Source organism: Homalodisca vitripennis, chromosome 1 (genome assembly GCF_021130785.1).
Source record: "Homalodisca vitripennis isolate AUS2020 chromosome 1, UT_GWSS_2.1, whole genome shotgun sequence".
In the NCBI taxonomy this organism is placed as follows: domain Eukaryota; kingdom Metazoa; phylum Arthropoda; class Insecta; order Hemiptera; family Cicadellidae; genus Homalodisca; species Homalodisca vitripennis.
In genome coordinates this window covers 124355974-124428062 of record NC_060207.1, presented here as the reverse complement: position 1 = coordinate 124428062, position 72089 = coordinate 124355974, and the positions used below count along the sequence as shown (strand labels likewise).

At 33.4% G+C, this 72089-nt stretch overlaps 1 protein-coding gene and 2 pseudogenes across 1 annotated transcript; all 3 read left to right on the top strand.

Moving 5' to 3' along the window:
- Positions 1-8358: 8358 nt before the first annotated feature.
- Positions 8359-19917, top strand: LOC124370974 (pre-mRNA-splicing factor SPF27-like). Its single transcript, XM_046829280.1, has 5 exons — positions 8359-8565; positions 12043-12135; positions 15188-15360; positions 16504-16614; positions 19672-19917. Exons 1-5 carry the CDS (start codon positions 8491-8493, stop codon positions 19841-19843), a joined length of 624 nt encoding a protein of 207 aa, XP_046685236.1. The 5' UTR covers positions 8359-8490; the 3' UTR covers positions 19844-19917.
- Positions 19918-41845: 21928 nt separating this feature from the next.
- LOC124352974 lies at positions 41846-70569 on the top strand (annotated as a pseudogene).
- Positions 70570-70575: 6 nt separating this feature from the next.
- LOC124352965 lies at positions 70576-70985 on the top strand (annotated as a pseudogene).
- The last annotated feature ends 1104 nt before the right edge of the window (positions 70986-72089 follow it).

The following is a 72089-nucleotide window of genomic DNA, read 5'->3' as shown; positions in this document are numbered from 1 at the left end:
GAGTATGTTTCCTCTAAAAGGACATCATCCACTAAATACAGCTGGCCGTTCTGAAAGCTCGTACAATTCATTCGATTTGGATTGGTTTTGTTTCCAAGTTGTATTTCGGGCAATGTATTGAATGCAGGAATTGAGTTCTATGAACGCTTGTGAACTTCCAGTTCTTGCAATGTTTTGCTTTTTAAAACAGAGACGTCGTGTCGTCAGCATTACTGAAACCAAGTTTTCCATGCTGGATCACAGAATTCCTAAATGGAAAATACATAAATCAGGAATAAAAGAGGCCCAAGAATAGATCCCTGAGGGACATACCATGAGGCACTTTTATTTTGTTTGATGAGACGTTCGAAATCTCACACTGTCTGATCTCGCTCCTTTAGGTAGGAGCTAGCCCATAACCGTGGAAGAAAACAAAAACCCCGAACGCCACATCTCTCCAACTGGTGCAACAGTGGTCTCATGATGCACACAGTCAAATGCTTTGGACAGGTCAAGAAATATGCTAAGCACATGTTCTCGCCTCTCCCAATTCCATCGACAACATTGTCCAAAAGGTTATTCACGGCATCGATTGTGGATCTATTTTTTCTGAATCCAAATTGCTCTTTGATTCAGAACTAGCTTGTTTTTCCAGAAAAGCTTTCAAGTCTTTCAGAGAAACCTTTTCAAAAATTTTGTGCTAAACACGGGCAGAATTTGAAATAGGACGATAGTTGCTTGCAATGCAAGGATCGTCCTTTTTGAAAAAATTGGAATTGACTTTGGCTGTCTTCAGAAGCGAATGGAAAAAGTTTCCAGTTCAAATGAAAAATTTATCAATTTTGTGGTGTGGTTCCAATATGAGCCTGAAGCAGCGTTGAAGTAACCACACTGACATCCCGTTTGTCTGTCACATGTTTTTTTTCGAATTTTTCAATCCTGTATGACGCGGATGCTACCTCCCTCCCATGGATGCAACCGGCTCCAGAACATTGCCCTTCCACAAGATTGTGTTCCCTGCAAATGACGAGTTTCATTGAAGCCACAGAAGTAAAGTATTTATTGAATTTCATTTGCCACTTGTAATTGATCTTCAACAATTTTGGCCTTCAAACTTTGATTGCAATTACCTTGGAACCTTTGTTTTTGTCTTTACACTCATATCTCGAGAAGATACTATTAATGATTTTCCAGGCTCTCTTTGAAAAGGTTTTAACATTCATCTACCAAGGCTCTATTAATGTCATAGGCTTTAGCTGCACGCACGACCTTCTTATAGATCCTCCGCTATGTTCTAAAAATATTTTAAAGTCTTTATTTTCAATGTTTGAATGAAAATCTTGTGAAAGAATATTAGTTTCTCTCGAGAAGTAAGAATTCCTTTTGTAAACCCATGATAACTTTGAGTTTTTTTTGACTGATTTTTTTTCTTTTTTTTAATGGACAATGTAACATCTAAATAGTAATTAAAGCAATCACTAAAACGCCCGATACATATCATTGTGATATTGTCAAAGTTATTTAAAAAGTTCCAAGTCTCATTTTTTCAGAAATGTATTTAGTTTGGCAAATGTTTTGAGAATTAAAGACTCGTGAAATTTTGAATTTTGAACTTTGAAGATCTATGTTTACACCCACCATGAACCACGGACTTCCTGTGCAAAGTGATCAGAGAGTAGCCAGTATTCAATACAGAGGACTGTTGTGTCAGGAATTTTTGGTGATTACGTTGTCGATGGCAGTACGTCGCGGTCACTCGTGTCGGTGATTTTCACGGACCCATTTAAACCAAAAGAGATTAGCAGATCGGAAAACCGCTGGGTTAGAGGGTCGGTGTGGTCCATTACATTGATCATTCAAGTCTCCGAATTATTAAGAAAACTTCGTTGAATTTTGAAGAAAGACGATTTAAAAGGTGTTCAAAGTTTACAAAAAAAAAATTGTTTTGACAGCCATGTTGGAGATCTATACAGTCCAATGACAGTTATTCTCCCCAAAGAATGTGACATGACTTTGATACCTACGGCCTCAAAATCCAAATCCAAATAATTCCAAGTCCAACACTGTTGCCAATCTGTTAAAAGATTCGGTTGTTTGATGATTTTTTTACAAAAATTGCCACTCCACCCCCTTTAAAAATCGTTTCGACAAAAACAATTAGCCAATTCAAAATTTTTGAATTTTGAAAGATATTGAATTTGCCTCGGGTTTGAATCCATGCTCACCGAGATCAACCAACACACTCATCGCGTTTAAGCTCCTCACACATGAGCGCCAACTCATAAACTTTGTTGGTCGCGATCTGGGCGTTCTGGTGGAATTATCTTGAGCTTTTGAATAAAAATTTTGAATTTTGTGATTTTGTTTTTAAATAATTTTCATTTGAATTTTGAAATATTTGTTGAGAGGCTGGATCCGAAGCCATCTCTAGGTTGGTGCCGCTTGGAGATTTCCGTACTCACCAAGTTTTTTTTATACAAGGAAAGCGTCCTTTTTCACTTTCACCCGGAGACACCTCTCACGGTGTCCGCGTATGATAGGTGCTTGCAGATTTGGTGACGGACTGAAAGGTACCAGCCGCTCTCGCGAGAACTTCAGCATACAGAGGACCCGAAGAAGGCGCGATGGCTAAGGGCAGCACCCCCGAGAGACGACCTCTGGCACCGAAAGAAGCAAGGGCCCTCACAATCATCTCAGGCCAGCAGCCGCTTACCCCCGCATTGGAGAAGATGTTGATCGTGCCTCGTGAAGTAACCTCGGCCAACTCCATCGAGTTTTAACAGCCGGACGGTTGTGCCGGGCAGCCAGTTCATCCTCACGAAAGGGCATTCACGAGTACGGTCTCATCTTTGTACGTTGTCCGGTGCGGCTGGGTGCGGCAGGGTAAGGAGTAACTCGGTGCCGGCCGGCCTGGCTATCGATGTAATCTTCCAGGGTAGCGATAAATGTTACACTGCTCGCTCGCCAACAGCCAAGTCATGGTGCCGGCGATCAGCACCTCTTACCGTGGTCCACGTGTCCGGTTGAGTTGGTGGTTGATGTTTGGTCCGGTATGGATGATGTCGAGTAGTAGCTTGGCTCCAGGCATTAACACCACTACCACTGACTGATGTCCCAGGTCCGGTCAGCTTCATTACCATCCCTGTCTACATGGACTAGTGTGGCTGTCTCCCCTGATGGTAATGGATTTGAGCTGGAAGAAGGATGTTTGGAAGGACTGATTCATTTGGTGTTTTTTGATTGGTTTTTAATTTTTGACCTTTAATTTTTGGTGGTGTTTTTCCTTTGTTGGGGGGTTTTTTTTTTTGGTGTGTGTTTTTTTCCTTTGACCTGTTACTGTTTTTACGTTTATGTGTGTGTTTCTGTTTTGAAGTCAATCGATATTTTTTTCTTCGCGTAATGTGGTTCCGAGATAGCTTGATAGTTTTGATAATACATTGTAACATATTCATCTTTGAGCGCAAAAACATGAAGATTATATGAATACATTATATGAAATTAAAAGTAATTGTAAAAATAATCTAACATTATTATATATTTTTAACTAAATAATATAGAAACTTTTACTTTTTTAACTTGTATTTTTTCATAAAACTAAGAAAAATAAAAAAGTTAGTAATCTTAGTAAAGTTTTTTAAAATTGTTTGTTTAGACTTTTTATCAAAATTATACGGACGTTATAATATGTTGTTAATATTTTTTTTTTATTTATTACACTATTCAAGCGTTTTTGTTTTCCAATAAAGCGTTTGAAATCATTAAACTGGAAAGATCTATTTAACCTCTTAAGAAGATGTATTAGTCCACATCTGAAATAAACATCCAGTTGGGCGCAATAACATATTATAAATTGGCAACAATGTTTGTAATTACTGGACAATTTTTTCATTTAGCTGTAGCAGCTGACTTGGTGAGTCTCCACATTGTGCTTTAAGTGTGTGATTCTTTCATTTTGATCAAGTGATAGATATATATTTTTACGTTGGTATCAGACTGAGAGAATTTTTCCTGATGCTTTATACTTTATTTTTTCAGCCATTTGAATGTTTTACTTAAAAAGTAATCATAAAAAGAACTACATTGAATTTATAAACCGTGTGCACATTTTGAATCAAAGCCTTAGTGTTGTCACAGTTTAATGTATCCATTTGGGCCTTTAGGTTGATCGATTTGGGATTTAGGTAAATTTAGACATGCTAGTTGGCAGGTTTATACTGTAAGATGTAGTTTTACTATTTGTATTAGTGGTATGTTATAATAATTAATTTTATTAGTAAAATGTATATGCCAAAGTGGACTATTTAAAAAGTTATTAATTTTCTGAAAGTCTGTTGTAACGGTGGTGATGTATTTTCGTGGGCTTTTATAGCATTAGTAAAGTTTTCATGTGGCAGTACTCTGAGAAACAATAAAAAAATACTTTTCCGGAAACAGAGGAGGGCCGTAGCAGGTTGCAGGTCTCAATGTCACCGACTGGGGACTATCTCCAAGAACTCCAAAATCACATTAAATAATATATTGGCAATCAACAAGATCAGCTTATTCAAGTGCATTAGTAAGGATAACATCTATCATGTTCTCCTTCAATATAGAACTAATCATCTCTTGTGACTCACTTCATCATCTCTTATGATACGAGCTTCTCGTATTTTTATAGCTGGTTTAGTCTTTGTCATGTTTGTGGAGAGTACGTACATTACATTCACATTCTGATATAAAAACGTTGCGATTTAAAGAATAGTTCATTTAATTGGCATACTCGACTTGCAGATAATTTATTATTGTTGTCAGAGAGGATTTTAGGAATAAATTCTGAGAAAATAGTCATAGCTCCATTCACTAACAAGAGAAACGTATGTAGCTTCAAACGCCGAAGGATTGGCGGTGCAATATCTTGGAATTTTCCAATACCTATGAAATATTGTGTGAATATCCATCTAGGCATTGGCAGGGAAAATCTAAGGGTCTATGCATGCTCAGGAGAAAATAAGTCTTATAACCCTTCGGTGGATCACATTGGCAATATATGGCAGCTATTAGACCTCAGATCGCATATAGCTTCCTGATCTGTTGATCAAAAATGTAAATGTGGTAGCATCAAATAAACTCGCTAGTTTATTTACGACTATTAGTAATACGGAGGCCTTTTGTAGCACCCCCTCTATATCAATGGAGGTATTACTTGAATTTTGCATGTTAGTGCCTTTTAAACTAGCACGCATGCTGGTTTACAGCTACTGGAAAGTCAGCCTAGTTCGAGTAGGGTCCTTCCTTTCAAATTCCAAAAACCCCTTGCTAAGGACGATGTAAGATATATTTATTTTTTTTAAACATACAACTTACAGTACCACATTTTTTTAAATTTGATTATATAGTATTGAAACTTGTTTTTATTTATGGATTTAATTTAGTAACTATACTGCAAAAATTATAAGAAATAGCCAAAATTATACCTTTAATAGCTTTTGTGCTTGTATTGTGGTATGATAACTTTTACCTTTGACTGTGTCAAAGGCTTTACCTAAATAGAACCACGCGTTTATTCTGAGTGCTACAAAATTTATTGTGTCTTCACCCTATAACATGAGGACATGGTTGTCCACAAGAAAATATTGCATGCACAATATAAGAAAACCCTCACGGACTTCGACTACTGTGCATTTAGCAGTGTGCGTGATCAATGTTAGATCCTTTTTAGAGCTTATAAGGCTAACTACGTCCACTTTGTTGACTCAGGCTATCTCATCTAATGTAAAAGTCTTTTGGAGCTTTGTCAACGATTTAAGATGAAAAATCTTCTGTTCCGAGTGAGATGAACTTCGGTGACTCAGTGTCTTCCCATCCAGGAACGATGTGTAATATGTTCAGCACGTTCTTCTCTTCGGTGTATGCGCCTGCTGACAACAGTTCACCACCAACAAAGGCATATGAGACTCCTTTTTACCTTTTCCGAGGTCTTAGTTACTACTGAAGCAATCAATAAAAGGATGAAAGCTCTCGACGCTTCTAAGGGATGCGGCCCAGATAACATTACTCCTGGAGTCCTGAGGCATTGCCGCGCTGAATTAGCCCCCATCCTTCTCTCTTTTGTTTAAACCTGAGCCTGGCCAATAGAGTTTTTTCTGAAATCCTGAAGGAGGGTTACGTCGTACCCATTTTCAAATCTGGTGACAGACAGAACATAACTAATTACCGGCCGATTGTGATCCTCTCAGTGTTGGTCAAGGTATTCGAGGGTTTGGTACTGGACATCCTTCAGCCGCACTTTAAGAACATTATTATTGAAGAACAGCATGGCTTCATGGCGGGGAGATCCACCGTGATTAATCTTCTCGTATTCCAAAGTTATGTTCTTGAGGCTTTCAGTCGTAGGCGCCAAGTTGATGCTGTTTACATTTATTTTAGCAAGGCCACAGGATCAGCCACAATCACTTACTTAATAAACTTGAGGGCTCTGGTGTCTTGGGTACTATGCAGGCAAGGTTCCGTAGCTATCTTACCGACCGCAATCTGGTGGTTCGCTTTGCAAATCAGACTTCTGACGCCTTTGTCCCATCTTCTGGTGTGCCTCAGGGCTCCCCACCTTGGCTCGCTTTTATTTTCCATATTTATTAATGACATCAAGGAGGTCACCAAAGTTCCTTTCTTACTGTTTGCTGACGACATAAAACTTTTTCTTGAAGTGTCCTCCAGCGCAGACTGCGAACATCTTCAGCAAGCTCTTAACTGTATATCGAAATGGTGTCGTCAGCGCAACGGGATGTCCATTAATGCCAGCAAGACCAAGCTCATGACATTCAAGAGAACCACCTCCTCAATTGATTTCAACTACTCCCTTGATGACAAGCTTCTTGATCATTGTACATCCATCAAAGATCTTGGAATAGTTCTCGACTCCTCTTTTGGCTACGGTCTCCATGTTGACCAATTTATGCTGCCGAGCGTCTGGTATGATGGGGGCTGATTATGAGGACTGCTAGGCATGGCCTCGGCTCTAATGCTCTTGTACTCCTCTACAAGTCCCTTGTCCTCCAGCTGCTCGAGTACGCTTCAGTTGTTTGGTCTCCTTACCAAGTGGGCCTCATTGACAGACTGCAGTCCCGTGCAAAATAAATTCCTTAGGTATTTGCACTGGAGAGAGCCTGATAGGCCTCTGAACTTGCTTCGGCTACATCCACTGGTCGTTAGAAGGGAGGTTGCAGATGTTGTCTTTCTTTATAAGATTCTCAACTTTGTGGTAGTCTGCCCCCCCTCTTTTGAGAGCGAATTGCTTTTCGTCTCCCTTCTGGCACAAGATCGCGCCGCCTCTTCGAGCTGAGCCACTTAAACCGCAACTATCTCCAGTTCAGCTCTGTCCCAAGAATACTTCGGCTTGGCAACGAGGTGGTGCAATGAAGTAGACTTTTTCTGCAATCGACTGGGAGCTTTGAGACGTGCTGTGTTGACAGTGAGGCTGGAGACATTTGAGTCAGAGTGAGCTTGCCGAGTCCTGCACAGTATTACAGTATTACAATAGTTACTCCATTGTTATCTGTGATGATTTAGTCTATTACTGTTATCATTATTGTTATTGTTGTATTATTATTTTTTATTACTTGTTATATCACTACTTGTTATTGTTATTGCACTATTGTTATTGGTACCACTTTCGTTATGTTTCACATTGTTTTAGTTTTGTCTTGTTACATCTGTTTATTTCACTATGTGATTTTTCAAACTATACTTTTTTATGAGAATTTATTACTGTTTATTACTAGTCATCTTAAGTATTGTAATTTTGCAAAATGGTTATACCGTGGGAATGTAAATAAATAACTCTAGTCCAAGCCCCTATAACGAATCGATTAACTGTTTGTTTTTACTCAATTTGAGGTTAGTAGTTTTACTTAATTTTCCTGTAATTCGTCTTTGGTTTTGTGACAAAAATAACATAACCACAGCATTTTAATATCATAATTTATTATATCACAAAATTGTTCACGTGAAAAAATAAGTGACGGTGAGGATGACTATTTACTACTTATATTACAACCTATTTCAACCTCTGATTTGAGCTCCCCTTATACCTCGTATAATGTTACACATGTACACATACATTTCTTATTCTAAAATTGTGTTTCTATTCCTTAATGAAGTTTCGGGCCCTGTCCTATTTTCTGTCATAAGTTCAATGCTTTATTGTTATTGTCTTAAATAAGATCAAGTGTTTACTGCATGACGTTTTAAATTTTAATTTAGTGTTGCAGGTTTGTACGTTTTAGGGTAGTTTGCTCTATAATAATTTACTTCGTGGTACTTTTTATTTTATTTGTAGGTAAGTTTTTCAGATATTACTGGTAACACTGGTTACTGACGTTCTAGGTCTACTACTTTACTTTCTAGATTCTGTTTCTACTGTACTGTTTCTAGAATTCTGCTCCTGCTTTCTAGGTGACGTTTTGGTGGTGGTGTCGTTTGATTGTTTTGGACGCTGTTTTTGAAAAATCTTATAGTTTTAGGTAGTAATTTATTATGGCAGGAGAAGTTGTGGTTGATGCACTTCCTTACATCGATCAAGGTTATGATGAACCTGGAGTCCGTGAAGCTGTAAGTAATACGCCATGTCCTAGTTGTACCCGTAAATTAATGTTTTGGAGGTTAGGTTTGTGCAGTAATAAATTAAAGTATTTTTTGGATTAATCGTGTTTTCTTTAAATTATTTGGAGAAATTAGTATAGTTTATTATTCAATTGAGGAAATAGTATGAAATTTCTATATTCTAAAAATGTTTCTTTTTTTACAATTTATCCTAGGCTAAGTGCGTATAGCCTAGGCCTAGGAAGTTGCCAGGAAAAGATAGTTGTGTGTCATTCACTGCACATTATTTGTTTTTTTCTTGTAAAGTGAAGTGAATATATATACTATACAACTCAAAACAATTAAGTTGCAAAATGTCCTAAAATATTTTTATCTCATATAAGTGTAGCCTATTTGTTTACTTGAGCGACTTCGCAACTTTGTTGATCTTTTAAAAAAAACACCACATGCTAAAACAGTAAGTTTTAAAGACAACTAGTACAGTTTAACAGTTGACAGTAATGCCTCCGGCCATCAGTGCAGATTACGGGATGAACGAGAAACTATTATTTTACATAGCAAGGCAATAATCGGGAGTCCGTGAAGCTGTAAGTAAAACACCATGTCCTAGTTGTACCCGTAAATTAATGTTTTGGAGGTTATGTTTGTGCAGTAATAAATTAAAGTACCTTTGAAATTAATCGTGTTTACTTTAAATTATTTGGAGAAATTAGTGTAGTTTATTATTCACTTGAGGAAATAGTATGAAATTTCTAGTATTAAATTCACATCACAAAGTAAAAGAAAATAGGTAGAGTAATAAGCGAATCCTGTTTTTGGGTAGAGTACGATAAGCGGACCTCGTTTTATACCGATTAGTTGAATCATCAATACTTAATATTCATTTATCGATTACGCATTTATAAACTGTATCAACATGTCTATAGTCACAATAACATATCAATCATATTTTAATTTAAATAATTAACATAATGCAGCATAGTGCATAATTCATAGTGTTATGAATAATAAATGAGCTCTAATGGCCAAACAAACAATTAGAACTGGAAATAGAATAAAACTCATAAATAATAATGAAATGATAATAACTTAAAAAAACATTTATAGTAATAGAAATATGCGAAATTATTTATGTGTTTTCTCCTGGGTAGCAATGATTAACTACTTTCAAGAAGTTGTTGAAGCATCTTCTCTGGAAAATCGTACTTCTCTTCTGTACAAATTCTCACAGCGATGATCTGCAAGCAGGTCGGCTTAAATATGCCACTTATTAACTTCGTTTCACTGTCCTCCACGAGTTTTCGACTGTGTGTTACTATAAAAGAAAATACATTTATTATATTAAAAAGTTTTTATGGTTGATATAATTAGTTATTGTTCAAAAATCAGTATCAGTTGGTTGTATCAAATGTTATAATTAAGTAATATTGTTTGTTAATATCGATATAAAAAAACCGGGTCTGCTTATCGTACTCTACCCCTGTTTTTTATCGATATTTATTACAAAGGATACTGTGTAATGACACCCATCGATATAATCAACCGATATTAACACATTCTTGACATCAGCGATTTTCCAGATTTCTTTATTTGCAATCAAATTTGTCAATAATAATGGCAAAAAACCGTTTTTTACATCAAAAGTCTAAGTATAACGTAAAAGCTATGAAAGCTTCGCAATTTTACACAAAACAATGTTATTTCATTTCAGATATGAATGAAGTTTTATCTGACTTGGATGAACCATTGCCTTGTGAATTAATTGTGCTTGATCCTGCTAACTTTGAAAATATTAAAGATAAAAATACATTGTTGAACATTTTTGTTAGCTTATATAAATGTACTTTCTATAGCGCTATAAGTATTTTTGGATGAAACCAAAATTGTTACGTAGAAAAGGTTAGACGTTTATTTCATAGTTTTTACTTTTGTGTAAAATAAAAAAAAACCTTGCCATAGAAAATGTTATATAACATAAACTTCTATAAATACTTGTTGTCTTAAAAGTCCCACCCACCTCCCTCCTTATTAACCTTTTTATGAATAGAAATGGAGTGATTTACTTTAGGGGTTGTTTATATGACCAAATGAGGAGAAATATATATTATTATAATTAAAAAAGTATCAACATACTTCTTTCAGCTTCATTTTTTATAACCTTTAAGTTTGATATATAACAAAAACTTTTGTATATATTGGATTTTTTTAAAAAGTTTCACGTTGGCTATAATGGTGGTATACATTTAATTAAGAATTTTAATTTTTACTATTTTATTCTGTTATTAAATTTATTTTAAAAGTAAAATTAAAATGATTCAATATTTAATTATTTTGTTGGAAATTAAATTTATTTCTAAAAACATTTATATTTTTTTAAATTTATGTATCTGGAAAAATAGGTGAGCAATGATTAAAATTTAAAAACCCTTACAAAACCGCAAAAAGTGCCTGCCACTTTAGAAAAATGATGGCGAGTTCCAGGATTAAATTATCTGTATCAATGTAAATACATTTTCAGATTGTAAACATTATTTGTAATACAACTCCGTCTAAATAAAACTGATAGTTAACTTTAGAAAACTAACCAAACTAGCATTAAAAACTGTGATGATAAAATATAAAGTTCCAAAAAACCATCACTAATACTTGAGAGCTAAAAATACTATAAAGTCATCAAACCATATTATTTTACATAGCAAAGGCAATGGCTGCTACCCACTTGCGTAGAAGTATGTTAAAAATTTTAATTCAGATTATGAAGTAAAACAAAATGTGTAGAGTACAAACAGCGGATCCCTGTTTTTATCGATATTAACAAATAGTATTGCATAATTACACCCATTGATATAATCAGCCTATAGGCTGATATATATAGATATATATAATATAGATATTAATTTCATTAATTTGAAAAATTTACTTAAATCATCTGCGTCAATGTAAATACATTTCAGATTGTAAACATTGTGTTTATTTAGTTATGGTTTCTTTATTATTTAAATGTGATTTTTCCTATTACCTGTCCTAATTATTGTTTGTTTGAAGGTTATGGTTTTTTATTATTTACAAGGCATGTCATTACATTATACTGAATTAATTCTTTTAATTTCAAACATTTGGTTATTATTTTTTGTTTCATTTTTTATACATTCATCTCAAAAATTTACATTTGATAGCAACGTATGTTCAATTTTTCAATGAAAGTTTTTTTGATAAGTCTTTAATCAATATAAGACCTAAAAATGTACATGGTTTTGTTACTGTTATTTCTTGGTACACGAATATAGATTTACCAATATATAGGGTACATATTAACAAGTGATTTAAGGTACCTACAACGTATTTTGAATTGTTATGCTATTCTTTTTGTACTAAATAAGAATAAATAGTAAATGTGGTCGTTATAATTTCTAAGAATAGAGAAGAACAGACCATGTTCACTTTAAGCCTTAAAATACCACATCTGTACACAACTTCATGTTTCAGGCATTAGCAATGGTTGAGGAAGAAACCAGAAGGTATCGTCCTACAAAAAACTATCTAGAACATCTTCCACCTCTCAACCTGAATGCTTTTGAGGTAATAATTATAAATAATAATATAATATAATAAATATAAATAATCTATATATATAAAAAGAAAGTCGTGTTAGTTACACTATTTATAAGTCAAGAACGGCTGATCCGATTTGGCTGAAAATTGGTAGGGAGGTAGCTAAGAACTGGGAAAAACACATAGGATACTTTTTATCCCGTTCCCGATTCAGGATTCCGCCCCACTGGTCTCTAAAAGTTACGGAAATACCCGTAAGAAATGCATTACAGCAAACATATGTTATTAAGTGAAAGGGCCTTTTCAAATTGAATCAGCTGTTCTTTGTAAACATATATAATGCAACAAAAGAAATATTTATGTTTATATCATTTAATTACCATTTTAAATTTTCTTTACATTTATAGTTTTAAAGCATAGAGTAAGCTTAAGAGAAACAGCAAATTTTGTTTCAACTGTTTCTGCAATCACTGTTAAGCATATACTTTACTATCCAGATAATACAAATCAAATTTTAATTTTTTTACAATTCAAAGCAGTTATCTCTGCATCTCCAAGTCAGATACGTACATTATTTGCTATCATCATTTCGAAATGCTTTCCATCGAACCCATCTAACCTGTGGCACAAATACAAGGATAATATGGCAGAAGATATTTTTACATCAAATTCGTGTCAGTTCAATAAATTACGATCTTGAAATGAATGAGGAGATACATAATCGGGCCTTGCTTTTGATCGAAGACATGAGTTATCTCATGTGTGGTAGTTTATTAGTTCATAGTCAGGTTAGGAATGCCAGCGCTAAATCGTAAAATGAATGACGCATTTAATCGAGAATTGGAATGGGAACGTGAATATGATCACCAGGAATTAGATTTAGTAGTTCAAACAAATGTGCCCCTGATGAACCCCTAACAAAAGGAAGTTTATGATACATTAATGAAGGCAATTGATGATGGAAACGGTGGTTTATATTTACATGGTGGAACTGGTAAGACATTCCTCATGTCAGTAGTTTTAGCCACTGTTCGTGCAAGATATATATATCTTAGTTCATTGCAGTTTCAGTTGCTTCTTCTGGAATAGCAGCCACATTGCTAGAAGGATGTCGTACGGCACATTCTGCATTATATATTGAAGAACCAACGTGCAACATTACAAAGCGCTCCGCTATGGCGAAAGTTTTATCAGAATCGAAGATCATCATCTGGGACGAATGCACAATAGCGCATAAACGTGCATTGGAAGCAGTTAACCTAACATTGCAAAATCTACGTAATGACTCAAAATGTTTTGGAGGCGCAACTATTTTACTGTCGCGATTTCCGCCAAACATTGCCAGTAATTCCCAGATCGACTGCTGCCGACAGAATAAACGCTGTGCCTCAAATCATCGAATCTATGGCGCTATGTTAGGAAACTTCAGCTGACAACAAACATGAGAGTTGCATTGCTGAACGATACATCTGCTGAAGATTTCTCTGAGTAATTGTTGACTATCGGTAATGGTCGAGTACCTGTCGACGAAATCGAGCGGATTGATTTCATTTCCTCGGATATTATGTAACTTTGTCTCATCGAAAGACGAACTCATCAACAAAGTATTCCCAAACATCATTACTAACCTCAAAAATAATGAATGGTTGAGTGAGCGAGCAATTTTGGGCAGCTAAGAATAAAGATGTAGATGACTTAAACTACATAATTCAGAATGAGATCATTGGTACACTGCATTCTTTCAAATCTGTTGACTGTGTAACAAATGAAGATGATGCCACCAACTATCCAATTGAATGTTTAAACTCCTTGGATGTACCTGGCACAATTTACAACTAAATATCGGTTCTGTAGTAATCATGCTTCGAAACTTATACCAACCAAAACTGTGCAACGGAACAAGTTTGGTGGTAAGTAAGTAAATTGGATGAACAATTTGATTTACACCACAATACTCAAAGGTGAGGAGGAAATTTCTCATTCCGAGGATCCCGATTGATCCCACCCGACATGCCCATTTGAGTTTAAACGGTTTCAATTTCCGATCCGTCATGACTGTAAATAAGTCACAAGGCCAATCGTTGAAAGTTTGTGGTCTTAATCTCAAACATCCATGTTTTTCCCATGGCCAATTAAATGTGGCAATGGTCCACGGGTCGGAAGACCATCCGCGTTATTCGTTTTCGCGCCTAATAAAAAAAAATTATGGTTGCCTGTAAAAGTCGGTTTTACGTAAAACCGACTTTACAGGCAACCATAATTTTTATTTACAATTATCCTAATTTAAAAAGTAAAAAATGTGATCATGTGATATTGCCTTTAAGGCGGGACAAAGTTCGCCGGGTCAGCTAGTTAATAATAAACCAAATCTATATTCATTTTTAAGTTTTTAATAACCAGTTCTGTGTTTCACAAAACAAGTGTTAAGATATTTATTTATTACATAATAAGGTGTGTAGTAAAATAAATCTCTACATAAAATAACTTACATATTGAGGTGTAATACTTTACCAAAGAATATTTTGTTCCTACACATTAAAATTAGAGTACAGAATTATTTTATTCAAATAACTTACTTCTTATTCACTGTTACTGTGTATTATAGCAGATTTAGCAGGTTTTTTACATTGAAGATGTCCACTGACCTTTTATAAGTTCATTTTGAAATTCTGAATAGTTTGATAATTCGAAAGAGGTCCAGTTCAAATTAATTCAGATTTATTGATGCTCTGCTGTATATAATATTAACAATTTCATCGAGTTTGTAATGATTTACATATAATTTAAGCATATTAAAAATTAATTATCATTTTTCAAACCTTTAGTTTATTTTTTGTATGCTTATTGTGCACACAATTTTTTATTTCAAAACAGTAAATTACATCTAAATCTTAGGAAATTAAATATAAAATCATACAAATCTAAATAAAAAGAATACAGAAATTTGTATAGATGTATGTTTGCCAATCATTACCCTCCTTAGTAATCTTGGTTAATACGATAAAAAAATAGGTCAAACAGTAAAAAAACTAAACTGTGCAGGAAAAAGGTATAATTATGATTATTGTATTGTTATCAGACAGAATTGTTGCGAAACGAGTTTGAGAGAATGCAGCAACGCCTGCCCATGGACACCTTAAGCATGAAGAGGTACGAGCTACCACCTCCCCCGGCAGGCAAGATGACTGACATTGCTGCGTGGAATGAGTGTGTAGAGAACTCCATGGCTCAGCTGGAACACCAAGCTACGAGGTAATATAATCTATTTACATGGGCTTTCTATGACGGTGTGTATTTCTGGTTGTATCAAGTACTTGTTATGTTAATTTGATTTATAAAATCATTATATTCAGCAATTATGAGGCTAAATTAATACAATTCACAAAATATTTTTGGGACCAGGAATGTGAGACTCTTATATTAAGCTGGGCCTGAAATTGTGAAGCTGCTCTGGTAAATTGTCCAGTTTATAGGGAATATTTCAAGTTTAAAGCTCTCTTTATTTATACATTGTAGTACAAGATCACAAAGAATTATTGTCATAAATATTTAAAATTTAGCATTTAAAATGTTTTTTTAAGTAAACTACATAACCTGGTTACATCTAATACAATATCATATATATATATATATATATATATATATATATATATATATATATATATATATATATATATCAGGCAATACAATTATAGGAACACATTTTCAGAATCAGACTATAAAAAAACTAAATGAAACTAAACCAAGTTATACTGGTAGGAAGTTTTTTTGAAAGCTCTCTCAGTTCCTGAAGAACTTAAAACTCTGCTTATACAACCAGTTTTAAAACTACATAAAGAGCTAGTCAATCAGTATTACTATAGCTTGTTCTAGGAGTTTTTGTAGTTGTCTAGTTCTAAATTTATAACATGTGCAGACGAATTTAGTAATGAATATTATGTAACCTGCATTATGTGTATGTATCAATTAATATGTTACGATTTTATGCTCTGAAGATCTACCAAATAATGAGATACCAGGGTATAAAGATCTTTTATACAAACCCTAGATCAGGAACTAGGGTTTGTATAAAGGAAAATAAATTCAAAAACTTAGTGGACACACATAGGTAGAGGCTTTTTATACATAACTGCCATATACTTAGGTGTACATTTGACCTTGTGACCTTCAGGTTTCTGCCACTCTTCTCCATATACGAAACACAATTGTGTGCAACCCCTATCTTTATGCAGGAAACCTTTAACAATCAACACTTACTACTTACAATTTGCTTAGTTCTATTTGCTTCATATAATCTATTCAGGTTGAATAGAATCCAGATTGTTATGTAAAAATCATTGACGCTCTACTCTAATGGTTCTGACATCATGTAAATAACATTGCTGTTCTATACAGGATTTGCAACTTAGAACTGATGCTGGAGTATGGCTGTGAGGCATGGCGCTCTTACCTGGAGCTGCTGGTCAAGTGTGTATCGTCAGCACAGAAACAGCTGCAGGGCCTAAGGTAACATTTTGCTAACATCCACTGTGTTTTGTTTTCAGTAAACATAAGATCATGATTCAATCATGTTGGTGATCAAGGTCAGTACTGCCACGGTATTTTGAGAGTATAGGATACTGCAGGCAATTTCTTTTACCTGATGGTGGTATCAACTTCCCATCAAAGGTCTCAGCTAACACATATTGTAATTTGACAATGCCACTTTCTTCTTCTGCACAGGCAGATTTTTTTATGTTTAATGGCATCATAGATAATTTCCTTTATAATCCAGCTGTACAACGTGCAGTAGTCAGGTTCCTTTTGAACACTCAAACCCTTTGAACCCCAGACCAAAATATTGATGGTGGAAAAAACGTACCAAAATCATTTGACCTAAGAACTACCGAGAATCCCCGGAGCAGAAACAGCTGTTTTGCATACTGTTTGTAAAAAATTAATACTTTTGCTATTTTTTATGCTATTGTCTTGTATTACACACCAACATGTCCAGAATGAAATTGTATACACAGAAAAAGATTAGTCTGAAGTATTAAAAAAATGTTTAACAGCATTAAAATAATTTTAAAATATATGTATATAGATTTTTAGGCAAAAAAATTGATTTTAACCCTTTGAATGCCACAAGGCAAAAAATTTAGTACAAAAGAAATGCACTAGCAACTATATTGCAAGTCATATGCGAAAAATGCCAGGGAATAATAAGAAGTATTACCGGGCTTCCGGAAAAAAAGAATATATTTTTATTATTTTTCATACTATTTTTATGAAACAGGTATCAAAATATTTGTAAAAAGTTGTATTACAATAAAATGTTACAAAACAAATGAAACAACATAAAATAATATTAGTTTTGGCATGTCAAAACCAAAAAATGTATAAAGCAATTTTTATTTTTTAGTTTTTATTTTTTTTGACAAATTAATAAGAAACAATTTTATCATGGGAAGAATTTTTTTAATATTCTTTATAACATTGTTAATGTGAAAAAAATAATGGTTAACTTTTTTATATAATTACTATAGTTACATAACAATGCTTGAAATTATGTACATAATGAAAAAATCATTTTTCAGTACCGGTAACACAACACTAAAACAAAAATAATTAATGCATTACTTACATTTATCCTTTGGTTCTAAAGTATATCTAATATATGGTCTTCATATTTTCCCAAAAAATATGTACACACACAACATGCGCGCACACACACACGCGCGCGCACGCACGTACGCACGGGAGATATCAATTTAACAAAATCATTTTAGAGAACCTAACCTCAAAACGATGTAAACCACAACCATGTAACCGAACGTATTATTTTAGATATTACGCATACTATACGTAGCGAGTTGTTTACGCGCCAACGATGTTACGCGCCCGGTTAATCACCGCCCGCTGTTGTTGCTTCTATTATTCTGTGTTTTTTTTATCTTCACTAATATAAAGTACTATGTGAACTATTATTTATCTATTGCAGGATAGTTAACAAATAAAACAATATTGGTTGTGAAAAGAAATTCATGAAAAATAAAGCGTTAAAAATTACGATAACAGACGGCGACGACGGATCGTCGCCTGGCACTTTTCGCACAGTAAGTCGAGCGACGATAGATCGTCGCTGTGGCACTTTTCGCAAGGGTTTTTGGCGACGATGTATCGTCGCCGTGGCACGCAAAGGGTTAAGATTTTTTAATTAAAAAATAAGAAATATTTTTAGTATGGGCACCCACATTTTATTTTTCTAAATTTAGTTTTGTGTATGTAAAAAAAAAAATTATATTGATATCTCTAAAAATAAACTTTTTTTGAATTTTTATATAAAAGTATGCGACTTGTAAAAACCTCTAGGCGTACAACACAAAAATCACTGATATTACCTAAATAAATAAATAGTCAAAAATTGTTGGTACTTACGATTTTGTATTTTAATAAAATACATATAAATATGTATTAATACTCATAAAATAAGTATTTTACGATTTCAAATAAATATGTATTAAACGCATATACCATGGCGACGATATTACGTCGCCCGGGGGATTCTCGCAACTTCATTGGCGACGATACATCGTCGCCGCGGGGATCTTCGCATATCTTCTCGGCGACGATATTTCGTCGCCTGGGGTTCAAAGGGTTAAAAAAAAAACTTTTTTTTCATGGGTCGCTTGGAAGAAACCTCTCTTTAAAAGATAAGACCGCCATTTCTTTGCTTAAAGTTTGTTTTTAACAATGAAGGTTTATGAAGTAGTTTATTCCATGTATTTACCATTAAGAGTTACAAAAAAGAGTAACATAATGTTTTGAGATCTAAAATTTGTTCCCTTACTAATTTAACAAACGCAACTACAATCTAGGTTAAAAATAAAGAAACCATTCCAAGTCAGGAATCACAACAATCATGTTGCGTGTTGACTCAAATATGCTCTCAAAAAAACTAACACATTTACTATAACACGTTATACAGTACTAACATATACACATATTGTGGAAAGAGATGGTTGCTTAATTTTGTACAGTTTCACTTTTCGCTTAGTGCAGAGTACATAAAAACTACTGGACCTATTGTGCTGAAATTTCTTAGGGTCCTTGGTTAACATATAAGCCTATTCCTATTTTAAAATTCCTCCAGCCTATGCCCCACTGGTCTTAATAACTCCCTTTTTTGCTTTATCATTACGTAGTAAATGTATTTTTAATCACCTGTCAGTCAAGAATTATATATATGCTATTAAATGCACTGATACTATTAAATAGAGTATTATCATTGGAGCAATTGAAGAAACACAAATTATTGCAATGTCCTGTGTTTGTCATAGTCACTTTTTCACTGATGATTGGAAAGTACTAATAGTGACATAATATTTTTATATATTATATATAGTATGTAAAAATAAACTTAGTTAGGATTTTAATATATTTATTTTGACTTAAATTGATTATTTACATCTTGCACTAAACATGCCAAAGACATAACATTAGGTGTATGTAGATCAAGAAAACTTATATTGAAATTGCAGTGTGCTCTGACATTGATTTAGATGTTTGTTTTTTTTTTGTAAGGAAGGAGATCCAAGAGATGAACTGGCAGCGGAAGAACATGCAGATGCAAGGAGGTGAGAAGCTGAAGAAGCTGGAATCGATGTGGGTGGGACTGGTCAGCAAAAACTATGAGATAGAACAAGCCTGCGTTCAGCTGGAGAAAGAAATAGCAGAGTCCAATGCCAAAAAATAATGCTGTAACTTCAACCTGCTGTTATATTGTAAATATTTTTATAAATGTGAATAAACTGTGATTTTTATTTAATACTTTTGACTACAAATCAATAAGCATCCTTTACAAATTTGCTCCAAGTAGATGGTTATATGTGTTGGTCTTTCATGTTTTCTAGACCACCATAATGATAAACATAATAGGATTGTTCAGTATGTTTTTAGAAAAACCTAGATTAAATTTTAATAGCATCAAAACAGGATTGTTATCAGTTTGCTTTTTAGTAGACATGGTCAAAGGAAGCAAGACAAGATATTAGGACATTCCGAATTTTTTTGTGGGTCAATACATATCAAGTGGTACAAAATACAAAAATAAAATATTTTAATTTTTTCAGCCGATGGCAGGGCATTTTTCCATTGTTTGAGCGCTTATTTCCAGGGATTTCAGAGCTCTGCACTAAATTAAATATCTCAGCTTTTATTCATTCTAGAACATTAAAATAAAAACCAATCTCTTCAGAAAGATCTGAACATTAATAAGGGTCTATGAGTAATCCCTGGAAATAAGCATTCAAACAATGGGAAAATGGCCCCCATCGGCTGCAAAAATATTTATAATTAAAATCATTTTATTTTTGCACTTCCAATAAATTGTACTTTCAAGAATAAAAAATTAAAAAATCTTGAAGCAACCAAATAAGTTTTTTCTGGGGCACTTGAAATGGATTAACCCTTGTACTTTCAATTTTTGAATTAAATTTATAAATAAATATGTGTGTGTGTGTGTGCGCGCGTGTGCGTGCGTGCGTGTGTGTGTGTGTAATTTAACAAGTTGATCTTTTGGTTCATGGGCTACAAGATTCAAGATCTTCATTGCGATTGAAAAGATTGTTATACCAATTTAAGGGACTGAACTACAAATTTCAGAATGCCTCTTAAATTCAAAAAAATACAACTTACTGGATTTTTTTCTTGAGGCATTCTGGTTTTAGGTGGTTCAGTCCCTTAACCCTGCAACTGGTTTTAAGTGATTATTGACACATTAAGAACATTTTCAAATGGCACTAAGCTATTTTCAACGCATTAAATATGTTGCAATATGATATCTCACAGCAAATTTATTTTTAATTTATGCAAGTTTAACATACAAATTTCAAGATAAAGATCCAAGGTTTCATATTATGCCATAAACCATTCTACAGTTACTTGAAATATATCATTACTAATTTTTAAACTTGGACGTTCACATTCATTTCCGATTGCAGTTGTTTATGTAATTTCTGAACACACAAAAATTACCGTATGTTTGTAAAAATTCCCTGTCGAGGGCTTACATTGTCCATGATCGTGAGTCTCGTTACTGAAAAGGATGTATTCTTGGCTTTCAGAAACATTGTTTTAATAGCCTGTAAGCAAATAAATATTTATACAATAGTTGTTTGAAAAGGTTCTGTTCAGTTGATTCCCAAAATGCTTAATACGACGAAAATAGCTTCATTAAGTTTTCTTTTTTACTTTATTGTTGTCTAGAAGTAGTGAAAACCATATCAAAACAAAGGAGCACTTTTCTAAGCAACAGTACCATCATTGAAGATGATGAACTAGTATTTTATTTTTATTTTGTTGCAAAATACCACTTGCTTGCCATAGTAATTTCTCGGTTTTTATTACACTACTTGTCAATACTAGTATATTGTTTGCTGTTTATTTGTATTTTTAACATTTTTTATTGTTTAATGTGTATAAATAAACTTCTATTTAGTGTTTTATATACGTATTAGTGAAGTGAGAAAAATGTGGAAGTTTGTGTAAGGTTGTAGTGAATTGATTGAATTTTTTGGACCTTCAGGTTGGCCTATGCTCATATAGGTTCAATAGTTTTATGGTTGAATAAACAATTTATCAAACATTTCACAATGAGTGTTAATTTGAACGGTAGTGTCATTAGGAATTTACTGGGTAGTGACTCAGAAGACAATGTTAGTTTGGTAGGTATGGATGAAGTTTAATCTGACTTGGACGAACCATTGTCTAGTGAATTAATTGTGCATGATCCTAATGACTTTAAAAATAATAAAGATAAAAATACATTGTACATTTGTTTAAATTATATAAATGTACTTTCTATAGGCATATAAATAATTTTTGGATGAAAACAAAATTGTAACATAGAAAAGGTTAGGCTTTTATTTCACATCTCCTACTTTTGTAACAATTGTTAGAAAATTGATATTGAAAAAATTTTATATAAAATAAACTTCTATAAAAATAATTTTTTCTTCCACACATATTTACATTTTAGTAAAAGAATAGTTCATCTAATAGGATTTAAATTGTCATAATTACATTCAAAATTATTTAATAAAAGATTTTTGCCCCAAATACGAAGAGGTTTCAATGCCAAAACACAATTTTTGAGGAAGGCAAACATAAAATTATGCCTCATTGTAAACTTTTTTCATGAGCAACAGTTGGGTCATGATGTATAAAACATTAATAAAATGTAATTATATCTTACTAGCTGTTTCCCGCGGCTTCGCACGCGTCTCTTAAGCTTTGCCCGTATATTTCTTTGCCTTCAAATAGTGTTTGGATATTTTAATATACGTAACTACTGTGTTGTAATTGCAGTTTATAATGTGCAGGCGCTTTGATAACTTTTATATCTTGCAGTACAGCCTGGGTGGTTAGTTACATCAATAGGCATTGCGTATAAACCTTCTACATAGAAAAATACAAATTTTCATAGTGATCGGTCCAGTAGTTTCTGAGTCTATAAAGGACAAACACACAAACATTCATTTTTATATATTATGATTGCAGAAACAGTTTAAACAAAATTTGTCGTTTCTCTTAAGCTTACTCTATGCTTTAAAACTATAAGTGTAAAGAAATTTATATATAAATATATTTTTTGTCGCATTATATATGTTTACAAAGAACAGCTGATTAAAAATTTGAAAAGACTCTTTCACTTAATAACATATGTTTGCTGCAATGCATTTCTTACGGGTATTTCTGTAACCAGTGGGGCGGAATCCTGAATCGGGAAAGGGATAAAAAGTATCCTATAACCTTCTACAGATCAAGACGAACAAATTTTAAAAAAAATTAGGCGAATCCGTCCAGCCGTTTGTGAGTGATGATGTATAAAACATTAATAAAATGTAATTATATCTTATGGTCAACCTTTGCTTAAATGGTTGTAGGTCAAGTTCTGAAAAACAATATCACTTCGAAATTAAGATAAGTACACCACTTTGTGTTTACGGTGATGATATTTGAGTTATCAGATTAAATTCCTATAGTTGATATAAACTACAAAGATCTGTAACATCTTACTTTTTGGAGATGCAACTAAAAAAATGAGTCTGGAAGTCACAATTGCAATAAAACAAAATTACAGTAGAAAGTATTTACTACCATTACCACATAATAATGAGAGATAATCTATAGAATCTCTTACTTTAGAATTAAAACACCAGATGAAAAGCATGTTGTATCCTCCCTATCATGCTCTTCATCCAAACAATTATAAAAGCTCTAAATTCTGCATACAAACATAGCAAATTGAAGATGTTTGTGTATCCCATTTGACTTTAGTGGAATTAGCAAAGATGCCATTAACAAAGTTGTGTGCCATGGACACAAGAGAAGGGTGTCTCCAGCTAGTACCAGTTTAACTTCATCCACCACCTTGCCCAATCATGAGGATATATAAGAAGCAATTAAAAAATCACAATATGATATGGGTTTGTTTACTAAAGTAATATTATCTTTTGCTACAAATAAATGGTTAATGTAATTCAGTTAACAGCCTGCAAAAGTTAAATTGGACTGAGAGTTCACTGAAGAAACAGGTCATCCAGAAGAGATTTATAAAAATATTCAGACCCAAAAAGGTAATAATTGATTTGGAATCTCAGTTACTTTTGATAAAGGTGATTAATTGAATATATGAAGTTGTAGTTCAGAGCTTAATCAATTCAAATTCAAAATTTCTTTATTCAGACATGTAACAGATTACAAGAATAGCGTCACAATAAATCTCAATATAAATTTATCATTTATATATTAAAACATAAAAATCAGTTTGACACTCACTGAAAAAGTAAGATTTGGCTATTGTAGCCTTCTACAGAGTAAGTTAAAGCATTTTTACATCAAGGCAGTTATTACTTAAGGTAATTTATTAGGTAATTTAAGGGGATTTTATACATTTCTAAACATACCCAACAATACTTAAAAGTTATTTACATATTGAAACAAAAAGTCTTCAAAAGAATACAAGGATAACGTTAATAAATAATCTTTTAAGTAGTTTTTTTGAATTTTTCATAATTTTGAATATTGAGAGGAAGGTTAAAACAAAAATTTTGTGCCGATGAAACTAGTTTTCTTTTCATAAAACTTCAGCCTATGTTGTTCCACATATCTGCTACGTCTTAAATTGTAATCATGATGATTTAAAATATTAATTGGGTTGTATTTTTTTACGTATAAAACAGTTTCATAAATACGAGGGGTATTAGAAAAGTAAGGTTCCCTATGCCACCAAGACAGAGTGCGATATGTTGGGAGTAATCTGGTAACACTGTCTTACATGAGTACCAGCAGCATGTCTGATGACAGCTGTCCCTCTCTCTACCCATACCATTCGCGCCTCGCTACGTTCAACAGTGCCGGCCTAGCTGCCTTCGAAGATGGAGCTCCATATCGTTGTTACCGCCAGATGCAAAATTCGTGCTGTGATACGTTTTTTAAATGCAAAACAGATTTCACCTATTGCAATTCATCGTCAGTGAATCGAGGTTTATGGGGAAACATTAAGACACATTAAGAAAACTGAGACGCGCGGTCCAGAACCGCAGTAGAGGAAGCTTGTCCAGTGGTGTGAGACTTCTCCATGACAATGCTCGACCTCATGTCTCACGTCAAACTCAAGAACTGCTGACAAATTTTGGCTGGACTATTGTGCCCCATCCCTCCAACAGCCCAGACCTAGCCCCAAGTGATTATCACTTATTCCCAAAATTAAAGGACCATGGGTGGCCAACGCTTCAGTACCGATGATGAAGTCAAGGAAGAGTTTAGTCAATTCCTCAAAGGATTGGCGGCAGAATTCTACAACATGGGGATAGAAATTTTTAAGCATCGTCTACAAAAGTTTTTGGACAGAAACGGTGATTTTGTGGAAAAATAGCTTAACTTTTAAGTTTTAAATTGATGTATAACACTAAGTAGAAATATAGAGCTGCCTATTTAAAAAAAATTATGGGAACCTTATTTTTCTAATACCCCTCGTATAGAGTCAAAATTTGAAGTTGAGAAAAGTATGGTTTCACTGTATCTCTTTGTTTTAGGTTAAAAATTATGCTTAATGCTTTTTTTTGTTGTAATAAGATTCTGTCCAGATTTCTTTTAGTTGTGGCTCCGTATATGCCTATATTGTAAGACATATGGGAATTAATTTACCATAGCAAAGTAGATGGCTTTCAATGTCTCAATGCTACACACCCTTGACATTTGGCGTAAAGCAAATAGATCGGAGGACATTTTTTTTTACCACATAATTAACATGTTTCTCCCAACCTAAATTCCGATCTAATATTATTCCAAGAAACTTTGTATTGTCTACTTGATTCAATTTTGAATTTTCTAAATATATGTTAGGCTCAAATTGTTATCTTGATTGTTTGGTACTGAACGATAGAAAATTTGATTTATTTGGGTTTAGCAAGAGATTTTTGGAACTCAGGAAATCTTTAACAGTTAGAAGGTTTAAAAAAGATAAAAGCTCAATGTCTTCCTGTTTATTACCTGAAACCATAATACTTGCATCGTCAGCATAAAGGCACATTGAGCCTCCACCTGGAACCGTCCCAGGGAGCCCCTTTAAATAACAGAGAAATAAAAGAGGGCCCAGGATAGAACCTTGAGGAACGCCATGTTTTACTATTTTAAATTTTGAAAAATAGGTTCTAATGTAATTATATTGACTTCCAGCATAGTTTAAAATGTGTTGAATTTGAGTACACTGCTATCTATTCTTCAAATATGACCTAAACCAATTGTATTCCTTGCCTTTTATATTCAAATCACTAAGGACATTAAGCAACCCATCATGTGACACACTGTTGAATGCTTTGGTAAGATCAAGAAAAATTCCAATAACTTTTTCATTTCTGTCAATTGAGTCTATAATCGATTCAATAAATTTAACACTTGCTGTAGCTGTGGATCTGCCTGGTCGAAAACCATGTTGCTCGTTATCAAGTAACTGATTTAGTTCCAAATATTTCATAAGCTGATTATAAACTACTTTTTCAAAAACTTTTGAGAATACAGGTAACAATAATATAGGTCTGAAACGTGATGGGTCATTTGTGTTTCCTTTTTTATGAAGAGGTATTACCTTAGCAATTTTTAATTGACATGGGAAAAAACCAGAAATGAATGATGAATTAATAATGTCTCACATATATTTTTCCTGGGCATTCTCTTAATAAAATAAAGGAACAAGATATATTTGCAGTGAAATGTCCATGATTTCACTTGAAGAGATAAACCAATATTTTGTATATACAACCCCTACACACAAATATAAACGAGTGATAAAAATCATAATCACCCTTCAGGTAGTAAATATATGGAAAATGGGCTTACCTGGTCCTACTCAATTGGTAAAGGTTTTTTTAAGTATCTGTAACTTCTAAAGAAAAGTTAGAGACAAATGTATCTTCTCATGTCTATGCCCAATCTCAATCTTGAAGTGAGGTCAATACTCTCATACCATATATTCTGTTAGACTCACATAGTCTTCACTCTTGTATCTGCCACTGTTTCAAGTAGTTTACTTGCCTGGATGCTTGAAAAGATAGTATGTCTTTTAATGGTGAGTCCTTGTAATAGGCCATGTAATAAAACTACTTTGTTGTAACATGATGGAGTCCAATGAAATTTTTCAATTGTTATTAGGCATACATCAGGTACATTATTTCACTGTTCATGCTTAAGAGTTTAACCTAACTCATATATAATGTTTTGCACATGTAATAGCATTTCTGGTTTGAATTAATTATACTTCCAATACCATAGCTGAGTCTGCCTTGTTGCCCCGATCAAAATTACAAATACATAGGTCTCAGAAACTTTCTTCTGCCAAAAAGCGTTTACTTCAATCCTTGTCATGTACTTCCAGTTCGATATTCCCAGTCCTTTATTAGAGTTTACCTTGCTGTCGACAAAAAAATAACATTTGTATGTCTGGGAAGCCTACTTAGGTTAAAAGGTGTTTACTTCCAACTATATAAAAACACTTACAGCGCCACAGTTGAGTTTGCCTCATTTCCCTGATCAAAAAACTATATACATATGTGGCTCTTGGAAATCTACTTCAGTCAAAAAGCGGCTACTTCCGGCTCTTGTAATTTATTTCCAATCCAAGGTATTTTCAGTTCTATAGTGGAGTTTGCCTTGTCCCAATGAAGAAAATATACATATACATACTTTATAAGAAGCTATTACGATCTAGGGGGATAATCTAATTAATTTCATGGAACTTTCCAAAATGATTGTTTATAAGGTTTTGCACTGTGAGGTCTTGTTGGTTTTTAGACCGCAGTTTGAGAAAGTGATCAAGCACTGCACAATTAATAATATTTTATAACACTTAAATGTAAACATATATTTTAGCCTATTTCTCAAATTTTATCTGAAAATGTCAACAGCTGGTTAGTAGCAGCTACATTTGGTTTATGAAACACAAATACTACCATTTTCCAGATTTCCAAAATATTCTAGGTGAATCTTCATATCTTTCTTCTCTTATAAATATTTTGGCGGGCTATGGATGTATGTTTTGCATGGGGGAGAAACTTGGGCTTGCCTCACTGAACGTATCATCACGCTTGTTCGCTCTGTAGCCGCTAGGGATGGGACTATTGCGGCCATTTTTATGTCAGGGATGGCGTTTCATCCTTCAGTAGCCATTCAGGCGTGCTTTATATTTTCCACATGCTTTCAAATTAGAATGACAGCTTTACCGAAACGTAAATAAACCGTTATATAAACATTAGATCTGAACTAATAAAAATTGACTTCAATTAAAAATCTGTTCAGAGAGATTAAAAGGGAAATATAAACCACGATAACATATACCATTATATATTATAAGGAAAATAACAAAACGCTTCTCTAATCTAGTAGTATTTTACAATGATTTGTTTTCTAACTGTTCGATCGGTTTACTCATATTATTATCTGGGCCTGTCCCTGCTTCTACAGACTTTCCTTGGTTATGAAATTTTTCAGTGGAAGTTTTTTACATAGCCTCAATTTTAAAGCTGTCAAAATTTACAAAATCAATTCATACTCTGCTATAATGTTGACTTTAACAGACTAAAAATCTTCCAACGCCAAAAAATCGTTTTAAAAAGACTAAAATATATGGTAAAATAGTGGTTTAAATAAATCTACGAACTACTAATTCGTTTATTACTGAATCCAACGTCAAATGGATTAACTTATTTCATCATTTAACAGCAGTATTTAAAGCTCATTGTATTCTAAATTGCATTTCAGCACGGTTAATATTAATTCTTATTCCAGTTAACTACTAGTTTCTTCCTGACTAGATTTTATAAAGTATTGAAAATAAATTGGATCTTTTCTAGCTAACACAGTCGTAGTGTAATTTAATTATGGAAGAAAACTAGTTCTCTTGCTTATAATTATAAACTTTACTCAATTACATTTGGCCTTATCTAACATTCACTTAAAAAATAAATTAGGTAGAAACATATTTTAATACAAATTTTACTGAAGAAATGTCATAACCATTAATTAACATTTTAAAAGATAAATTAAATTTAACAATTCCAAACGATAAAAACCTAAGTACAACGGGATGTGGAACAACAATAAATTATTATTAATTATTGTTTACAAGATAATTTAGAAAGATTTTATTTCGTGATTTTGATTTCTTATTTCAATCATAAACCCATAATTTTATTTTTAGAATATTATGGCAATGAAAATGAAGTAATTATTTCGGAAATACTAGATTTCAGAGAAAATGATACTGACCAAATTATAGAAATAAATATAAATGATAATAATGAATATGTATCAATATTTGTTACTTTATTATTTACAAGCCAGTAATCATTGTAACATATGACATGTAAAAAATATTACAAAAATGTGTATAGAATTAATATAAAATATGACTTTATTATGTTAAAGAACTTAGTCTCTTATAACATTTTTTAAAATATAAAAAATAACCGTTAAATAAATGGTACTTTTTCAAGATATATATAAACAGCCTGTTATAGGAAGTAGTCACTTCTGTCGGTCAGTCCCTCGACTGCCTTTCTATTTTTTATAAGATTAGGAAAAGAAAGATTTCAAATGATTATTTATTTAACTTTTCAAATAATCAAGAAAACAAAAACACTTACATTACAATACAAACATAACACTAAAGTTGGAAAAAGAGTTGTGGTATTCATTTAATCAAAAATCTATACTCCTAATTTTCATAATTGAATACTTGTTTACTTGTCTGGAAATATAAACAAATTCATGTTTCAGTTTTCTCCCCTGACATAAAAACATCAATAATCTACCAACATGACTTCATAATTTACCCATAATACTAAATATAAAACCATTACAGGCCATAACAAATCTATTAGCGCCACTTATTTACATATACGAGCAAAAGTTATTGCTGCATTTTTGCTGTATAGTTACTTTATGATATTATGGATGTAGTGCAGTTGTTATTTACAATACTTATTACAGATCTAGTGAACAGTACCAGCAGTAAATAAATAGCAATAATGACAACTGGAGACTATAAAGAAACAACAAGTCTTGGTACCGTACTCCTTTAAGCCTCAACTCACCTATGTCGGCTTCGAAATATACTGAATATCGTGTATTAACATTTTAGGGCCTCCTCAAGATTTGAGCCCATGATCTGTTAGAGACCCGAAACTATACCCATTAGTCTACAGAGGACGATAAAGCATTAAGTCAAGTAAATATTAAACTTGTACCATGGTGCATGAAGGAGAAAGTAACACACAGTAAATTAACATAATATTGCTGTTTAAGAACATATTATAATAATAACAATAAATATGTTCATTTAATAACGTTCATCATTCAAATGTGGGAAGAACGAGCGTTTATATAATCACCTAGTACTGTTTGACACTGTTTAAAATAAAATACTTCATAAGTAATGTTTTATGCTGTTTATAGGTGAAAGCGGGACGTTCTTAGTATGTGTAGATAAAACCACCTGTTGGCATTGTTTTTGTTTACTCATTTACACTCATCGGTTCCAGTCGTTCCACGCCCTATCGCTCGATAGTGATGAAATAACCGAACGGTTTTTATAACCGACTAATGAGTCAGTCATTTCTGTCGTTAATCGGTTATTTTAGTCGAATGAATAAAGTATTATTTTTTAATTCAATCCAGTCCAGATTGACTGATTCACTTAATTGTGTAGACTTAACATTAATCAGATGAATTAGTTGAAATACCGCACCCGATTTATTTAGTAATATTATAGGTTTTTATTCTTGTTTCAGAGTTTATTTGCACATTACCATTACATTTAAATAAGTACGTTGTTGTTCTGCTTAACTTACTTTTAATATAAGGAATTTTCCTATTTTATATTAAAACCTTATCATTCACGAAACACCTTAACTATAAAATCTACATAATCCTTTTATTTATGTCTTATAATAAAGTCATACATCTGATGTTTGATATGGAAGATCTTCAATTTGGAGTTATGTAGGTAATGTTTGCAATAGAGCATACAAAAGTAAATTAAATTAAAAAATAATCATCAGTTATTGTTTTTTGACATTTATTTCATTTCAAGAATTTTCAAATTAAATCACAACTAAGAGTGCATTAGAAGACAACAAAATTGGTAAGTTATAAATAAAATATGAAGAAAATAATGTAATATAATATATTACCTAAAATTAGTAAGTAATAAATATAAAACATAATAAAAATGTCATCACTATTGCAATAAAATTACTTTAAATTCTAAGAACAAACAATGGTAGGGTTGAAAAATATATGTAAACACAGATTGACAATTTAAATGGTATGTTTCAAACACAGTGCACTAAGTTTTACTTCTTATAAAATTTTCGAAGGAACCATTCAAAAACAAAAAAAAATGAAAAATTAACTCACTGTATTTACATTAAGTATTAATGAATAATTAGAACATATAAAACACACAAACAAATTAAGTTAAACTATCGTATACAAAATTGTTACAAGCAGTTTTAAACAAATGTTTGAAACAATTTTCATTTGCGTTAAAAATACCATTTTATCAACCACTGTATCACCTACATCACCGTAAATTACGCAATGAACAATAAGCTTAAACACAGTAATCACAAATTCGGTACTGTGTTCGTCCGCGTACTGTACTTATTAATTGATAGAGATGGAGAGTAGAGGGATGGGTTGGGGAAAGGAACCATTCCTGTTGAGACAGGAACAATGCGCGGGCAATATACCGTAGTGATAATGCAAAAAATCGGCCCCGAAAATGCTAAACCGGATTTGAAAACGAAATTATGTAAACGTATTATTACTTCCGTTTATTCATTTTAGTTACATAATTTTGAAATGTTATATTATCATATAATAGCCTATCTAATAGGATACATTATAGGGTAATGTAACTATTAATTACCGTTTAAATGACAATATTATAATTAATAATGTTAATTACGAATCACCAAAGTGAACGAAAAGTAATCCCTTTATTACCAGACTTGCGTAACTAAAATAACTGAAGGGTCGCGAGCAAGAACAATCAGAGTCAATTTTTTCACGAAATCGAGTTTTCAGTGCCATTCGATAGCTTAATAGAAGTAGATTTCTTAATGCTATTACAAACGTGCAAAAACAAGTAGAGTCACTAAGTTTTTTTCAAAGGGAAAGATATAAGCTAACGGGCAAGAAACATCATAGTCCATGCGGCGGCGCACAATAACAATCAGAGTCAATGTCGCTCCCCTCCACCTCACTCTAACTCAGATTCAGTCAGGTGCTTTGTTGTTTTGTGTTTCCAAAACATAACCCTACTTTAGTGGATGTGTGAATGTTGTGCGGACAATTTTCAAGATTGTTAGATTATTTTACTGTTAGTAAACGCTATGTTGAGTGATATAAGTGGAAGTGAGGGGGAGGAAGGGACTCATGTTGGTTTACAAAATGCAAAGAAAAGGAAGAAAACGGGGGAAGATGAGCGACGTGATGAAAAAACTTCGTGCAACTACTCATGAGGTTGGTGATGATTGTCAATGTTCTCGTTACAAGTGTTTTCACGTTGTTTCACCGGAAAACCGACAACGTATCATCAATAACTTTAACGGACTAGGTGATTACAACGCACAAAATCAGTACTTGGGTGGTCTTATATGTGTTGTACCTGTTAAGCAGCGCCGCAACCGAAATTCCCAAGAAGAGGCTAATTTCAATCTTTCTTCTTATTGTTACCGTGTTCGTGCATATGTAGATGATAATTTACAGGACGTTACAGTTTGTTACAAAGCATTCATGTCATTACATGGCATTGGAAACAATCGCGTTCAAACCATAAAGAAACACCTTACTAGTTTTGGAGAGGTCAAGCCAGATGGGCGAGGTAAACATGCAAACAGATCTAATGCTCTGTCCGAAGAAACAAAAAGCAAAAGTAATAAGTTTCATTCAATCCCTAAAGGGTAGAAAATCACATTACTCTTTGAAGGACACATCAAAATTATACTTACCTGAAGAGCTCAATAAGTCTAAATTGCATAGAATGTACAATGAAACAAAATAAAGATAATACTGTTGGGTTCACTACATTTCGAGACATTTTTGATAGTAAATTCAATATTTCATTCGGGTACCCAAGGAAAGATACGTGCAGTACCTGTGATGTATACTTAAAGCAGAAATTTCTGTTTTAGAAGAAAAAATCAATGGAGCGGATGACAAAAAAACTAAAGATACATTATCACAAGATCTAACAAAAGAAACAATAAGAAAAAGAAATTCTCCTGGCTAAAGGCACAAAATTTTTATTCAATTAAAACTAAGTGCAGGAAGGAAGCAAGAAGAAAAGAAGAATTTGAGGCCGTTACGATGGACTTTCAAAAAAATTTGCCTACACCAAACATTACAACATCTGACGTATATTATCGACGCCGCCAGCTCAACTTTATATCATTCAATGTCCACGTGTTAAGTGACTCTACATCGTTGTTTTACACATACGACGAAAACCGTCGCCAAGAAGGGAGCAGATGATGTTTGTTCAATGCTTGAACATTTTTTTTGACAATGTACTAAGCTTGAATGTGCGACATCTTGTTCTGTTTTGCGACTCGTGTGCAGGACAGAACAAGAATTATACCGTCATACGCTTTTTTACATCACACAGTTGTTGGACAAGGACCGTTTTAGATAGTGTGAAAGTTGTGTTCCCCATAAGAGGTCATTCGTATATGGAGGGAGACAAAGACATGAGCGTTGTAAACTCAAAATCCTACATAGAGACACCAGATGACTGGAGGGATGTGCTCAGAAATTCGAGGGTGAAACCTTCATCTTTCACAGTAATAAACTGTGGCACTGAGGTTAATTTTCAAACCTGGACGAAGTACTTTTCTGACAAGTACGTAAAAAAAATGTCCCATCCCAACGAGACTATAAGAGTACTCAAGATTGACAAAAATGAACCAAGATTCATGCTGCACAAGTCTAACTACTTTGGTAGTTATTTAAAGGCTGTCTTAGTTCCTCCAGTGAAAAAAAGCAAAATTCAAGAAATCCTAACAAAAACAACTCTCCAAAAGTGCTTAGTAAACAGTACAACGGACCAGTGCCTATTAAAGCGGCAAAAGTGGAAAGACCTTTTACACTTAAAACAGTTTTTGACACGCCAGGAGTCAAAAGCTTTCTATGAAGCGTTAGTACCTGGACAGTGAATGTTTTAGAGGAAGCCTCGGACGGCGGGTTTGCAGACGACCCACTCATTGATGAGACCCAGTGACGGGGAAAACCAATCAAGGTCATGACTCTTTTTTTTTTAAATATTTAAAACAACCTTTTATTGTCCGTGACTTAAAAATGTTTACTATGTTTGGAATAAACTAAATATATTTGTAACATGTTTGGATAGTTATTTTTAGCTTTAGAACCTTTTTAATAGTAGGTAGGCGACGTTTAAACTTTAAAAACTGTTTTCCTGGCAAACTAGGTTTCAGTTGACTCTGATTGTTCTTGCCCGCGACCCTTCAACTGATTAGAATAACGACTAATTCAAGTACAGACTAGGTATGCATGCACAATCAGTTAAAACTTACAGAAAATTAGTCTTAAGACTAATCTAATTGCAGCAGAAATAACCGACTAATCGATAACAAAATAACCGAACTAAACAGTTATTTTCATTCATTTATTCCCACCAAAACCACTAGCTCGATCTGGATCTGGTATTAATATACCGAATTCGAAGTTCGAAGTCCGAGCCTTATCTTTCACAATTAATTCTGAAATCTGAAGAATAGTTGTTGTAGTTATTAAAATTTTCACAGACAGCCACAATTTTGATTCTTCTTTTTTGATAGTCACACTGTAAGTGTTATTTCTATGTTTATTATATCATAATAAATATCGTATTGATTAGATTGATCTTGGTTTGTATTGTGGTTATATAATGTATAGTTTTTAGAGCAGAGGTAAAGCAATTTAACCCTAGAACTGGCAATGGTGTCACTTTGTACTGGCGGCTCTATTTTAACAGCCTCGCAGACGTTTCTTATAATGTATCACATTTCATAACTGTTAGTACAAATATAAACTATTATATGTCAATGTATTCACAACTATTATGGAGAGCATTATAATAACAATATCTTATTGTTTCCATGGAAACATATTTTTGTTCTTTTTTACAAAATGTAAGAAAACATTTTTTGGACATTATTTTTGTAAATACTCCGTTGTGTAACTGCTTAGCAATAAAGCTTTACATCAAAACTGTAAATGTATAACTTATTCAAAATTTTGTCCTGATTCCAAAAATATATAGTTATTGTAACTTTTACCTCAAAACGTATGTGTTTACAGGGCTTTGTATAAAAAATAACGCGTATTTACTTATTTTTTAAAATGCGTAGATTTCTAAATAAATATTATTTTTCGTGGGTAAACATAATCTCATGACTGCATTTTTACTTAACTTATATAAGTATGACAGATAAAACAAAAATAAAATAAAATAATAAATTTTAATCTTACCTTATATACATATGTACAATATATACAGTTTCATTTTTCACTCAGCGTCACTAGATTTATCGGTCTCTAAAGTTTTCACCCATACTAAAACTATAACCTAAGAAAGCTAAAAATACAATAATAACAACACTTAAACACTATAAAATACAGTTTCCACAAATAGGCCTACAATTGGGTTCATAACCTCAAACACAAAACCTGGCACTTGTTTACAGTTTCACAACAATGTGGTTGACCCGTACTACGTTCACGTCAGCTGTCATAGAGAACGATGTTTTACGATAAACAAAGAAGACAATAATCGAAGTAAGATTAGTAAATCGGTACTATAGTTTGTGTAATTTTGTATATAATTTGATATATGCTGTTCCAGAATATATCAAATAAAAATCATTTATATGACCTTAATTGCCTAAAATTTCAATAACTGTACATGTCTACTTTGGCAACAAATATTCGTTGCTGCCAAATCGGACGGGCCTTTGGCGACAAAAATTCGTTTCATACCAGCTGGAGGGTTAATAAACAAGTGTAATATTATCTGTAGTCCATAAGGTTGCAGATCAATTCTAACCTAATCTTGATTGGGAAGTAGCAAGCCTATTTTTTATTGTTATTATCTAATTCACGATTTCTGTTGTTTAAAATTAAAACAGAATCTAGGCAATTTAAAATTAATTGAACAAACAAGTTTAATGTACGATAAGCGATCCAGTTTTTATAGGGATTAGTACAATCATTGATACTTAATATTCATTTATCAAACTTATAAATCATATCAACATATCTACAGTTTTAATAACAATCATATTTTGGTACTTTGGGATTATACCGACCACACCCAGACATGAATCGTTATTTGACATTTTGTTCTACTGATTACTAGATTAGCGTAGAACAATATTTCGTCAATATAAAACAGGAATTGTCTTATCACAAACCCCTCCCCATCCTCAGATAGAGGTCAAAGTCGAGCGGTCTAGTAGATAACGTGATTGCAGAGTCTTGCCGCCCGTTCAGCTGGTTCGTCGCTTTGTTGTACTTCCGTATTTTACCTCTACATTTCTCCAAACACAAAAATTCAACAAAAACGAACATTACCAAACTAAAACTAAACTCTTTATTGAAAAAACACTCAAAACTTGTTTTTATTCTTGATCACATTCCGCCACCCAAAATGCGAGTGCCTCCGGCCATCAGCACGGGGCAGCACCAAAGGAACAAGAAAAACATCCCTCGAGATAGTACCTATCAGTAAAATATCAAATTCTAGAGGGGCTGATCAGAAATATAAATTGAATTGTAATGGAAAGGCAATTATGTACAGTGCAAATCATGTGATGCCGCGCGGCCTGCCGTAATCGGGATTCTCGAGAAAGATAAGATAACAGCGACAAAAATACCGATCACAATACTTGGAAATGCTTGTAAGTTTGTAATTTTGCAATTAAAGAGTTGTTTTTTCGTTCTATCATGTCTATTTCTATAAATTTATATTTTTGTGTTCTTCATACTGGTGTGGTCGGTATAATCCCAAAGTACCTTTTGGTACTTTGGGATTATACCGACCACACCCAGACATGAATCGTGATTTCACATTTCGTTTCTACTGATTACTAGATTAGCGTAGAACAATATTTCGTCAATATAAAACAGGAATTGTCTTATCGCAAACACCTCCCCATCCTCAGACAGAGGTCAAAGTCGAGCGTCTAGTAGATAACGTGATTGCAGAGTCTCGCCGCCCGTTCAGCTGGTGCATCGCTTTGTTGTACTTCCGTGTTTTACCTCTACATTTCTCCAAACACAAAAATTCAACAAAAACAAACATTTACCAAACTAAACTTTTTATTAAAAAAACACTCAAAACTTGTTTTTATTCTTGATCACATTCCGCCACCCAAAATGCGAGTGCCTCCGGCCATCAGCGCGGGCATTGACAGCACCTTCGGTGCTGCCCCGCGCTGATGTCGACGAAAGAAAAACATCCCTCGAGATAGTACCTATCAGTAAAATATCAAATTCTAGAGGGGCTAATCAGAAATATAAATTGAATTGTAATGGAAAGGCAATGATGTACCGTGCAAATCACGTGATGCCGCGCGGCCTGCCGTAATCAGGATTCTCGAGAAAGATAAGATAACAGCGACAACAATACCGATCATAATACCTGGAAATGCTTGTAAGTTTGTAATTTTGTAATTGAAGAGTTGTTTTTTCGTTCTATTATGTTTGTTTCTATAAATTTCTATTTTTGTGTTCTTCATACTGGTGTGGTCGGTATAATCCCAAAGTACCGTTATTTTAATTACTAATCTAGTAATCAGTAGAAACGAAATGTGAAATAACGATTCATGTCTGGGTGTGGTCGGTATAATCCCAAAGTACCAAAATAACTAATACAATGCTCATAGTGAATCTAATAAATGAGCTCTAACAATCAAACAAAGGAATAGAACTGGAAATAGAAAAAACCCTAAAAAATAATGAAATTATAACAAACGTTTATAACAGGAAATACAAAATATGCGTAATTATTTATGTTTTCTAGAAAACCGTACTTCTCCTCTGTATTGCTGATATGCCACTTTTTAAACTTCGTTTCACGGTTCTCCTTCGACTGTTCGAGCTGTCTGTTATTACCTATAAAAGGAAATTTATTATAAGAAAAACTGTATAGTTTTTACAAGTTAGTTATTGTTCAAAAATCAGTATCTGTTGGTTATATCGAAAGTTATAATTAAATAATATCGTTTGCCAATATCAATATAAAAACCGGGTTCGCTTATTGTACCCTACCCAAACTAAATAATAGAGAGTCAACTGAGCATTTTTTACACATCTCTGCCAACCCTAGAACTGGCTTTCAGTAAACATTACATTTACTGACTAACAGGGTGTAGGATAATAAGCAGTCCACCATCACAATTAAATCATAAATATTCATGCTTATCTAAACTACTTAAACCAAAATGTTGAACCGAATTATGTTATAGGTATTTTATATCACAGTAAAGTTCAGTTGTTTTTGTATCTATAAAAGTAATTATTTAATTTAATGATGAATAACAAACTATTTAGACTATGTGTATTTATAACATTTCATGTAATGAACAAATTAGTGTAACATTTAGTTACTTTTACTATTTTTAATGTAATGTTTCTGACAACTTGTGACACAAATAAAGCATGTTTATCACCATAGTCCTTGTTGCCATTACCCAAATACTATAAAAATTTAATTTAATTAATTCAAAATAAATTTTATTAAAATGATTTTGTATTTGGTTTTATGATTTGATTTTTGTGATGGCCGCTTACCATACTCGTGCAAGCGCGCATATGTTTATAAGCAACATCTAAACCACTACCTGTGAATAGGGGCGTCCCACAAGGCTCTGTTCTTGGCCCTGTGCTCTTCATACTGCTCAGCAATGACTTTCCTAGATATCTCGAAGAGTACAGCCAGGTAATAATGTACGCCGACGACACGGCCATGCTAGTAGCAAAAAAGATACCGAAGAACTTGAAATAGCCTCATATGTGTCATTAAGCCTAGCAAAACAGTACTGTGAAAAAAATGATCTGGTGTTAAACGAACAAAAAACCCAACAACTTATCTTTGGACGAAGAAACACAGATCTTTCTGGCCTACCAGATATACAAATTAACTATGAAGTTAAATACGTAGGAGTCATCATTGACAGCAAATTAACCTGGAACCCACACATCGATCAACTAATCAGAAAGCTCAGCAGTAGCACTTACATTATCAGACGCATAAAAAATATCAGCAACATTGAAACAGCTAAAACTGCTTACTACTCACTATTTGAATCCTACCTGAGATATGGATTGGTGATCTGGGGCAACTCCTCCCACTCAAACCTCCATCGTGTCCTGGTAGCACAAAAAAAAGCTATTCGAATACTAGCTGGCCTAAACCCATCTGACTCCTGCAGAGCTGCTTTCACTGAACTGAAGATACTTACAATAGTGTCCTTATACATATTCGAAGTTATCTGCTTTGCCCAGTCCTGCAATCTTACAAGATTAGGAGGGACCCACTCCTATAATACGAGACACGCTTTACAACTTTGCACTGCCCACTCACCGCCTCACCCTGTCTGAAAAGAAGCCCAGCTATATGGGACCAAAGCTGTATAACCTACTGCCAGACCACCTTAAAGAAATAACAGAAGAGAGACGGTTCAAGAAAGAAACTCGACAATGGCTCCTAGATCGATCATTTTACACCATAGAAGAATTCCTCAACTGGAAAACTTATTTTTAAATACTATATGTTGTTATTTAATTGTTTTTTAGTGTATAAATGACTCCATTGTATTTCTCTAAAGAAATCACCATAAAGATTCTATGACTATGACTATGTACGGTGAGTTAAAAGTATGGATACAATGTTTTTTTTTATGGATAAAGATGAAGCGATAGAACTCGGAACACCTTTCTAGGAAATAGAATTGAACTCTTTAGTCACTGTTACAACTTTGCCCATTTCCCCAAAATGGGATTCTGCGGGGGGGGGGGGGGAGCGGCTCAAAATTTAGAAATGTAAAGACCCACTAAGTGACACCTTATTTGAAAGGTCTTGATAAAATAAGAAGAACGGTGGAAACTGGAAATTAATTGAGGCAAAACCTGAATATCCACATTCAGAAGGTAAATAACTTCAGTAGACAACCACTTTTCTTACAAACTCTAACCTTTATTACAGTTATTACCTGCAGCAGGACAGGCCTCTCTTATGTTATCAGTTTTAAGGAAGTCCAGTATTATGTTCAGTTTCTGGTTGGAATTAACAAAGTTAAAAATGTGTTTTTGTGATAATTTACATTGAAATTGAGAGTTTAGGTGAACCAGAGCATATTATGATCTTGATGGTGCAGAGTTATGGAGACCGGGTGAGATCTTATGTTGAAGTACAGTAAGGAATTTATTTAATGACATTTATCACAATCCTGTATCTAAATCAGGAGTTCAAAAAACAATCCAACATTTCCAGGAAACAGGCAGCATTAAAGACTGCCCCAAACCTGGACGACCAAAATCTGCTACAAACGAAACATTGTCACTTAACGTTTTACAGTCTGTTATGGAAGAGCCTCATTCCTCAACAAGAGATGTTTCTCAAATATTAGGTATATCTCAAACATTAGTTTGTTCAGTTTTACATGGCAGTGGTTATAAAGCGTACAAACTTTGTTTAGTTCATGACCTAAGTGAGGACGAGGAGAATTTTGTGAAATAATAATGCGGAACATTGGTAACAATACAATTAGATTAAACAACATTGCTTTCTGAAGCAAAATTGTACATCATAAATGCTTTCACTAAGAAAGCTGTAGCCTTTTATTTTAAAAATTGCGTCTGAAGCCAGAGATATCTGCTAGTATTACATGTTTTATATATATATATATATATTTATACAGAGTATCCCACAAATAGCGTTAAACGTTTTATTTTACATTACTTGCCAATTTATGCACTGAACATTTTCAAACTCTACACAATGAATAAAGTAGGGTTTAAAAATATTCGGTAAAAATATCAGCTCTCTAGCAATTGTACAAACAAAATGGTGACATATTGAATTCACCACATTTGATCCTCTAGAGTACTTTTTTAAGACACTTACAGTTTCTAACAAAAGATTATTCCACTTAGTTATTGTTAGATTGATAGATGGTTCAACTCCTGAGTAGGGAACCTGAAATTGTCTAATTGCTTCTGTAATGTTGCCAAAAGCAATAGCCCATGCCCAACACTTCACGTTTATAGCACAAGCAATATTTTTTCAATCAAACAGTTGTTTTCAAAAATATGCATTATTAAACAGCTCTTATTAAAAACTGCAACACAGTAATCAAATCAGGTACACTTTGATCTTAGCCAAAAGGCTGAGAGGGGCGTGTGGAATTGGACCGGTAATTCAAGATATGAATTTTTATAGGAAGTAAAATTTTCAATATGTCACCATTTTGTTTCAACAGTTGCTAGAGAGCTGAAATTTTCACAGAATATTTTTACTTCTTGCTTTATTAATTGTGTAGAGTTTGAAAATGTTCGGTGCATAAATGGGCAAGTAATACAACATCAAACGTTTAAACCTCTTCATGGGACACCCAATTTATATATATATATATATTTTTTATGATTTTTTTTCTAATGAATATTACATAGTACTTAACAAAGTTTTTTCAAATTACACATCTAAATTTTCAAGTATAAGATACAGTATAAATCATTAACCATCCAGTAAAACAAAATTGTAATACTTTTATATTAAAAATATGGTAAATAAAAGTAACATTTGTATTTCATTTGAAACTATTCTTAACAATGAAAGGTTCTAGTGTTTTTTGTCATTTCAGTTTTTTCTCATTTGATACATAATGAATGTATGACTATGCAGAATTGTTGGCATTTAAAAAATTTTAAATATGAAACTGGGATCAGTTGTTATACTTGGGATAATAAATCTTTGTTAAAATATTTGGTCTCATATTTTATTGGTATCAGGAAATATTATTGATGAATGTGCTTATTTATATGAACATATTGTAACTAAATGTTATGAGTTATTATGTGACTAATCATTTCTTATCTTATTAAGTTTCCAAGTAGACTATTCATTATTTCAGTTATAAAACACTGTAACATGTTTGGTCAGAGATTAATAGTTCTTGAGTTTGTTGTGGCCATTTTCAGAACATATATTTCGTTTATTAAGGTAACTGCATTCTTATATAATTGAAACTGAGAAATCTGGTGATCAATTCTATAATCTAATATATAATTGTGTTTACTATTTTACTACTTAAGTACTTTTTCTTGTTTGTCAGATGTGTTGATGAACAGAGTATATGTATTGTATATTGCTGAGTAATTACAGCAATTACCAGATAATTGTTTAAGTGATGGTTGTATATGTTAGCCCTGGTACCTTAATGTGTGGATAACAAATGAAAAGCCAGTTATAATAAGACAGTATTGGTGGCTCAGATAATCAAACAAGTTGGTGATATAACGGACTATGTAACATACCAGATAGTTGTTTTATACCAAGAACTACAGAATCTGTGATAGTGCACTATTATTAACATTGGTTATTATATTTATTGAATACAGACCATTTAATTTATATTTATTTCTTCATGTCGTTGAAAATACAAAAATTTACATCTAATTATACATAAACATAATTTTAAGTACCTAGATGTGAGTTATTTTTTACTTTAACTTCCAATTGTTTTATTAAATCTGCCTTTTACATGTTGGGTTTTGTTTAATATCTATTAGATAAGAAAGTGATCTGCTAAGATTTTATACCTTCATTTATAAAGTACACATCTATACACATCTAAGAAAAAGACTGACAAACTATTTGAGTTCTGTGGTTTACTTTATCTGTTATTGATTATTTTACAGCCTTGTAACGTGTTGTAAACTGAATGTTGAATAGTTGTTATAATAGTCCACAAACAACTGTCTTCAATTCAATCGTAGTCAGTTATAATGGTATCAATGAAATTCTTCAAAATGGTTATTAATAGTTTTAGGCAGATTTGTGAGAACGTCTGCATATATGCAGAAAATTATAAAACACGAAATCACATTTTACTCCATTATCTTCATTGGATTCTTTAAAGTATTTTTGGATTTGGAATAAAACAAGAAAAGTTGTGTACTTCTATGATTTTATTATACATAAAGGTAGTTTTGAGTTATTCCTCTTGAAAAATGTCAAGAGGCTGCAATATTGAATTTAACGAATGGATCTAAACAACTATTTAAACAGTTTGAGTGTTACATAATTTGCAAGTCTGTATACAGACATTTGATCCAAAAGTAATCAATAGTTCTGAGATGTATAAAATCTTAAGTATAGCCGCCTAGTAAATGTATGTACAGTAAATGATTTTTTTTTTAAGAAACTAGAACAATGGATAGGAATGGATAACAGACATGTTTTCCTATGAGTAGATTGTTCAGTGATGTTGGAAATTTCTAAAGTGAATGATTTTGGCCTGGAGTTAAGTTAAGTTTGTAGACACAAAAGATGAGATCATGTTTTGAAAGGCCCGGGGCAGGGAATTGTCCATGGTGCGCAACGTGAGTCAGATCAACAACAGCTACAATATCTAACCAATTGTCAACTGAGGCAGTATAGTGAGGGGCTTGTAATGGCAGTATAGTCCTGTCACAGGAGGAGTGAAACATATTAGTTAAGTATTGTTGGTCATTCATGTTACTATCAAGTAATTCAGTCTTCCATCATAATGACATGGGTGTAATGAGTCATAAGGTCAAGAAAACCTGTTCAAACTTGGCGAGCTAACCAAGGCAGAGAGCTGTGTAACAAACACTGACCAACATATGTATTCCGTTAACAGTGACACCCAATAAAATATATACTACCCTCCATTCACTCCGTCCTTGTCCAACCACAACAATGCCATCTGGTTACAAGAGCTGCGGGGCCCATACTGCACCATCACCTTTCTCAGGACCTCCTCCTGATTGGTCTTCAGGCCCTCGTGTATCGGCACCCTGGTACCCTTCAATCTCTTCTTCACTCCATCTACTGCCCTTCAATCTCTGTAGCCAATGAAGTGGACGATGATGGGCCTATGTCGCTTTCTTATGTCGGGCTCAGGCCTGGGATTACCTCCGACTCAGTAAGACCTGCAGATAGCATGGACCAGCAGTTCAACACCAAGCTTGTCCCGGCATAGCTCCATAACAATCCAGTCAGTTAGTGCCTCTCTAGTAATCTCCTCTATTCCAAAAATTCAGATGTTGTTTCTTCGTTACTGCTGCTCCAGCTCATCCGCTCTCCCTGTCAACTAGTTGTCCAACTGCCGCACCTTCTCCGACAAGAAATCCACCTTTTCTGCAGAGCTTCTTCAGCTCCATGGTCAGCCTGGTGACGAGCCAGGTGATAACGTCATTCCCAGCAAAATATTTCTTTATGCAATCAGCAATAACTGCAGGGTAGACCTTGTTTATCAGTTGGTGCCATTGTTGTTGATCCCGAGCGGCTTAATGCAAAACCAGTTTCTTATCAGACAACTTAATTGGTACTGGCTGATTTATAGACCTGGATCTTAACTGAGGCGTCGACCGAAACATGAAATGAAAACTAACTGAAAACTAAAATACACTTTGTCTTTGTAATGAATCACAGTATAAATGGTAGTTTAAGATAGAGAGAAGTATTCACAGCAAACTGGTGCTAAATAAATTTTAAATAGAGTGAGATTTGCAGTTAATATATCAAAATAATTATGGAGCTGAGATGGACATGTTTTACTTGACTTGAGTCATCCCCTCTACCGATTTAAAACATAAATACCAATGGTTTTTAGTCAAAACCTTTTAATATAAAGAAGTATTATTAACTTTTATATAGTACCAGTCATAGGTGTGCACTTTATGCAGCTGTCCATTATATTTTTCTTATGTTATGTTTCAGAGTGAAATGACAGGCACAGCAGTTATTCTATCTGGAACGGAAGTTTCCAAGTAAGTATTTCTGTAAGTCCTTTACAATCTTGATAATTATTTTATTTATTAAAGACCTAACAGGGCCTTATTGAAATCATGTTGTCCATTGATCTGTGCAATAACTCTTTATTAGGAAGGTTCTAGAAACCTGAAACGGGTTCTCTTCATCCAAGGAAGACTATTGATTTTTGGATCAAAAGGTCAAAAAGCAGTACATCTCTGCTCTGCCATCGATACTCTATTGTATTGGTTTGTTTTTATTCATCATTTTACTTGGTTTTCTTTATTTTTTGGTAGTTATAAACACGTCAGTGTCAAAAATTATTGTTTCAGATATTTTAATAATATTGTACAAAGTTTGGGTGAAAAAATGTTCTACAATACAAAAATAAATGTTCAAATAAAAAGTTTAAAAATAATTAATATAAGAACTACCCGGTAAACCCTTATTATTTCAGATAAGTAAATTCTACAATCGCAGTAGTATTTAATAAGTGCAGAGCTGTTTTCATGATGACACAAAAGTTGTTGCAATACTTTTATTGTTTTCAGAGTTCTGGATTGAGTTTCATGTAATATTGTGGTATTTATGTCAGATAATCAAGATATCTGCTTGACTTATCATTACAATAAAGATTTATTTTACCATAAATACTGGCAGAGTGATAAGAATGGCAACTGGAGATTCGGACAACATTATATTTTTGCTTGCTTGGCAGCCAATTTATTTGACAGATTTGTTTTGTTGCAAGATCATTACATTTTCAAGTAGATATGATGGACATGTACCTCACGATAGAAATTTAGGAAAATATCTTAACCTCAAAGAGCCCATAATTTTTTCTATATATTATTTACTTCTACAAAATCTCATATTACTGCATGCATTTCAGAGCTTATGTTGAAAGTAAAGGTATAAGTACATAAAAATTAACAAAGTGTAACATGACATATACCTTTTTTCAGTGAAAGCTACAGAATAAGACAATAATAATTAAACTTACTTACTGTTGCATATTGAAAAGTTATTAACACTATTTTTAGGAAGATAATGTTTTTCACCTTTTTTATTTAGTAACATGTACCACTGTACTAAACTCATTCAAATAAGAATTTAAAATATAAAAAATATAGAAAAATCCACAGAAACAAGCAATGTGTTGTTCATGCTCACTGAAAAGGGATGACAGTGGTTTGGAAATATAATCGTAATAAAGTTTTGAAAATCTAAGATGGCCAATAATTGCTAAATATTACGTCCTTTTTAGAAATTTCAGATGTACACATCAAGTCTAGTGTACTATGATGATGAGACTATGAAACTATCAAGGGCATTTGTAACTAAGAGTAACTGCATGTTTCTTTTTATATTTTGAACAAAAAGTACTTAGGTACCATACGCAATTAGGTACCATATGCAATTAGTTTATATATATAAACAGAGACTAACATAAACCTTTAAAATTAAGTTCTAAACAAATGTAAGCTTCTAGACAGCTAATTGAATAATTTGTACATTTTAGGCATTTAATTGAAGACTTAATTGAACAGTTCATAAATTGTCATTTTCAGTGATGCCTAAATCAGGTTAGCATGATGATTTTTCATATTGTAATGCAAGAAATGTGAGACTGCTTCCAGGAGCTGCATAAGCAATGCCTAACACTACTAGAGTTAATGGAGATTTTGTAAATTAAATTTTTACTATTAATTTATAATTTACTACATAAATAATTTTGGAATAAATATACAGAGAGATGAGACTAGAGATGGCAGAAGAAGTAAAGAGACTGAAGGAGAGTTTGCCAGAGTTTGTGCCTCGCCTGGCCATCGTTCAAGTGGGCGGACGTGAGGACTCTAACGTCTACATCAGGATGAAGATAAAGGCTGCTAGTGAGATAGGAATAGAAGCGGAACACATCAAGTTACCAAGGTCCACCACTCAGTCCCAGGTATGTCTTGTTAGTGTTTTGGTTGTAACCACTCGCCAGTTCGATTTGGGCTTCCTGAGTATTATGAAATAATACTATTTAGATCTAATATAATGACTGTATTTTTAATGGTAGTCTTTACAATATGTTTAGTATAGGAGACCATGGCTTCAATTTGTCAATAAAATGTTATCAATTCATACAAAAATAAGTTTATTGTTCTCACAAATTCATATTTTTTGTAAACAGAACATGTGAAATAATTTACATATATAAAACATTCAGCTAAACAAAACTGTAATAGCACTAGCACATACTTACATAACAGTATTCATTGTAGTTGTAGCAGAACAATTCACAAGAAATTTTTAGTGTAGAGATAGTGGAACAAGAATATTGGAATTGTTCATTGTAGTTGTAGCAGAATAATTCACAACATGTTTTTAGTGTAGTGATAGTGGAACATGAATATTGGAATTGTTCATTGTAGTTGTAGCAGAATAATTCACAACATGTTTTTAGTGTAGAGATAGTGGAACATGAATATTGGAATTGTTCATGGTAGTTGTACAGTAGGACCTTGATATATCGAACCTCTAGAGGATTTACAAAACTTCGATATATCAAGAATTTCGATATAATGAGGTTCGATATATCAAGGCTGTTTGGGGCAGACTTCGATATATAGAGGTTTACAACTGTTGTTGTATTATTCATTATATCAAGGTTAACTCTGACAGACTTCGATATATAGAGGTCCACACCCACTACAAAAATACGTACAGTACAATTAAGAATCGTACATTACTTTATCGGGAAATATGAATAATAAATTATAACAAGTACACCATACATCAATTTAAATTTATTTATTTTTTAACTAAACGTATAGAGTAATATTATTACATAAATATGAATATGAAATACTGTAACGTCTTATAAAGTTATGTTGTACAGTATAAATACACAAGTCTGAAATACGGTTCTACTGTACTGTATTTTAAATGTTAAAATGCTACTGTAATGTAGGCTTACGTACATGTTATAAAGAGTTTGCAAAACTTATTTACTGTTGTTAAAAAAAATCTGAAATTGTAGTTTGTCTACCTGTGAAAGTCACTTTGTCCAACGCGTCGTCTAAAATGGATAAAGACTGGATTATTTTGTCATCCATAGACGTCTTCTTTTGGAGGAAACTTTGCAACGTGTTGATGGCACACCGGGCATCTCGAAGGGTGGGGTCAGGCGTTTCGACTTCGTTGTCGTCATCATCCTCGCCGTCCTCGACTACACTGTCTTCTACACTCGTGTCCTTGGAAACGGATGCAATAATGTCTGCATCGCTTAATTGGCCGCAAGTAGCAAGCTCGTCTTCGATGGCCACAAAGTCTTCGAAAGACAGCCCTTCCAAAGTAATGGCCTGAGTCACTTGTCTCCACAGTACAGGATTAGCAAGTTCACCGTTATCCGTTTCAACAATTGAACAGTCTTCTACAACACTTTCCTCTTCTTCGTCAACTTGTTGTTTAAAGCCACTTTTCTTGAAGCAGTTCTTTATAGTATTTTCGGTAACATTGTTCCACGCCTTAGAAGCCATCCACATTGCATCAAGTATGCTTATTTTTGTAGGGTTCTTGTCCTCGAGGTCACGAAGGAAGAGGCGTACAACTTCCTTCCGGTAATGAACTTTAAAGTTCTTAATTATTCCTTGATCCAATGGCTGTAGCTTGGATGTGGTGTTTGGAGGTAAGAACTCGATTTTTACGTTTTTCATTTTTGGGATGTCACCGTGAGCAGTAGCGTTGTCAATAAACAAGAGTATTTTTTTCTTCATTTGTCTGTCCAAGTCCATTAGCCATTTCTCAAAAACCCCTGAGTTCATCCATGACTTTTTGTTTGATGTGTAGTCCATTGGAAAGCTTTGAACCCCTTTGAAACACCTTGGATTTTTAGATTTTCCTATCATCAATGGTTTAAGCTTCACGGTGCCAATTTGATTTGTTCCAAGCAGCAATGTAACTCTTTGTTTACTATTCTTACCTCCGTGGCAAGTGTCACCTTTAAAAGTTAAAGTTTTGTCAGGAAGACACTGGTAAAAAAGACCTGTTTCGTCGCCATTAAAAATATCGACAGGTTTGTATCCCTTGACAAGATCAGGCAGTTTTTGCAACCATTCTGTGCAAACATTGTCATCGACACTCACACTTTCGCCAGTCACCTTTTTGAAAATCACTTCATTTCTTTTTTTAAAGTTTTGGAGCCAACCGTTGCTTGCTCGAAAGTCAGGTTTATTTAATTGCGCAGCAAACTGTGCTGCTTTTTCTTTTAAAATTGGGCCACTTACAGGAAGGTTTTTATCGCGGCACTGTTTTAACCACTGATAAACACTTTCATCTACGTCCTTGAATTCGGGTCCTTTTATTCTCTTGCACGAAGTTCCTTGGCGTTCATATTTTTCTCTATTTTTCAATATGGTCGATAGAGTATTCGCTGGTATACCAAACTCCTTTGCAATGTCACTTTTTTCTTATTCCCGGCGTCCACAGTCTCTATAAGTTTAACTTTATCGTGATAAGATAAAGTTTTCCGTTTTGCCATCGCACTTTTAAACAAAACAGTGTCACAGTTGAAAATCTGCCACACACAGTGCGACGAACGATTCGTGCTACTTGCACAATAATTCACTAAGATAACCTCAACTCGCACTAATCGCGGTAACGTCCAAATTGAACTGAGGGTGGAGTGGTGATCCACCACTGGCGTCTACAGAAAACAAAGGGAGTGTCGGTGGTGGGGGTTTCAAGTCTCGACATGAAAAAATACGGTACCTACTCTACTTTGATGGTTGTTCGTTTGCACAACACGACAATACAGTACTAAAGTTCGTTTCGTTGATAAACTGAAACTTCGATATGTTGAGGTAATTATAAGAAAACTTCGATATATAGAGGTAAAAAATAGGCAAAATTATTGGTGAAAATTCGATATATTGAGGTTATTTACTTGAAATCTTCGATATGTAGAGGTAAAATTAGCATTGAAGTAAATGGGACATTCAAGGGGAATGACAAAACTTCGATTTATCGAGGAATTCGATATATTGAGGTTCGATATATCAAGGTCCTACTGTAGTATAATTCACAAGAAGTTTTTAGTGTAGAGATAGTGGAACATGAATATTGGAATTGTTCATTGTAGCTGTAGCAGAACAATTCACAACATGTTTTTAGTGTAGAGATTGTGGAACATGAATATTGGAATTGTTCATGGTAGTTGTAGTAGAATAATTTACAAGAAGTTTTTAGTGTAGAGATCACTAGTGGTACATGAATATTGGAATTGTTCATTGTAGCTGTAGCAGAACAATTCACAACACGATTTTAGTGTAGAGATAGTGGAACATGAATATTGAATAATTTTTCATTTGTAGCTGTAGCAGCAAACAATTTCACAACACGTTTTTAGTAGTAGGTATTGTTCAGATAGTGGAACATGAATATTGGAATTGTTTCATGGTAGTTGTAGTATAATAATTCACAAGAAGTTTTTAGTGTAGAGATAGTGGAACATGAATTATTGGAATTGTTCATGGTAGTTGTAGTATAATAATTCACAAGAAGTTTTTAGTGTAGAGATAGTGGAACATGATTATTTGGAATTGTTCATTGTAGTTGTAGCAGAACAATTCACAACACGTTTTTAGTGTAGAGATAGAGGAACATGAATATTGGAATTGTTCATTGTAGCTGTAGCAGAACAATTCACAACACGTTTTTAGTGTAGAGATAGTGGAACATGAATATTGGAATTGTTCATGGTAGTTTTAGCAGAACAATTCACAACACATTTTTAGTGTAGAGATAGTGGAACATGAATATTGGAATTGTTCATTGTAGTTGTAGTAGAATAATTCACAGAGAAGTTGTTAGTGTAGAGATCACTAGTGGAACATTGAATATTGGAAATTGTTCATTGTAGTTGTAGCAGAATAATTCACAACAACGTTTTTTAGTGTAGAGATTGTGGAACATGAATATTGGAATTGTTCATTGTAGCTGTAGCAGAACAATTCACAACACGTTTTTAGTGTAGAGATAGTGGAACATGAATATTGGAATTGTTCATTGTAGCTGTAGCAGAACAATTCACAACACGTTTTTAGTGTAGAGATAGTGGAACATGAATATTGGAATTGTTCATTGTAGCTGTAGCAGAACAATTCACAACACGTTTTTTAGTGTAGAGATAGTGGAACATGAATATTGGAATTGTTCATGGTAGTTGTAGCAGAACAATTCACAACACATTTTTAGTGTAGAGATAGTGGAACATGAATATTGGAATTGTTCATTGTAGTTGTAGTAGAATAATTCACAAGAAGTTTTTAGTGTAGAGATCACTAGTGGAACATGAATATTGGAATTGTTCATTGTAGTTGTAGCAGAATAATTCACAACATGTTTTTAGTGTAGAGATTGTGGAACATGAATATTGGAATTGTTCATGGTAGTTGTAGTAGAATAATTCGAAGAAGTTTTTAGTGTAGAGATAGTGGAACATGAATATTTGGAATTGTTCATTATAGCTGTAGCAGAACAATCACACACGTTTTTAGTGTAGAGATAGTGGAACATGAATATTGGAATTGTTCATGGTAGTTTTTAGCAGAACAATTCACAACACATTTTTAGTGTAGAGATAGTGGAACATGAATATTGGAATTGTTCATTGTAGTTGTAGTAGAATAATTCACAAGAAGTTTTTAGTGTAGAGATCACTAGTGGAACATGAATATTGGAATTGTTCATTGTAGTTGTAGCAGAATAATTCACAACATGTTTTTAGTGTAGAGATTGTGGAACATGAATATTGGAATTGTTCATGGTAGTTGTAGTAGAATAATTCGGAAGAAGTTTTTTAGTGTAGAGATAGTGGAACATGAATATTGGAATTGTTCATTGTAGCTGTAGCAGAACAATTCACAAACAGTTTTTAGTGTAGAGATAGTGGAACATGAATATTGGAATTGTTCATTGTAGCTGTAGCAGAACAATTCACAACACGTTTTTAGTGTAGAGATAGTGGAACATGAATATTGGAATTGTTCATGGTAGTTGTAGCAGAACAATTCACAACACATTTTTAGTGTAGAGACAGTGGAACATGAATATTGGAATTTTTTCATTGTAGTTGTAGTAGAATAATTCACAAGAAGTTTTTAGTGTAGAGATCACTAGTGGAACATGAATATTGGAATTGTTCATTGTAGTTGTAGCAGAATAATTCGGAAGAAGTTTTTAGTGTAGAGATTGTGGAACATGAATATTTTTAATTGTTCATGGTAGTTGTAGTAGAATAATTCGCGAAGAAGTTTTTAGTGTAGAGATAGTGGAACATGAATATTGGAATGGTTCATTTATAAGCTGTAGCAGAACAATTCACAACACGTTTTTAGTGTAGAGATAGTGGAACATGAATATTGGAATTGTTCATTGTAGCTGTAGCAGAACAATTCACAACACGTTTTTTAGTGTAGAGATAGTGAAACATGAATATTGGAATTGTTCATTGTAGCTGTAGCAGAACAATTCACAACACGTTTTTAGTGTAGAAAAGTGGAACGCGAATATGAGAATTGTTCAGTTTATATGTAGCAGGACATGCTTTTGACAAGTCTTCTGACTAAATGTTGCTGATCGTACAGCTGATCACTCTACATTGGAATGCATACATTACAATTGATCAAACTGAATGTAGTGGAAAATATATACAAATATTGTTAAGCCTTGACTAAAATACCATTATGTGTAAGTTTTGCTAAAGTTTTCATTTGGCCAGTTGTTAGAGTCTATTTTAATTGTGTAACTGTGCGAACTGCAAGTAAAAGAGAGTTGGAAGACTTATACAACATGATTTAAGAATATTTGAAGTAAGTACAGTTTTGAAATGTTGCCGCTGCCTGTTGCACTTTGAGCATCAGCACTGTTTACTTGCATATGTTAAGAAACCACAGCCACCGTTACAGAAATGATGAACTGTGTATAAATTTGTTAGTATTTAAAATGTCTCCTCTGATTAAGAATCCTGCTTGACTGCGAAGTACTTGCTGTGATTAGTTTCTTAGTGTTAATAAAGACATGAAAACAATGCATTCATTATCATGTTAGTAAAGTTTATGTAGTAAGAGCTATGAGGAAAGGAATGGTCTGGGAATGTGTTTTAAATATGTAGACACAAATATACATGAGAAGGAAAGAGAGGTGATCTTTAATCATTAATGAAGATTTTATACAAAAAGGTTATGAAAAAGTAATAGAGGACAGATGCTTTACAACTGTTACAGCCGTTAAAGAGATCCTTCAGCAACATTAAAAAATACCAGTTGCAATGTACTTTGGAGTTCTCCTGTTGTGGTATTCAAAGATTATCGTACTCTTGACACCTGATATAGATACAGAGGACTCAAGTCAAATAATGAGAACAAAATATTTGTGTTATGACTCATTGAGTTACTAGAGACATTGGTTACACATTGACATGTTAGGCCCTTTGCAAAAAAAAGAAGTTAAAAAGAACAGTGTCATAGATGTTTGATACAAGTAAACTATCAAACAAGCAAACCAAGATCTAAACTAAAATACCATTGGTTTGGTGAACCATTGCTTTTTGTTGTTTTACTATAAATGACTGTGTTTAAGAAATGACAGATTATGTTTACATAACTAATCCAAATTGTAATTTGATCAAATAGAGTATTTCACGGCTGCAGGAGAAAAATCCTAGCCACTTAAAAGTTGACATGAACTTTTAAATCAGCTGTTGCCTACAAACAATAAAGGCTGAGGCAGTAAAAAGTGTATTTCAGATAGATATAAATTGATTATTAAAAAGTAATTAATTGTTGTAGGTGGAGAATTATTTTTATACTTTGCAGATGGCATTAATCTTAAATTAATATATTTTGGCTGAAACAATTGTGGCTTGGAGATATGAGATTGTACTCAGCGGAGAACATGTGAATAGAAGTAGGGTTCACTGATGATTAACTAGACCGTGTTGAATATAAGGTCTGACTGTTATATTGTTTGTTAGTTACTATAGTACTATGTTATAAACTTGATGTTATGAAAAGAGAATTATACCTCATATTTCCATTGAATACAATGAAACACATCAAATAGTTTTATGGTTAAATATAAATATATGCAAAATATAGGTATCAAAAGGGGTAAACACGACACATTAAATTTGTATCATATTAAATATTAGACACGGGTATCCTTTGACAAGTACGTTATACAAGGCTTGTTGATTAATTTTATTTTCGTTCTCAAAAAGAACTAGTATTTTTAATTTTTTATATTTGTTGTATAATTAGTTCATTATTACAATCTTCTGTATATTGTTTCAATTTCAATTTTAGTATTGCAAAGTGTTTATTTAAATGTTATTTAAACATAGTTGTTGATATGAAATGCCATCCATACAGTTCCTACTGATTTTGTTTTTCTGTAATGTTGAAATGGTGTTTTTTTTTCTGGTGGTGTTAAAATAATGTGCTATTATAAAAAGCAGTTTAAATTACTTTGTGGAAAAATATTCTCCTGTACTTATAAAAATTTGTAATTGTTTATGTAATAGCTTAAAAATATTGGTAGTAAATTATTTGTCCTTTGTTGCAGCTACTGACGAAATTAAAAATGTTAAACGAAAACCCTAACGTACATGGGATCATCGTTCAGATGCCTCTGGACTCGGAGAACAAAATAGATGCACATCTTGTGACTGACAGCGTTGACCCAAGCAAAGATGTGGATGGGTGAGTTTTTAAAATTTTTATCCATAACTTGTATGGTCAGCAGCTCATACATCAACTCTTACTGTGTATTACTATTGCACAACTGGTGACTGAGAAAGGTTCACTCAAGTAAGACTTGGATGGGCGAGTTTTTGATTTTTCTCCATAACGTGTTGGTCAATCCCACATATCCATACATCAAAGATTTAGATCATCCGTTTTAGATCATGCTCAGTCTTGTCTTTATGGCATTTTCGAATGACAACTACATGTTGAATTTAAGTTCTTTAATATTTCAAAGGCCTTTGCCACTTTTTTACATGAATCTTTTCTTCTTAAACTCAAGCATATTGGTTTTGATCAATTAGCAGTTTTTGTTATTCAGTCCTATCTCAACAATAATGGGAAATAGTATGTTTTTCAATGGTTCCTTCTCTGAATTTAAAGTCATAAACCGTGGTGTTCTTTAGGAACTCATCCTGGAATCACTACATTTTTTATTTTATATACATGATTTGCCATTAATACAAGGCATGTTTTTAAAGTAAGTACCGTTTTGATATAAAAAAATCAACAAGTAAATTTTTCAAACAAAACTTTATTTACCTGAAAGAGCATTCTTTCCTCTACTTCTCTACATAATTTCCATTATTATTAAGGCACTTGTTGTACAGGGTCTGTATAATAAGTAACCGGACTGACTTCAGGAAATTTTTTATTGGCAAAATATGTACAATTTTTCTTAAAAATCTTCCAAGTAGTCCCCATTGGAGTCGATAACACGCTGATACCGTATTTTCCAATCCCTGAACGCTCCCTGGAAGTCGGCAACCTCGATGTTGTCTAGAGCCCTCGTCGTAGCACATTGAACGTTTTCCAGAGACCCGAACCGCGTCCCCTTAACCCATTGCGGATCGTGAAAACGGCGCGCGCGCGGGCCTTAGAGTACGAATTAATCCGTATTGCAAAGCAGCGTAGTGTTTGCACGCCTACCTGCCTGCTTAGCGCGCTCGCTAATTATACATGTTTTGTTTGTTTATGTTCTTATTTATGTTATATAAACATTATACAGATCATATTAGACAAGTATATTATACTAGAAGTATATTCATAAATATCCTCGGAAGCACTACTTTGAGCGTTTTTATTGATATTGAAATGATGTTGAAATAGAGTTTCCACATCCGGTGGTGTCCCAGGAACAATGTCTGAAATAGTCTGAACATCTGAATCATGGTCACTAGCCCGCTCGTCACTGTCAACATTAGTATCCGCGTAATTATGAAAACGTGGACAAATACGCGTGATAGAAACCGTCTCCATCCTCAATAACACTATCGATATCACTTTCATCACTTCCACTTTCTAATAATAGTCTATCTAATTCAGATGATCGTAAATTGTCACCCATTTTATTTACGTACACGCACACGAGGCAAAGGAAAATAGAACGCCACGACTGTACGCCTCAGACAAACAATTTGTCGCAAATAATAACGTTAATGACCGATAACGAGGGGAGTATTTGTGGACGAGTATCAGAGATAAGATAGGAAGCCAGTCCAGGAAAACTGACTATAAATATCTCCGAGGCTTATAACAGCGATAAGCGTTCAAAACAAATGAGTCATCCGTACCACGTCATCCGCGTGAGGGTCACGTCATTGTGCTTTTGGTCCACGCCTCGCTCCGCGTCACCCTCACGTCGTTGATCCGCAATGGGTTAAGGTGTCTCTTGATCTTGGGGAACAGAAAGAAGTCCAGTGGTGCCATATCCGGGCTGTAAGGAGGCTGTGGCAACGTTGCCCTCGACTGTTTTGCCAACTGTTCAGTGACGAGCAGGTAGGTGTGCGACAGTGCATTGTTGTGATGGAGAATCCACGAATCGGCAATCTCCGGACGGACTCGGTGAACCCGGGCGGTTAGTCGACGGTGAAGCACCTCTCTGTAGTACTGGCCGTTAACAGTTTGACCGGGTGGCACAAACTCTTTGTGAACAATGCCTTTCACGTCAAAGAAAGCAATGAGCATCAACTTCACCTTCGATTTGCTCATGCGCGCTTTTTTCGGTCGTGGTGACGCCGGTGTGTGCCACTCCCAACTCTGCCGCTTCGTCTCAGGATCGTATTCAAAAACCCACGTCTCGTCTCCTGTAATAACGTGGTTGAAAAACTCTGGTTCGGTTTGCAGTCGATCAAGGATTTCCGAAGCGACAGCAACACGACGCTTCTTTTGCTCATCAGTCAGGTGTTCGGGTACCAGCTTCGCGCAGATCTTCCTCATGCCCAGATCGTTCTTAATAATGTTTTGAACGGTCATCTTATCAATTCCGACCTCATCTGCGATAGCCCGAATGCTCAGACGACGATCACTGTTCAACACATCACGCACTTTTTGCACATTTGTGTCCGTGTGACTCGTTGATGGAGGACCGAAGTGCTGTTTGTCATGGACGTCATCGCGGCCCTCCCGGAAATTTTTGTGCCACTGAAACACCTGAGTTCTGGACAGAGCATCCTCACCGTAAGCCTCTTGAATCATTTGAAGAGTTTCCGTGGCCGTTTTCTTGAGTTTGACACAAAATTTAATGCTAAAACGTTGCTCGATCGTACTCTCCATTTTCACTCCGACGGGGTATCTGAACATGCACTCCGCTCTCGCTCGATACTCCGCTAACTCTCCAAGCGCTTGGAGGCAACTGCTGCAGCCCGGTTCCCTTTCACTAGACCCCCCACCACCACTACAGCACCAGATACCGGTTAGCAGACGCTTTGACGGAGCGGGGCAGGCTCAGTCCGGTTACTTATTATACAGACCCTGTATCTTGGGACCAGCTTTTGTATGCTGTCGTCAAAGAAGCTTGCCGCCAGATTGGACAACCACTGTTGCACAGACGTTTTTACTTCTTTATCATTGGAATGACGCTTCCCCGCCAAATGCGTCTTCAAATTTTCAGTACCCCCCGTGAGCACAGTTTCTGATAATTTAAACGTTTCGGTCGGACACAATTTCATAGAGAACACTTCTTGATACAGCAGGAAATTTTTCAGCTAAGGACGAAATTGTGAGCCGTCTGTTCTCTTTCACTTTACAGTCCACTTTTTGAATGAGATCATCGGTAATGACTGAAGGTCGCCCACTTCGTTCCTGATCATGAACGTTTGTGAGGCCATCTTTGAAGGCCCTAACCCATTTCTGCATCATTCCTTCACTCATAATGTTTTCACCATAAAACTTCACTGATTTGACGATGAATGCCAATTGCTTTTAAGCCTTTAGCATAGAGAAAACTAATCACAGCACGCACTTCACAGTTGGCGGAATTCTCGATAGTCTGTGGCATTTTAAAATCACGTAAACAAATGAAGACTCAATCAAACGGCGTCGTAATGGCATTTGTGGCTTCCCAACTGATGTAGCTACACTTCGCGCATGCGCTAAATAGCAACTGCAGTGCTGCGGCGGCGTAATTTTAAAAACGGTACTTATTTTAAAAAACATGCCTCGTATTTAAGAATGATGTTGCCAAATATAACCTCTATAATGAAGTTTGTGTTACTGTTAAAACTAAGCCCAACACTTGACCCAGCAGGGATCACTTCTGGCTGGTTTATACCTACCAGTTGAACCCACCACTGGGCACATCACTAACCGCAAATGTTGAGATTCTGGGGTTCATGGGCAATTCGATAGGTCTAGTCTACTGTGGAGGATGACTGTTGGAGTTGGTGGGGTTTGTTCCCTTACCTCAGAGGTTCTTGTTAACCTCAACAAGGATGTGCCATCCTGTGCCTACTTTGACTGGAGAGGCTGGTTCAGAGCTGGCCTCCCCTTCTTCCAGGATGACTTTGAGATGTAGTGCCCTAATTCTTTCTCATGGATCTCAATAGGAGGCGGCCCCCTACTCCTAACCTTACCCATCCTGAATATCCTATCACTCCGGAAGCAGCACAAAGGTTCTTACAGGACTAAGTGCAATTTATAAGCTTCTTGTCCTAAGAGAACAAAAAAAAAAAAAAAAAAAAAAAAAAAAAAAAAAAAAAAAAAAAAAAAAAAAAAACACTTCTATACCAATAAATAACTTTCATAATAAACTACTTCGACTTAGTGTAACTTAAATAGTCTTTCAAACAGGACTAATGGTATTCAAACTGTTAAATTTCTTGGTATAATGATACAGTCAGATTTGGCAATGTTAGTATCACATTGATTATATTATTTCAATAGAATGTCAAAAGGATTTTCATAATTAGGGAATTTATTAATCCAGTTCCAACTAACGTTTTTCTTCGAATTTGTCATAGCATGTTCATTCATTCTTAAAATATTGTGCTATTTTTGGTCTATATTGTTCATATTCTTATATTTTGTTTGTATTACAAAAAGAGCAATTAGGATAATTTGTAAAGCTCCTCCTAGGTCACATTACAAATAAATTTTTTATTAGATTAGGAGTTATGACAATATCTTGTATCAATATCTTCTATACGTCAAAAATCGTCCTCAGCTCTTTACTTGTCATGTTAAAGTGCATAGTTATGACCTAAGAAACAAACAAACCTCAGAAATGATTTTGCTTTATATCGTGTTACTCCAAAATAGCTTCAAATATACTACAATAAATTGATTTAACCATCTGCCAATGTATATTAAGTCTTTCCCTGCAAAAAAGCTTTAACCCTCCCAGCGTTAGAAGTCGATTATTCTATGTTGATGTACACCGCTGGAGCGTCAGTTATCGAATAATCGACGGGTAGACGGTAGTTTACAAAGACGCCGCTAGATGCGTTTCTATCGCAACAAACGTCAAGTATTGTATATCGTTGTAAAGAGCAGATTACAAGCTTTCTGCCGTGTACTGTCTCAAGACAGTTATAATATTTGGTGAGCTGTACGGCTTGTAGAAAAACAACAACGTTTTACTGATAGCTGTTTTTGCACAACAGGTTGCCGTAGCATTGTTTTGTTGTGGTCAGTTTGTGTTTATAGTTGGTTATCTTTTGAAAATGAGTGACAATTTACGTTCTCAATCTAGTCCTATATGGAATATATTAGACGAAGTGATTTCTAGTGAAGATGAGAGCAATGGAAGCAACATTGATGTGGAAAATATTTCATCTGACCATTCGCTAACAGATTTTTCATCAGGCAGCGGTGAGGAATACGTTCCCGATTATGAAGACTTGGAAACATCTGACAAAGAAAATCCAGGTAATGAAGATGATATTTCTGATAATGGTAGTGTTGTCGGTGATAGGCCTGCAGGCTGTTTGAATCCATGGCTCAGAATTTATCCCCCAGAGCCAGAAAAGGACATTAGGCCTCAGTTCCAAGTCAGAAATCCTGGTATCAAAAACTGCCCTCCTTGTAATAGTAGGCCTATTGAGTACTTGAATTTGTTTCTAACTGCAGCTTTTTGGCAATTACTAACTAGAGAAAACTAATGCATATGCTGGCAGAGCAATAGCTAAAAAACGAAATGAGGGAACCCTATCGAGAAATTCAAGGTGGACAAAATGGTCACCAGTCACAGTAGCTGAGATGAAAAAAATTTATGGCATTGACCATAAATATGGGGATTGTTATAAAAAAATGTAAAGCACTACTGGGATGTTAGGACCTCTCAGGGCACACCATTTTTTCCATGGTTATGAAATCAAGCAGATATTTTTTAATAAGTGGTTTTTTGCATCTGTCATCAGCAGTGTCAACATTGAGATAGGTCAGCCCGGTTATGATCCCTGGCAAAAAGTAAGATACTTTCTTGACCATCTAAATTTAGCTTTTGCTAGGCACTTTGTACCTTTCCAAAGTGTTTGCATTGATGAAAGCCTAATTGGGATGAAGAATAGGTGCACCTTCATCCAGTATCTTCCTAACAAAAAACATAAACAATATGGGATCAAAAAATTTGAGGCTTGCGATAGCTCAACAAACTATGTATTGTGTGTTGAACTTCATAGTGGAACTGAATATCTAGCAGTTCAGTGCAATGATATAAATGAACCAGTCTTGTTCACCAAAAGAGTTGTGATAAATATTATGGATAAATGTGGACTCTTGGACAAGGGCTACCATTCTATACGAAAATTCCACTAGCAAATAGTCTGTTGTACAGAAAAACCTTTTTAACAGGTACCATAAATAAAAACTAAATTTTTACCCAAAGCTGTCAAGAATGCACACCTGGAGCCCAGAGAAACCATATATTTCAGGAAAGGAGATTTGTTGCTTGTCAAGTTCAAGCAGAGAGCTGGTAAAAACCCTGTGTTTGCTCTGACAACTGCATGTCATGCAGAGGATCAGCTGATAAGAAGCAAAAAAGGTCTGGAAGGGATGAAACCTCTTCTCATTCATAAGTATAATCAGGATATGGGAGGTGTGGATGTAAGCGATGTGTGTGTTTCACACTACTTGCAACCGCCAGACAACTAAGTACTGGAAGAAAATATTTTTCAATCTGTTTGATTTGGCTCTCTTCAACGCTTATGTTCTATACTCCCTAAACACTGACAAGCCCATGGACAGGAGAAATGTTATTGTAAGCATCGTGGACACTCATGCTGCCAGTGAAGAGCCTGTGGTTGTAGGACCTGCTGGTGACGCTGGACCTGATCCTCATCGACTGGAGCGTCTTCCTGGGGTCCAAGTGTGTTGTTTGCGATAAAGGAAGATCCACCTTCTGCTGTCCAGGATGCAACTGTGGTGTGCATCCCAAGTGCTACCACTTACAAAAACACTTTTGGAGGCCCATGAGGGGTGGAAAAAAGAGAAGGCAATGGGAGAGCAGTAGCAGTTCCTCTGACTGAGCAATATCAGTCTTTTCCAAGAGTGTACATAGTTCCGTTTTTTAGTTGTAATTATTCTAAAACTATATATAATGATCTAAGTGTTTGTATTAATTTTCTAACAGAAGACTAAATTGTGGACAAAATGGCTATTTTGGATTTTTGAACTTTTCGATTGTGTGTTTTTCTAGGGGGGGGGGGGGCGCGCAAAGTTTTCAAAAAAAAAAACAAAACTTTTTTTTCCATTTTCAGGGGAAAAAGGTTTATAAAATGCAAGGTAAGGATATTACATTTATTTTTTATGTAATCTCTATTCATTTGTCAATAAAATTATATATAAAAATGCATGGTTTTGTTAGTAAATATGACAGCTGTATATGTTTTAAAAAAACCCTTAAAAATGGTAGAAAATGGCTGTGAAGCCAAGAGGTGTTAGAGTGGACGCTTGGAGGGTTAAACAAGTGGTTAAATAGTTTTTAATTATGATTGTTTTTACAACGTAAATGAATTTTATAACTGAATTATTCAATTTGTTTTTACAGTTATATTTGTACACTAGTCATAGTATGAAGGAATAATTGTTAGTAGTAAAAATAATTACCAATTGACAGACATTTTTACGCATAGAAACATGTCTATATAGTTTTATTCTTTGTCTTGATTCTGTATATGCAGTTATTATGAAATTGTATTTTAGGCGTTCAAATAATCCTGAATCAACTCTCACTCTGTATTACAGATTTTTTGTGGGGTATTTTTTAATATATTTAATGCCCATATACAAAATTTAAATACAGTTTTCTGTATTTAAACTAATACCTATTTATGAAAGTCAAAAGCTAGAATATATTTATTAGATTACATGGGGCTTGTATCTCATGTTATTTTTTTCGTTTCACAAATTGGGAGTAGGTAAAAGGCAATGAAACACTTTCAAATAGCAACTCTGCTTTTTTAACCCATCTCTAGAGAAAGTAAACGTAAATAAAATAAAACATTTACTAAAAACTTTTATATTTCTATCCAAAATTATGTTTGTTTAATCACGCGTAGTGGCTGGCTGTGTTCAAAGTCTCCACTCTGTGCACAGTCAAGTAAGTTATTCTGACTTAGATTCAAATGGCAGTATTACTAGCTTAACTAAATGTTTTTAATTGGTTAATTATCCTTTTCTAGAAAAAATTCCAAGTAATATGTAATTTAAGCCAAGATTTTACTTAATTTTAAAGTAATTGTTTTTGTAATATGAAAATACATTTAGTCTAAAGTAGTTCTATAATATCAACAAAATATAAATATATTTCCATATTTTGGTGATTAGCTCCACCAAATGCACTAGTGTTACTATAAATTAATAGATTCAATGTAGCAGCTACAGTAACACTGCGATTCAGATTTAAAAAAAACAACTTTAAAGATGTTTGTTATGGTATGTATTGCAAATATTGAAACATTAATTTAGTTCCTTATTTGGTGAAGAGATTACAGCACTTTCCACAGCCATGCCTAGGTTATATCTTATAAATGTGTAGTAACATGAGCCAAACCTAGTGACCTGCTGAGCTGAACTGGAAAAATCATAGAGGGCCACTCAGTGTGGCCTCCAAGTTGAGAACAACCACAAAGATGAACATCAAACTCTAGGGAATGAACATTAGTTTTGTAGTTCAAATTAAGAAATGTATACTGTAGAAGTGTGGCTGGTTATTTGGTTTTTTCATCCTTATTATCATTTAATTCTTTTTTTCAATAATGCGGTAATTGTGTACGAATTACCTTTTAACCAGTTCACAATGAATTACTGTTATATCATTAAAGAAAAATACGAATCCAAAAAGGGTTAAATTAACTATTTTATTTATTTATATTGTGCTTTAGATAACTTAGTCTTCATTATGTTTCTAATCCATTACATTGTTGAATAATGTTACTTTATATTAATAATATTTTCTAAATAGGAATGGTTTAGTGGCAGTAACAAAGTAATTATTTTAATTTGTTTGGAAACAAGTATGGCACTTCTACAAACCATAAATAGAAATTCCCTATAGTAATACAAATTCCACATCTCCTCTGGAAGTTTAATGTTTTTAGAATATTTTTGTTTTCCGTTTTTAATTGCTGTTATTTTAATCTATATTCATATCTAATATAATAACTGTTAGGAAAAAGTATCTTTTAATTTTACTCTCCACTCAGAGAATTATATATTTGTTTAAAAGATCAGTGATCCACAATCCCTTGGCATGTAATACATTTTGTTTAATAGATAGTAAATAATGTGTATTTAATTTAAAACCATTATGACCAGATTACACACCATCAATGAAGGCATGGTTGCTGTTGGAAAACATGTCTGGATTTGTCCCTTGCACACCTAACGGAGTTATGGAGCTCATAAAGAGGTGAGGTATTCAAACTATCTCAGTTACTATTTATTATTGTTAAATTGTGATAGATTTAATATTTATATTAAGATTGTAGAAGCAACTTAATGATAATGGTGTGATAAAACTGTGAATAATGACAATGAGTACTTTATAATAGTATACAGTTCAGTATGTATATTCTAGAAGAAACCTATTCAGACTTTTAACTTTTGTATGGGATGAAAAAACAATCATACTAGACACTATAATTGAGAAATGAACTCATTGGTTTGTTTTAAAAGTTATCTGAAGTTATAACAGAGCACATAATAGTTTAATAGTTGTTTCATAACTTAACACACAGTTGTTTTATACTTCTCTATTTAATTTATATTAACTAATATTATTATTATTATTATTAATATTATTATTGTCTCTTAACTTTTTAATATTATTCATCAGTATAACATTATCAACAAGATCGTTTTATCAAGAAGACATGCCACTTAATGACTTACCATTTATATAGATATTCTCAGTATTATACATATTCCCATATAGTTGTCTTATTATTCAAAGTTTGTTCAGAGGGAAAAGCCAGATTTTTATGGAGCTTCAAATTGTTATTATGAAGTGAAAGCTTAGCAAAGTTAGTTTAACGTTTATTATTTATAGACTCCTTACAATAAGATGTAAAATGGTTTTAATCCACAGGAGTCCGGTGCAGGTAGCTGGCAGCAATGCCGTGGTGGTTGGCCGCAGCAAGATTGTTGGCACTCCAGTGTCAGAGCTACTCAAGTGGCACCACGCTACAGTCACTGTCTGCCACTCCAAAACAAAGGATATACAGGAACAAGTACGTGTCACCAGTTATCAGTGCAAGGGCCGACAAATGTTAGGGTGTGACTTTTTATCAATAATAAACAAAATAGTATTGCAAAAAAGACTAAGCCCAAAAATACATATTTTGTTGTGTTTTAATAAAACACAACATATTTAACTAAATATTAAGATATTTAAATGATTTCTTCAGCATTTAATAGCGTTTTAAAATTCTTTTGGATAAATATGCTATTTGACTAAAAATATATACATTTTCTATATATACTTATTGACCTACATGTATACTTACTTTTTCCAAAATTGGTTTTTGTCACATTGTATTTAAAACAAAACAAACAAAAATAGAACAATTATTTGTAATTACAGTTAAAGTCTGTAATAAAAAAAAAAACAGAAATGACAAGAATTAAGTAAAATTTTACAAAATATGCAGAAAATGTACAGTTTTTATGATCTACCTTATTGTTGTAATCTACAATGTGTTACCTAATAAAACACTTACTACTTAGATTATGAACATTATAAAAAGTAACATAAGATTATAAAGCAAGCCGTAAAGCAAAGTATGGCATGACAAGGATAACGATGTTTGTCAACTAAGAAACAAGGGCACAAGATTGTTTGTCAACTATCTTAACAATTAATTATGGAGGCAAGTGAATACAAACAACAGTAGGAAACACACAGTTATTCCAATATCTAGGCTTAGAGTCAACACAATATTGTATGAGGAATAAATTAAAGGAATTAAATATGAAATTAACTTATAACATAATCTACAAATACTAACTACAAAATATATACCAGTCAAATTACAGAAAAATACAATGTACTTGAAAATCTAGGGATATATCGCCCGCTGGTCCAATAAGACATTTTGCTGTGAGAATTAGAATGTTTTTGCTAGTGTTCTCTCCTACCTGTTTCCAATTATATTTCACAACAATGCCCTTTGAGAGCAAGGCATCATCTTTGGAACCAGATAAAATTTGTTTAAAGCCTAGTTTGTTCAAAGGAGAGTAAATCTAGTTTTTGTAAAACATATACTATTTTTATCATGAGGGTTCAAAATTTTAGAATCAAATTTATACAATTCTGAATCGGATTCAAGATGGGGAAATCCAATTTTTGAATCTGATTCCATATCTTTAAAAAATCTATTCCAGATTCTGGAATATCAAATCCTAATAGCTTTCATAGCCTTAGTATGATTTGACAAAATTATCACGAATCAAATTTATACCAGTCTTAAACCTTTGCAGACTGAAAAATAGTATAAGAAGTATTCTAAGAATACCATTCTATTTTAAAGAGATTTAGAGATATATATCCACTCGACTGGGCGGAGGTTTATAATGACCAAAACCCATCGACCGCTTTTGTGACGTTTCATAATATTATTCAACAGATCAATTTCAGAAAGTAAAATCCAAACGTCCGAAAATCGTAAAATTTATTCTAAAATTAAACCATGGATGAACGACTACATTTGCAGTAAAAATCATACATAAAAACAAACTGTATCAATTAGTAAAGAATCATCCAAAATAATGAAAAGCTGAAATTACATTTCAAAAAATACAGAAATAAATTACAAATGGAAATAAGAATTTATAAAAAATTATTATTACGAAAATATTTTTAGGAAATGCAGTGGTAATTCCAAAGCTACATGGAAAGCTTTTAAATGAGGTGACAGGACAGAAGGCTAAAAGAACTCCCATACAAACTCTAAAATATAAAATGGTAATTTAGTACATGATTTCTAAGAGTTATTTTGTAATGAGTTTTAATACATTCTTTCTATCTATAGTAAATCAATTAAATATACAGAGAGTCAAACCTGCAAATTTCGAACTCTTTAATGCTATAGAAAATTGTTTTGAAACAAAATACTCTTTCAACTCTATGTTTATGGGCATGGTCTTTGTTGAAGATTTAAGTGCAGTAATAAAAGATTTAAAAAACAGTACTTCACCAGGAATAGATAACATCAATACTTTTTTTAATTGAGTTAATATACCCAAAATTAGTAAACGTTTTATTGTATTTAGTAAATTTAAGTTTTTGAAAAAGGTATTTTTTCCAGAAATTTTTAAAACAGCTGTAGTGATTCCTTTACATAAGAAGTGGCCTAATTACCGACTGTAATAACTACAGACAATCTCTTTACTTTCTACCTTTGCTAAAGTGTTTTGAAAAGTTAATGAAGAAAAAGCTAATTAAATTTCTAGAAAAAACTAATTTTTTCAGCAACAATCAATTTGGTTTTAGGAAAGGTTTTAAATACTGAAGCAGCATTAAAAAGCTTCATAGATAATGTGTATACAGGAATAAATTCAGGGCAGAAAGTTAGTGGTTTAATTTTTTAGATATTAAAAAAGCGTTTTGATACTGTAGATCACACAATTCTCTTACAAAAGTTATACGGATGTGGTATTCGGGGAATATTTATTCTTGGTTTGTTAGCTATTTAACAAAAAAGAAAACAATGCGTCAAAATTAATAATTCTTTAGTGACTTCGGGTTTATACAATGTGGCGTACCTCAAGGGTCAGTTTTAGGGCCCAGTACTTTTTATAATCTACATAAATGATCTTTGTGATTCAAATTTAAATGGAAATATTACATCTTTTGCAGACGATACAGCTTTATCGTATGTAAAAAATAATTGGGATGATATAAGAGCAAGAGATGAATTCAGACCTTAAAGCACTGCAGTGGGTGGTTTTCAAAAAATAATAATGTTATTAAGCCCAGAGAAAACTAAGTACATCAATTTTAGTTTTAAAAACAGATCAGCAAATTTTTAAGTAATTCAATTTTGTATCGATGTGTCAATGTTTGTGTAGTAACCAGTCAGTGCCAACAGAACTGTGCTGTAGTATCCCAGTGCGAAAATTTAAAATATTTAGGAGTCATGCTAGATAGAGAAATCAACTGGAAGACACATATTGAAATTTTAAAACGCAAACTAAACAATATTTAAGAATTTTTTTATTTTTTACAATACATTTGCACTGAAGAAGTGTTAAGAATACTGTACTTCTCTTTGGTCAATAGTAGGCTTGACTATGGAATATTTTTGTTGGGGTGGAGCCTATGAAACAAATCTAAAGCCACTTCTAACTCAACAAAAGAAATTCATAAGGTTGATTAAACGAAAAACGAAGAATGGAGAAATCTTTTCCTCTTTTTGTTGATTTAAATATTCTTCCCCTTAAATATATGTTTGTTTATAAAGTTTTAAAAATATTTTATGTCATAAGTGGCAATTTACCAGAATTAAAAAATAATTACAAAACAAAAATTAAGAAAGCAAGAACCAATACCAGTTCCAAAGCCTAACCTAGCATTTTTTTTCAAATAGTTATTGTTTTTTTGGGACCTAAAATGTTTAGTAATAATTTCTTCAATTATTAGTTGTGAGAATATAAAGTTATTTTCAAAAACATTAAAGAAGTGGTTATTGGGTTTTTGATAAATTAGATTTTCTTCTCTGCATAGATTCCTAGTTAATTAAAGAAAGTAACAGTAAATTTTAGTTTGAATTTTATTTAAGTGGATTTTCATTTGCTTTGTAACTGCAGCAGCACACTTTTAATAAATTTTTTTTAGGAGCTTATAAAAAAATCAAAAGTTTTTATTGAAATTTTTCTTTGAGCTAAAAAAAAATATTTTTTGTAATAAAAGGAACCTCTCCACAGGCACTTGCCTCTAGAGGCCCTAGTTATTTTTGAAAATATTTCTTTTAATTTAACGAGTGTTTTTTGTTTTTAATTTTATTTACAAGAATGTTACATTTTTATTTAAGTTTGCTCATTAGGTTTGTACATTGTGTATGCATTTGGTTGTTTACTTACTTTATTGATGTATTACATTGTGTATACCAATGTATATAATGTGCTATTGTAATATTTTCAAAAATAAATTCTATTCTATTCTATTCTATATATTTTAAGAAACTAATCACATCACCTATTTTTTACTTTAATTTGATAGATTCTAATATGGGCTTCCAAAATATGCATTTTTAAGCTGCAAAAATTAGGGACATATACAGTGAGTCCCGCTAATCCGAACACGTGTAATCCGAACGTAGGGTTAATCCGAACAGGTCCAGGAGGAATTATTTATAACGATAATGAACCGTTATAGGAACTAATTACTTAAAAAAAAAAATGAAAATGGGTGCATCATTTCGTACATAAACAAAGAAAACTTTAATTAAATAGACATACAGTATTTTATTAAGACAAATTGTGTACGGTACAGAACATAAATAATGAAGTTAAATACAGTACCAAATTGAAACTTATAGGTTAAGTATGTTAAGTAATTACTGTATTAAGAAGTGAAATCAAACAAAAATTGGACGTACAGTACTGATATTATTATTGAGTACAATATTAATTGTTTTAAAAGACATAAGTTCAGTTATTGTCTTCTGTCGCATTGAAGAGAGTTTTATTGGATGACTCACATTGCTTAACAATAGAACTCTCACACTAAAATACGGTAAATGTGCTTAGTATTCGCAAAAACACGTTTATTTGTCAAGAAATACAATGCAACAGTCAGAAAACATGTTGTTTAATAAACAATGTTGATAATTCTTATAACAAAATAGGCCCATTCTCAAGTTTTAAAACCGTATTTTTCTGTAATTCTGGCTAATCCGAACAATCACATAATCCGAATAGGGCTCGGTCCCAATTAGGTCGGATTAACGGGACTCTACTGTACTTGTATCACTTACTACAAAAGAATTTTAAACTAGATATGTTTCCAAAAACCTTAACCACACCAACTGTGATAAAAAAAATATTAAGATACAAGACGTAGCATAAACATAGCATTCCACAAAACATAATCATAGAAAATACGAACTGAAAGCAGCATATTAATTTACAAAAGAACAATAATTTGTTAATTTGGTTAAGTATCTGTACTATTTCATGCACAGAGTACAACAAAGTACTCTGTACAACAAAAGTACTTTTTTAACCAAAACTTTTATACATATACTAATATTTATTTTATGTTACTTTTAACCATATAAAATTTTGTATATTAAGTTTTACTCAGCTGATATTTGTTTTAAATTATTGATTCACACCTGATGATGGCATCTTTGATGTCGAAAGGCCTTGTGATAAAATATAGAAATTATTGGAGAATTGTGAGTTTTCTTTAATAAACTAATAGAAAATTGATATTTCCCAATAAGAAGAGCTCCTCCTCCTTCATTGAAACAAAGTACTGTTTTAGCCATCAGTAATTTTCCTACAGCTACCTGCCATAATATATATGCATCAGGTTTGAGTGATGTATGTCATACGTAGATATTGAACTGCAAACAAAAATATTAATTACAAAATTATGTGAATAATTCTATAATATACAAACGTACATTGTTAAGTAAATTAAGTACATTCCAAGTCAAGGATGTATGAACAAAATTTTTATATAGACGAAGTCTTAAATTTAAAGAAATTTTAAGAGACAATTCTCATTAAATTAAAATATTTCATCAATCCAAAAATGAAATTTCTTATGTATAAAATTTTTTAAGAAATATTTGAGTCACATTTTTAGTTATCACGGGTAAAAGACAAACACATTACTGAGGGAACTATCATTGATCTACTTTATCTAGTATAACCGTCAATGTAAGTGCTACCGCTTAACTAGATTGAACCAGAGAGTACTCAGCACTCTCCCCCACTCCAAATATCTTCATTAACAGATTTTATATTGTCTTCAGTGTTATATTGTGCTCAGAATCAAAATTTAGTATATACTTGTTTCACTCCTTACTATAATATTACTTGCTATACAATACTTATTTTAAAATTCAATAGAAAGTTGTTTTATTAATACAGTTTGTGAATTAGAAAGCTTGCCTACAAAAGTGTGTATCACCTGGTACTTAAAAATATATCAAAAAAGTGGATTAATATGACACCAACCGTCTGTTACAGATCAGGCGGGGCAGACATTGTGGTGGTTGCGATCGGGTCCCCACAGTTTGTCAAGGGGAGAGTGGCTCAAACCCGGGGCCCACTGTCATAGACTGTGGCATCAATTCTATCCCTGACCCGACGAAGAAAATCGGGCCTCGAGGCTAGTCGGTGATGTGGAGTTTTGACTCGGCACAGAAGGTGGCCGGTTACATCACGCCGGGTGCCAGGTGGTGTGGGGCCTATGACTGTGGCAATGTTGATGAAGAATACAGTGATATCAGCTCAACGAACAGCAAAGGCTCTGTTGGAAGCCAGATGGAATATTAATCATTTGCCTCTCTCACTGCACAGTCCTGTACCTAGGTTAGTTACTGGTGTGGACATTATGTTATAATTCAATAAGTAGTAAAACACTATTGATTATTCCCAGAAACACAATTAGTATCAAAACAGAATGGTAATGTTCATCTTGTTATTTCAGTGACATAGAGATTGCCAAGGCTCAGGAGCCCAAGGATATTCAACAGCTGGGGCGGAGAACTGGGTCTGGCTCCTGGAGAAATCCTCCCATACGGCAGTAAGAAAGCCAAGGTCACACTGTCTGTGTTGGACAGACTCAAAAACAGAACTAATGGCAAATATATTGTTGTGGCTGGGTAAGCTACAGTACTTTAGTACTCTTACAGTTTAGAGAAGTTGCTAGAAAAAAACTTTCATTGTACAAGTTTGAACATATAAAGGGTGTTTTTATGAAGAATCTTTATCTTTGATGTCGATAAAGGTATAGATTTAAAAACTGTACACACCTGTTAATGTAACAAAGACCAATATTTTAAAAAAAAATTTGAAATAATTATAACTTTTGGTTTCAAAATGGCCGGCAAAAAATTAAGTTTTCTAAGCTTAATAACTAAAAACAGACGAACATACAAACAGACGAAAAACTAAGCGAGATAGGACTTGCATTAAAAATTCGTTGTATATTATGACTTGAAAAATCGTTTGGTGAATTTTATCCCGTAACTACTGGACACACCCCCTCATTTCATTTGTTTTTCATACATACACACAACTCAAATAGCCGAGAGTGTATATGTATAAATATAAAATTTCATTTAGTGAAACAGAGAAGGAAATCGCAATTCATTATTTATAAAAGAAACATTATAAGTAAACCTGGTGGTAAAATGGGTGTTAAAATATAGGATAGCGTAAAATATATATTTGCTAATATAAATATATTTACAGTTATGAAAAAGCTACTTATGGGTACTAGAAGAGGACTTCCTTTGGTTTTCCAAGCTGCTTTGTTGGTTACAAAAGTCAACTTGATTTGCTTAGCATTAAAGTATTTCTTAGACACATTAATCTTTTATACTATATCTAATCTAAAAAATTGTATAGCGAAAACTCACTGAAGTCTCTAAACACAACGGAAACAAAATTTTACATCTAGTCATAAGTCAAGTCATATAGTCATTATATTTGGCCATTAAATACATATTTGTACAATAGCGCTACGTCATACAGATTACATACAAATAAAAGCAATTAACATATACAGTTAAAACTACCTACAGACTAACTTTGGAAGACTCTAGGAACTAGATATATCACTTTTAAAGATACTCGGTTCAATTTTGTAAAAAGGATTGTTCAAAACAGCTCAATCGTATAAAATATTT

Coding starts and splice junctions, on each gene's coding strand:
- LOC124370974 (XM_046829280.1), top strand. CDS start 8,491: ATGGCAGGAGAAGTTGTGGTTGATGCACTTCCTTACATCGATCAAGGT. Junction 8,566..12,042: donor AACCTGGAGTCCGTGAAGCT/GTAAGTAATACG, acceptor TTCATGTTTCAG/GCATTAGCAATGGTTGAGGA. Junction 15,361..16,503: donor CTGGAACACCAAGCTACGAG/GTAATATAATCT, acceptor TGTTCTATACAG/GATTTGCAACTTAGAACTGA.